Here is a 64,602-nt window from a genome sequence, read left to right on the forward strand (position 1 = left end):
CTCGGCTTGCTACACGTTAAACAGGGTTCTCACAGTGAAAAGACATGGGAAAACGTGCTTCGAACTCCTACACAAGAAGACTCCTGACTTGGAATATCTAGAACCTTTTGGTGCACCATGTACCATGATTGATCCTGACGGGAAATTTGGTGCCAGAGCTATCGAAGGTTACTTCCTTGGGTATGCTACTCCTAATCTGCGAGTATGGAACCTGACTACCAAAAGGATAGAAGAATGGGGTGAAGTAAGAGTTCAAAGATATTCTAATCCACCGAAGCCTTCTGGAGATCCATGGATGTTCGATTATGATGGTCTTTTCGACTCATTTAATCTGCCGACATTTGATGATGACAATGCAATTGTTCAAATGTTGTCTGAAAGCGAGAATGCGACTGACTCTCAGTTAGTTCGCCCAATTATTGTCGACTCTCAAGCAACTTCTTCTGTCAACAATCTCGTTTCAAATGAGGTGTTTAATGATGTTGTCGACTACAATTTGTCGTCGGAAGATTAGGAGTATGTTGATGCAAATGATGGTGAAGCACGGGGTCCGATTCAAGGTACTTCAGAAGCAACGGATCCAGTGTCTGCGCCAATTGTTCAAGAAGAAAATGCATCATCTTCTACAACTCAACAGCTTCAGAATGATATCGGGAATTTAAATATCAATAACTTGAGGTCTAATGTTGAAATTCCTCTAGTTCCTGAAACCCGAATTCATAACATTCATCCTCAGCAGAATATTATAGGTGATGTTCTCAGTGGTGTAAGGACAAGGAATCAAATCAGAAATAACGAAAATGCTGGCTTGTATGCTGAGATACGAGAATCAGGACAACAAAATGATTGGTCTTTCGCCTTTATGTTAGCCAAGAAGAACCTAGGTCTTGGAAGGAGGCATTGAAAGATGATTCTTGGGTGGAAGCAATGCAAGAAGAACTTCAGCAGTTTGAGAAGTTGGGCGTATGGAAATTGGTTGATAGGCCCGACAACTACAAAAAGATCGGAACTCGCTGGGTGTTTAAGTGCAAAAAGGACGACCGTGGGATTGTTGTCCGAAACAAAGCAAGGTTAGTTGTTCAAGGCTTCAGTCAGGTTGAAGGTATTGACTACAATGAAGTGTATGCACCGGTTGCTCGTCTGGAGGCTATTAGAATCTTTCTAGCCTACGCATCTTTCAAGAAATTCAAGGTGTACCAGATGGATGTTAAAAGTGCTTTTCTACACGGAGTAGTCGAAGAGGAAGTATATGTCGAGCAACCACCGGGGTTTGAAGATCCATTACATCCTGACAGGGTTCTACTACTTAACAATGCGTTATATGGTCTTCATCAAGCACCTCGGGCCTGGTATGAAACACTGTCTACCTACCTGCTGGGCAATGGGTTTAGACGGGGTTTGATCGACTGTACCCTCTTCATCAAAGAAAAAGGTGAAGATCTTCTGTTGGTACAGGTGTATGTCAACGACATTATCTTTGGTTCTACCGATGATAAGTTATGTAAGGAATTTGAGAAGGTGATGCAAGATCGATTCGAGATGAGTGCGATGGGTGAAATGACGTTCTTCTTGGGTTTGCAAGTTAATCAGTCCGAATCTGGAATTTTTATTCATCAAACCAAGTACGTCGGGGACATCTTGAGCCGGTTCCAGATGTCCGATTCGAAGCCAATTTCTACTCCTCTTCCGCAGAATCACGGGATTACTCCGGATGAAAAAGGGGAAGTTGTGGATTCTTCACTTTATCATGCTATGATTGGATCTTTAATGTATCTCACTGCATCAAGACCTGACATTATGTATCCAACTTGCCTTCTCACAAGATACCAAGCGAATCCGAAGGTCTCTCACTATGCTGCTGTCAAAAGGATTTTTCGTTATCTGAAGGGTTGCCCTGACACCGGGTTATGGTACCCTAAGGATGATAACTTCGGTCTCAAGGCTTACAGTGACTCTGATTTCGGCGGCTGCAAGAAAGATGGAAAATCAACTACAGCAGGATGTCAGTTCTTAGGCAATCGCCTAGTCACTTGGCAGTGCAAGAAGCAGACATGTGTGGCTACGTCTACATGTGAAGCGGAATACATTGCTAAGTCTAGTTGCTGCTCCCAGGTTCTATGGATCCAACAACAGATGCGGGACTACGGTTTTGAATTCCTAACTACTCCTATTTATGTTGATAATGAGGCTGCTTTACAGATCACTAGAAATCTTGTACAGCACTCAAAAACGAAGCACATCGATATTAAATATCACTTCATACGTGATTGTTTTGAAAAGAGACTTATCGATGTGGTTCACATTCATACCGATCACCAACGTGCCGACCTTTTTACCAAAGCATTTGATAAATCAAGATTCGATTATTTACTTTTGGTAAACGGCATTAAGGTGAAGCAAGAGTACCCAACATCAGGAAATCGTTTTTGTAAATATTTTTCTAAAACCAAAAATCCAAAAATATTTTTTTTTACTTTATTTTATTTTTGAATTTTAGGGGGAGAAAGTTTCAAGAAAAATACAAAAACATTGAAAAATCACAAAAATACAAAAATATGTCTTTACTTTATTTACTTTCTGCATTTAAGGGGGAGAAAATTCAGAAAAACACAAAAACAATAAAAAAACAAAAATGAGTTTCTTGGTAATATAAGAGAAAATGATATTACATCAGAGGTCGGTCGAAACATGTTTCTAGAAATCAAAAGAAAAAGAAAATGATAAGTAGCTTTACTAATGATGTACCGGTAGACTCACGATCATTTCCAAAATATGCAGGAGATATAAACATAATGAACTGAAAACCGCGTGGGAACCGCTCATTGGCATATGGTCTTGGTACCGAAATTTCGTTTGATAGATTGCCGAGGTTCTGAGTATCATGGTTGTTTCTATAAAAGACAAAGTCTAAGTTCTTCCATGATACCATACATACGTGTACATAATTCATACTGCATTCGACCTCAATAAGTGATAAACAATCACATGTCCATACAAAATAAGTGATAAAATATCACATTTATCCGGGAGTCAAGTTCGTCTCTCTGCTGTACGGAAGTACTGACCTGTTCACGGACTTGCTCCTGTGCCCTCATGCATCGAAAATCAAGTTCCTCATCAATAAGTGATTCTATCACATAGGGCTTGTTTTCAAACTCAAATAAGTGACTTGTTCACATTTTATATACGTTAAAAACGGATGATAAATGGTATACTCCCCAGTATGATGAATCTCGTGCATACCTTGATACGGGAATGTGTCGTGAGTGGATGAACACCGGTCGGTAAGTATAAATCATACCTTAAATGTATCTCATTGTACTATGATTACACTTGATTGTTGAGTTTAAGTGGATAACAATATCAGTAATTGTGGTAGAATACTTATTCGTTTCTGTAAAAGAATTTTAAAAGGAAATATGTTTTGACAAAAGATCGCAAGCTGATATGATTCTCTTCGCCAGAAACTCGCAAAAATATTGTTGTGTTTGTACATATTTATTTACTGCTTTATTTTAAACAGTTTTTGTCGTTTGGTGCATATCAGCACGACATTAGCGGTGATGTCGTTTGATAACATTCAAAGGATATTAAAATTGTTGCTTTTTATTTTATCAAATCTCAAAATCCAAAAAGATTTTCAGTTTAATATTATTTTTGATTAACTGATGTTGGTGCTCAATCCGATACCTGACAAGCCGAGATACTTCATAAAACTAACCTTTGCAGAACTTCATAACGGACAACGTTTCAAAATGGTCATTTCTGAAAACCTCTAAATTTTTTAAGGGTTTGAATTGGAAAGTCCCAAAAATCCAAAGTGTTGGTGGAAATCTGATCCTTCGAGGAAGCAATGGCCCTCGAAAGATCAGATGGTCAATGAAAGTCAACGAAAGTCAATCATCTCAGTCGAAAGATGATTTGGTCAACGAAGGATTTGACCAAATTGATCTTTCGAGCTAATCAGCCCTTGTTGAAAGATGGATAAGGTTGAAAGATATCTTTCGAAGGATAACAACAAATATCTGGTATCCTTCGATCCAGATCTTTCAAATATCGGGTATCCTTCGATCCAGATAGGGATCCTTCGACCAAAAGTTGATCTTTCGAATCACCTTTACATCTTTCGAAAGGTCATGGATCTTTCGAGACGGTTCGACTTTCGAGGTCAGACTATAGAAAGGTATCATCTTCTTCATTTGCACTTAACAGTTTCAAATCTCATCACTAAAAACCTCTCATTACCCCAAAACTCTGCCAAAATCAAAACTTGTTAAGATCAGGATTTTTACATAACATTCTCGGTAGGATAACTCTAATACATTTTATAAACAACATTTTGTGATTAGGATAATCCTCCTTGATCTTGTGTTTTCTAATCTTCTTTGTTCTTGAACTTTTGAAAAGGGTGAATAACATGTGATGGATGTAATGTGAAAAGGTTATAAACATGTTAATGATAAGTTTTTTTTAAAAATGAATATCATGTTCATAACAGTTTTGTATTGAATCTTGATGTCAAAATTGTGTGTTTGGGTTAAACAGAACTAGGTTTGGGTGTTTGGTTTAAATCAGTGGACTATGGTTGTGATTAGTGTCCGGTTTGATTATAAAATGTGATGTTTAAATGGTTTTTAGTGTTGTTATTCTCCGGTCTAAAACTCACTTAAAACCCACTTAAAAACTTTCACCGGAAATCACGTAAAATGACCGCCGGAAAATATTCCGATGAACAGTTGCCGGAAAACAAGACGAAGGATGTTGATCCTCAATCTCGAAAGATGTTGAGTTGTTCGAAGGATTCATCCTTCGATTGATCAGACCTTTCGAATGATCAAGACATCTTTCAAATTCTTGATTCTTCGAAAGATGATCCTTCGATAAGGAATGTTATCCTTCGAGGAAAGCAACATCCTTCGAACAGTTTGTCATCCTTCGTGCAATGCTTCAATCTTTCGATGGCCAAATAGCATCCTTCGAGGGTTCAACACTTAGAAATTTTTCAAGAAATTGAAATTTTTCTAAGTATGAAATCCTTGTTGACTGTTTGACTTTTTCTCATTACGGGTCAATGTTTGATGTACAGAAATGGCACCAAAAGTGAGGAAAGAACGGGCAAAGCCAACGAAGAAAGAAAAATCTGAGGTTGAATCTATGTCTGAACCTCGACATAACATGGCTGCTTATCTACAACCAGAAGGCAAGATCAGTCCGGAATTCACGGGAATTATGGAATATCTTCATCGCGCTCGTATCAATTATGCAATTACTACACAGCACACTGCTTATCAGTCTCATATTAAGGCATTCTGGAATTCGGTTGTGGTTGAAATAGTGGATAATCAAGAAGTGGTCAGAGGATCAGTTGATGAGAAGCCCGTGGTAATTACAGAGAACACTATCAGAGCACGTTTACAACTTGGAGATCAACCAGAAGATCCTACTTCTATTGATTTACAATGTTAGCGGGGCTTACTGATGAGGCTACAGTACAGCGACAACGTTCTTGCAAATCAGATCAACAAGAAGTTTATGCCGCTTCGATACAAGCTCTTGTTGCATATTCTCATTCACTGCCTGAGCAACAAGCATTCTGGATATGATCTGTCACCGATTGATTTAACGGGATTGTTTACGGCGTTGATTCTGAACAAGCCGTTCAACATATCTCGTTATATTTTCGACAATCTGAAGGAAAATGCTCGAAGGCCCCTCCCGTCAGCTACTCAACGAACATCTACCAAGTTTTGGCTATATCCTAGATTCTTGCAGATGATGATTGATGATCAGATTCCTGGTCTTACTAAAGGTGAAGCAGATGTTCTTCCTGTCAATCCAATGAATGAGCGTACACTGTTGATATTCAAGTCCATGTCTGCCTATAAGGAATCGGATCCAATTAGGAAGCTTATCGGTCATCTCGATGTTCCTAACTACGAGGCACCGCAGAACAACAAATGGCGTCGAGACGCGAGTGATTCTGATAATGAAGAGCCAAGGTTAATCGCTTTGGCTGACACGCAGCTCGGGGCTAAGCACGGAATCAAAGCGTCAAGGAGATCTGCTGGCAGTTCTAGTGCTGCAGCACATGTTGAAGTTGATGTCAATGTTGCTGCAGAAGAAGTTCAGGGAATGTTTGTCGATCCTGATGCTCGTATTGGTACAGGTGGTGATGGTGGTACTGTAGTTGGTGAGACAGGCGGTAGTACAGGTGAAGTTGGTGTTTCTGCTAGTCAGTCAGGTAATGTTGCGACTGACAAAGGCAAGGGAAAGGTAGATGAGCCGAGGAAACTAATTGATGAAAGCAGTTCGTCTTCTGAAGAGGAAGGAGGTTCTGGTGACGATGGTTCATCTTCTGAGGATGATAATCCTCCTCCTCCAGGGATGCAAAAGGTGTATGATAGTCGCGGGAATCTCCGTTTTGAACGAATATAGAAGACGGTTAGAACTGGAGAATCTGACAAGGATGAGGATTATATCCCTACTGCTCCGGGTTTTCTTAGAAAGAGGAAAGCAAAAAGGCAGGGTAGTCGTGCATCAAAGAAAACTGCTGGTGATTCCTCTATTCCAGTTTCTATTCAGCTTTCAACGGCTCCAGAGCAACAGCTACCTCCTGTTGGTGATCAACTGACTGCATCTGAGACGCTGGATCTGATGTCTTCTCCTCAGAGGTCTTCTGGGACGCGCACCGTGACTGTTGATCAACAGCCACCTGCAACTCCCGCCTCAGGTACACATGTCAGAACTCCTCTCGTTATTTATGGTCCTACAGGTGCTTCTGGTCAGGCTGGTCAGTCTGGCTCCTCAGGACCTGAGCCTTCGAGACCGACTCTGGCAGAGACTTTGTCTGTTTTATCTGAAGCTGAAAAGATTCAATTTCTGATTGAACAAGTCAGTGAATTGGGCTCCATAGTCGGTCGGCATACAAGAACGATTGAAGAGTATCGTGTGCAGCGATCATAGGATGTGGTGGCACACAACACGCTGTGTTCAATTGTTAATGCTCAGAACCTCAAGATTAAGGAACAGGCCCTAGAAATTGAAAGGTTGAAGGAAGCGAACAGAGCTCGTGACAGGGAGGTCGAAATAATGAAAGGGCATAGTACTGTGTTAGAGAATGAGGCGAAAGCGTTAAGGCAGAAGCATAAAGAGCTGTCAGATCGGTATAATAGTCGTGATGATAGATTAGTAGAATCCTTCAGGCCTGTTTACGCAAACTTCAAGACGATTAATTACAAAGTAGGTAAGCTGTGGAATGAAAGGTGCAATGCATTAGGCATCGTTCCCTCGAAGCGTGGGGATGACCAGGATGATGATGCAGCAAATCCGGATCAACCAGCTGCCTCAGGTTCCGGTGCAACTGCATCCGGTGCTGCAGGTGGGTCTGGTACATCTCAAGATGCTCCTTCTGATCCTCCAACAGCTACTACTGGCCCATCTGAGCAGACAGAAACGCTAGAGACTTCTACAGGGCTTGAGCATGTTAGTCTGGAACCAGAAGCGTTTGCAGATCTCCCTGAATCCTCAGCAGCTCATCAGTATCACCCAGTCACTGGTGAACTGTTAGAAGAGGGAGAACATGTTACCGAAATGTCTGATGAACAGGTACTGGCTCTGACAGAATTGGATGAAGTTGATGTGAGCATGATTGATGCTACTCCGTTGGTTCAGGACCAAACCGATTTCTCTACAATTGATGAAATCTTCATCGGTTCGGATCCTGAACGTCCTGTCTATTTTGGGAAAGATAATGCAGAGGTTAATGCTCTTGATGATGAGAATGTGGCAGAAAAGACAGCAGAATTTGCCAATCTTTCTTCAGATTCTCCGACAGCTCAAGAAAACCGTGAGAAAACAGTGAACGAATGGCGAGCGGATTTCCTAGCTAGGAATCCTCCTCCGCTCGCTCCGTTGGATCAGGTTAATTACATGAGTCTGGAAAAGAATGAGGCTCGAGGTCGCATTATTAGTTGGATGTTCATTAGTGAGCTTCACTGCATGGTCGTGAAACGAGAAAGTGGTCTTCAGTATTTCAGAACTCTTCTCAGCATTCTTTCACTTCCTTACTATGACGTTGCAGTATTGGCTCAACTTGATGTTATAAATCGAGTCGAAGACAAGATGGTGGATCTGTTTGCAAAGAAGATCAGGTTGGAAAGAAGAATGGGTTGGAAGGATCCGTTATACAAGCCGCAGTTTCCTAGATACGAGCAGATCAGATTTACACTTGATCCAGAAACAAACACTGCTCGCTATCGTTTGGTTTATGATCCTCCAAAAGTGATGAAGAAGATACCTTTGCTGAAAATGAAGACTGACTTTCTAGGAAACTTTCGTTGTTGGGTCTATGATGCGGATACTGGTGAAGCCGTGATCTTATTCCGAGATAATCAAGAGAACTTTCGAATAATATATCCGATGTGGATTACTAACATGTCCAGGTCGGATATTATCGTTCTTAAGGATCACGAGATCAACTACCTGGTTAGAGATCGTGAACAGGAAATGAAGTTTCAAAAGATGGCCTTGTACTGCTTCAATCTCCTGGTTAATGCGGGAAGTGCATGGTTATCACATCATTTGACAGTTGAAAGGACGTCTGAGACTTAAAGACTCGAAGATCGAGACAAAGCTACAGCCAAGGGGGAGTTTGTTGGTGCACTTGTGTCTGTACTTTGTCTGTATTTTGTAATGTTATAAAACGATGTCTTTTGTTAGTCGTGTTTACGTCGTGTGTTGGTTTGTTTATGTGTTTGATTGTAAGTTTGACCAAGTCAACCATCCTCCTGGTTTGACTTGGCCAAACAGTCAACACTTAGTGTGTAGGTTTACTTGTGTTCGAAGGATGTCATCGAAGGATGGTTTGTATCCTTTGATGACCTCGAAAGACAACCTTCGATGGATACAGATGGACCTCGAAGGATATATCATCCTTCGAGGTATGTATGGATCCTTCGATAGGTTTCTGGTCGATAGATGATCTTTCGACTAGACTACCTTATCCTTCGAGCATGTTATCTGTTATGGGTATATATATACCATGTATGGTTTCACTTCAAAAAGACACTCGAGAGATATCAGTGAGCATTGTGAGTGAACCAAGGTCTTGTAGAGAGCATTTCAGTTTGGTCAAGGGTTGTAACCGTGTCCACTGAAATACAAGAGAAAACTTTGATATATTGCGTGTCTACTCTTTCTCTTTGTAACTTGTGCTTTCATATAAACTACGGTTTGCACTCTAGCTTGGATTCCGCACTTGCTAGTGTGTTAAACATAACAAGGATAAGGTTTAACCTCAACCTCCGAGGGACCTACACTATAAACTTGCAAGCATGCAGACAAGTGTGTCAGACGACGCTGGTGAGTTCAAAGTTTTGTTAACGTGTTTAGTTACCAGTTGTGTGTTTAAACAGTTCATCGTTTTGTGTTGATGTTGTCATTAACTCGATTATTGTATGTGGTTACTAGATGTGTTTGCCCAAACCCCAATGCCTCTATCAAAGCATTGGTCAAGTGGTCAAGGTAGTTAGTTCACGCCCGTCCATTCCGGCCCAGTGTGAGGGAGCCAAACCTAATAGCGCTATCAACTAAATACCCCGTTGCCTTACCGGCAACAATCAGTAGATGTAAGGGCTCTTATATGATAGAAACTGAGTAATAACAAACATCCCATTAATCATGACGTTCTTCCCTGAAAACGTTACCCGATATCCCTTCTCGGGATGCATGCTTGGAAAAGAGCAGTGAACTCACCTTAGATTTGCTCAGTATGTTATGTTACATTACCCATTCCTAGTTGGTCAACCAAACCCTACCGAGGTTACCAAAGACAGTCGGTTTCGTATACACATGAATCACGTATTCCAATTTCACATTGTACAAGTAGTATACACACATCATCATATGAGTTATAACAGTCGTCCACGAAATCCAACAGTAACATATGTCTCACTTTCACATAATTATCACATTGCACCCCATACGACTCATCCAGTAATACACATCAAATGTTTAGTACGTTCAAGGGTTCATATCCCAAGTTCACATTCTATGATATACAACTAACATGCAAGTTCATATACACGCATCACATAACAGTTAAAACATTAGACAAAACCATGTGCGGCCCAGGCATTCGGGCCCACACGTCTTGTGCGACCCAAATGGCCTTGTGCGATCCGAGAGCTACCCAAGGCCCAATTAACTACTAGCCCAAAGAATTGTGCGGCTAGGCTCTATGTTGTGCGACCCACAATGACTTGTGCGACTCGTGTGTGTTGTGGGTCGTGCGATCCAACAATGCAGGCCCAATATGAATCGGCCCAACAGTTCGCCCAAGTCTAGTGTTGTGCGACTAGAGTGGGCTTGTGCAACTGATTTAACCTTGTGCGATTGGGTCAGCTTGTGTGATTCTAACCAAGGTCAGCCCATGAATTGTGCAAGTGGATCTGGGTTGTGCGATTCAATCGTGTGTGTGTGTGTGTGTGATCTGTTACTCAATCCCATTATTCACGGCCAATCAGTTTCACAAACTAATCAAACAATTTCACATTTATGATTCCCAAGATTAAAGCAGTTACTCACAACTCATATGAACCCTAATCATTCCCCTATGATTTGTACCCTTCAGATCTAACATTAACAACCATTTTTTATCAGATCTAATGCCATAAACACTCTTGAATCATGCAATCACACACTATCAGTTCCATATCATTCCCCAATGTTCATGAAACTGTTATCATAGCAATCGAACCATTAACATCATGTGAACCCTAGATCATAACCAACATCTACAATTCGATTATTACAAAGATTCAATCATAAACTTTCATGGCTATTACATCAAATAACAATCATCACAAGATAACACAATCAATCACAACAACAACAATGGACTCGTTTACAGGGATGATAACTAACCGAGAAGTGATGAGTGTGTAAGACGGCTAGAACGAGGGAAAGAGGGTGTCGATCTATGAATGCTTCGAGGATGAGGAGGTTGCCGTCGAAAGAGACTGAAGTCGCCATCCAATGTGGAGAGGAACTAGGGTTTTGCTACTTTGTGTGTGCTTGAGATAACTGAAATCCCCACACATATCGTGTGCGTATGTATCCGAGATACATGGGCCGATCCCAGTTCTGACTTGTGGATAGTGGGCCGAGGATATTCAATGGGAAGAGGAAGGTGTTTGGCCCGAGTGAGAAGTGTGTGACTCGACTAGAATGTGCGACCGAGCCATACATATAACATCCACATACTACACCAACTTGCAACTATTCACTTGTAACCAAACATTCTAATTGTACATATAGTAAACACACGAGTTACACTAAACACAAAGTGTAACAAGGAATCAATACGCAAAGAAGACTCTTGAATTTACGAGTTGTCACGAGATATCCCCATCTTCCATATCCACAATATTTGCTTTGAACGACCAGGCAGGTAAAAATTCTTTTGAAAAAGAGGACATTCACGTAGAGTTCATAGAAAGAGGGTATGATGGTCAATTGACAGGAGTTCCAATTTTTAAACCAAAATTTCCTACTGAAGTGAAATATTTTTTCCATACCCTACTTATATGTCTCTCAGCCAAGGCAACCTCATTCAATGAGATTCCACAAAAAGTTCAATACTTGGGATATGCAATTTTGACAAAAACATATTATAATCTATCCCAGACATTGTTCTTGGACTTGGTGGCAAATGTGAATGTTGTTAAAAAGGGATCAAATAATGCTTTTCTTATGTATCCCAGACTTTTAAGCTATTACCTTTAGAAACAAGTGTCTCAAAAAGATTTTCAACAAAGTGAAGCTTTCCAAATAAAAAGTCTTACAAATGAAACTTTTTCAAGACTGCAAGGCAAAGAGTCAAAAGTTTCTAAAACACAAGCAAATGGGGATGAGCCTGTTTTAGATGAGTCCACATCTGTTGCTCAAACCCTTTGTTGATGAGCTCACTGCTCCTTGTGATCACGACACCACAACTGGTGTTATGAAACCCACACCAGAAAAATCCAAAAAAAAACACCCCCCCCCCCCCGTAACATCCAAAAAGCCCACAAAAAAAGAAACAAAATAAAAAGGCACCTCTGGAAGATGAGATCCCAGAGGATAACCTTGTGACAACACAAAAGTCACTAGCAACCACTGTTGCTACTTCCTCAACAGTTGGAAAGATCTCCACCCATCCAAACTCCTCTTGAATCCTCGCAAAAGGATCAAGTTGTAAGCACAGGGACACCATATCAGGAGGCAGACATATCAATTGAAAGTCTATTTCTAAGGCCCTCTCCCAGGGTTGTCTCTCTTTCAACTCCACAACCATCCACTCCAATTCCACCCACATTTTTACCTTTGTTTAATACAACTGATACAACTCAAATACAAATCAGTCCCTCTCAATCACCAATTCAAGAGAGCACACTTCCACAAGTGATTGGGTCTAAGAAAAATCAATTTGCTACCACAAACAATTGAGGAGGCTACACCCCTTGAGTTACATGTAACTCTTGGTGGTAGTTAAAGTGAAGCACCCACTACAATTGGTGAAACAACAGTTTTTTAGTTGGACAGTGGTTTCATCTATAAGACTTCCTTGAAGGCAACAACTGTTGATGGTACAATTGTAACCTCTGTTCTAGTTAGAAGTCTCCAGTACCAAGACAAATGGGCATTTGGTTCTGATAATTTGGAGAATTCTCGTGTTATGGAACCAAATCAAACTACCTCTGCTAGGGATTCAGATGATCCTATTAAGCTAGGTGATGAATTAAGATACAAGGAATTGACCGATAGAATGAAATCTATGGAATCTTCAACGGTAGAAATGAAAAAAAAAAACATAATGAAACAGATGTTAGAGCATTCTAAAAGTCAACCTTCAACTCAACAAATTGCAGATGAGCTGTGGAAATCAGTGCAACCAATTATCCAAGCTCAAAGGAATTTGGCTGATATTAATCACAACTCTCACATGGAGTTGATAAGGAACATGGTTGAGGCCAGGTATAAAGTGACACAAGCTGACATCAAGGCCATCAGGGAATATCTCTTAAAGACTACTAGATCTGCCCCTCCAACTGTACTTCAAGAAGAAGTGGAAGATGATGACAAAAAGGGGGAGAATGATCAGCTGAGAAAGTTGCAGCTTTTATCACAAACAAAACCATCAAAGGTGCAACAACAAAAGTCAGAGTATGTTCCTTCAACCAAAACCTCTGCTAAGGCATCAGATGCTAGAAGTGAAAAAGGGATTGATGAGACCCTGAACAAGATAGCAGAAGAGATTGCGTTAGAAAAGCAGAGAAGGCATATACAATTGAAGCCAAAGGTTCTAGGTTAATTGAATAAGAACAGGCCGAGTAGAGGAAAAAGGAAGACATTGGCACTTAAAAAAGAAGAAAGTCAACAAGAAATGTTAGACAGCCAATCACCACCCCTCTCAAAACCACTACTGTGCCTACAAGAAGTGTATCCTCTGCTACAACCAAAACAAAACCCTCACCACAAAAGCCACCTCAAAAGAAACCATCACCACCATATCAACCAATAGATGTTGGTATAACAAATGTATCAGCAGATGTTCCACAAACCACTGCTGGTACAACAAATGTATCAGCAGATGTTTCACAAACCACTGCCATGATAACCTTTCCCACACCACCAACACAACCACTGCCAACACCACCAAGAATTCCAACACGCCCACTTTCACCTAAAGTCAAATTCACACACAAAAGAAAAACTTTTGTTGTGCAAGAAGATGATGAGGAGATTCAACCACCATTCTCCTTATCATCTGCCCCCATTCAAGCCACACCACTCTTATCATTTCCATTTAGATCCACTTCACTTCCACCGATTCAACCACAACCATCAATCATCCCTCTGGCTGCTCAGTATCCTCTAGAGATTCGTGTGATCTAAGGAGAAATTGAATCTTTCTATTCAACAGAGGATACATCACAACTATCCTTACCATCTCTCTATGTTATCGCAAGCCCAGAAACTTAGATGAATATCTGAAGTTGAAAGCAAGACATGCTGACTATATTGGAAAAGAGAAGTGCAAAAGGATGGATGACAAGACTGCTTAGGGAATCTTGTCACTAGAACTTAGCAAGGTAAGCAAGATAGAAAATTATGCTAAGGATCTGAGCAAGTCCATGTCTGAGAAGCCAATAAATGTTGAGCTTGATAAGGAACTGAAACAGGATTACCTTGATCTCATCATGCAACAAAAACCATACAAAGCAAACAGAGCACAGTTCAAAGATTGGTCAGCAGATGCTCTCAGAGAAGAAATAGAAAGAATTCGAAAGATGCTCAATGATCCTTCACATAAGCCAACTCCACCAGACTGGAAGAAATACAAACAAGTGGATCAAAACAAGGCATTGAAGCTGAAGAGAATGAGAGAATAACTAGTTGCTGCAGAGTATGGAAATGCAAGGTCTGTTGCAAGATGGCCAGAGTCCAGAATTGTTGAAACATACAAGAAACTGGATGCAGGTGACCTCTAATATCTGTTAAACCTTGAACTAGAAAGGGATTTTGAAGATATGGTTTCCTTGATATTTGAATTACAATTCGAAGGCCAAATCAGGGAAATGCTGATGAGAAATAAAGATAAAAAATAAAGAATTTTGGCAGCGTCTGTTCTAGGAGGAGGTTGTTGGATCTAGTGGACCCATAAAAGAACAGATGATTGGAAAGCCAAAATAGTCTACAACCTCTTATCACAAATAACCGTGCTTTGAAGATCTGCTCCTCCCAATGAAAAATACTTAACATCTGCTTCTCCTAATGTATGCTAAAGCCAAAGGTCTGCTAAAGAAAACCGTTGCTGATGAAGACAAAGTCTGTTGAAGCAAAGGTCTGATCACCCTCTGTTGATGAAGACAAAGTCTGATGAAGCTAAGGTCTGCTGGAAATCAAAAGATGATGAAGTCCAACAGATGATTGATCAACTGAGTTTACTTTATTATCAATATAACAGTGCTTAGGCTCTTGCAGATGTTAGGAGTTTGTTAGGCTGTTAGATGTCGCTGTCTAGGTGACGTAAGCTTAGATGCTTCAGATGTTTCGTTTGTACTATAAATAGAACAATGTTTGTACTGTTCTATTCATCACTTTCCTCTTGACATTTTTGTACGAACAAACAAGGAGTGATCAAGTTGAGGGGGAATTGTAACTCTTCATGCATACGTAAACTTGTAATTGCAAATTTATAAAAGCATGTTGATGAAAGCAATATCTTCAATGTGGTGATTGAAAAGTTAATTATCCCGCTGCATATTTTCATCTCTCTTTTATCTTCATTCGTTATTTCCATCTTAACTATCACAACAATCAAACTTGGATCCTAACAACACCCATTAGTCTAATATTTATAAAACTCACATTTTGTTGTTGTATATTCATTTTGTGAACTAATATTTGTAGAAGTATTTATTTTCCATCAATTGTGTTAAAATGGTTTTTTTATATGTAATGTCACAATTAATCTTTTATTTTTTTATTTTCGAGTTCAAGTTGGCACTAGATACACAAATCTTTTTTCTTTTTTAATTTTTGAGTTTAAGTTAGCAATAAATACACAATCTTGAGAAGATTCTTTTTTGTAAAAAAAAAAAAAAAAAAAAAAAAAAAAGAAAAGAAAAAACCTTGTGTCATAGAAATTCTCAAATTTCTCTCAACTGGTGGTCCTCAAAGTACTTGCCACATCAGCACTAACCAATTGAGTGGCAGGAGTTCTGTTAAATAGTTTGATGTGACCGTAAACGTGGCCACAAAGCACCATTAAGTTTAATCTTCCCTTAGACTGTGTGGGCGTGGTTTCGTGGCGCTTAGGCCTTTTGTCACACCCTCAAATCCACATGTGGAGTACTACCGCGAGGCGTGCGACTGACCAGGATCCAGCCAGCAATTATACTGAGCATTCGATGTATAATAGTAATATTGTTCACCAACCACAAGAGTTAGTACACATCATAATTAAAGTTCAAAAGTTTTAAGTTTAAATAGTAGTTTTAAGTAAGTAGCGGAAGCATGGGTAACACAGTTCAAACAAAGTTCATAGTTTTAAGTTTATTATAGAACCTAACACACGGGTTAAGACGACCACTACACATCCCCAAGCTGCAAGCTCCTGAGTCACTAGGTACCTGCAAAGCATGCAGTAGGGTATCAACATAATGTTGGCGAGTTCACGAGTTTATCCAGTTTTTAATTCCAAAAACTTGTTTCACCAGTTAATTTACTCATTTATACCATGCCAAGGGGAGCTACCCCTTAAGTAAGCTACTAAACTGGTTTTTACAATACCGAATACTATGCGACCGTACGTTTCCGTAGAGTGCCCCGTTTGTCAATGTTCTATCATCATTGACGGTTTACCAGAGTCTATTAGTTCACTCCCGATCCCATACACGGGCTCGGTGTGAGGCTGGTGAGACCTAAATAGCGCTATCAACTAATAACTCGTTCGCCCGGCAACTAATCGGTATTAAGTAGTAGGGACTTGAGTGATAGAGTTTCGTTTAGTTTTGTTTGTTGCATCCAGTATAAATAGTAATTAACTAAGGGTCCCGTATAAGGGGAGAAAAGTAGGTTTGTATCCCTCACAGGGGATAGCGTTGTTACACGTATCCCACACAAGGAGATAGAAATACCGTATCCCGCACAAGGAGATAGTAAGAAATCCCAAACCAAGAAAAGTGTTTCGTTCCGTTTCCCAACCACCGGGAACGCATGCTTTAAGTAAAAAGTAGTGAACTCACCTTGGGTTGTTCGGCAGATAGTTTACTTGGTCAAGTATGTTGGTCACCACGTTCTAATATGGTTACCAGTATGGGTCAGGCTCGGGTACGAATAAGTCACGTATATTCTACACATAACTAAAACATAGCATACAGGACATACGATTATCCTTTAAGTTATTGGCCATGTTCTAACAGTTATCCATAACAGGACATAGCAACAGTAACACATATTAAACAGTAACATGCATGATTAGTCCACACACTTTGGCCCAATAACGGAAACAAGCAGCCCAGTCGAGACCAGGTGGTCTCGACTCGAGAACATGCGGTCTTGAGTCGCAACCAGGAGATCTCGAGTTGTGAATGGCTGGTCTCGAGTGGTATATAAATGAGTCGCAACCATGGAGGTCTCGAGTCCAGTCTTGAGTCGAGATCAGGAGATTTCGAGTCGAGATCTTGCTGGTCTCGAGTCATTAATGTCTGCTGCTTGGTCTCGAGTTGCAACTTTGATGGTCTCGAGTCGCAACCGAAGGTCTCGACTCGTTTGTCTGGTGATTCTAGAACACCTGTCAAGACTTGTACTAACCAATAGAATTTCGATTTCATGAAATTGTGTACTAACCAACCAGAATGCACAAACATGTTTTCTTGTCTAATTCCCAAATCAAACGGATCAAAACATAGCAAATTTAAAACATTCATATCATATTCAAATAGTTCATCACTAGGGTTTTTCATCATCTTATCAAAACAACTCTAACATACATCACTGTTTCATTTAAATCAGTATGATCATGCCAAAAATCATTTTATCCTAGAACCATTTGGACACCATTCTTGTAAACAATTTCCGCCTATAACTCATAGTACAACATCATCATCTACATTGTTTCATTAAAATACAATATCACATTCTCATTAACACTTCCAAAACATGAATCATTATTGCATATAATCTTTTATTATGCAATTTACTCACCAAGTTAGCATCTTTATCATACAAAATCATGCAAGGAGACATTTAAACTAAGCATGTGTATCATTCATCAAACAAGCATCACAATATCAAATAGTGTGAAACACTAACCGGATGGTGTTCGAGTGTGAGAGTGTTGTGAATTCAGCCGAAAGGGGACCTCCTAGCTTAGAATATGAGCAAGAACAAGAGCTTGATTTGTTACTATTGATCCGAGACAAGAGGGGAGAGTGATATTGCTAGGGTTTTGTTGAGAGGGTGAAGGAGAGTGTGTGAGAATGAGTGTGAGGGAATGATGATGGCAAGGTTGGCTATCAACATGAGTTATATACTAGCCCCAAGTCGGTGCACCCTAATGGGTTCTTGAATGGGCTAAAGGGGTTGCGGCCCAACTGATGTGGGTTACTCGAGACCGAGTGGTCTCGAGTCCGACCTTGTGGTCTCAGCTCACTATTATACCTATATATATATAATATTCACATACTTAATACAAGGATCACATAACACGTCAAGATAATTCACAAAATTCCATTTAATATTATATGTACACACACTGCTAATACAAGAAGGTTGCTCGGGAAAGCCCGAAGTGTCACACCTTTCCACGCCGGACACACCACCCCTTGAACGGCGTGGAAGGCAGCGTTGTTGGGGGGGGGGGGGGGGGCACTTTTTCCATGGTCTTGGTGTCAACGTTGTATTGAGCAATTGGTGTTGGTCATAGCCATTGAACCCCAACGGCACATTTAAAAAAAATCAATTAAAAAAATATTAACTCACCTATATATATATAAAAAAAAAAAAACCTCAACCTTTTCTACCATTCTTCACCTCATTCTCCTCTACCCAACTCTAAACTTAATAAAATCTCTCTACTTTATAAATAATAATGCATCCACACAGCCGCAACTTCGATCCGAACAACCCCTATGATGTGGGCAAAGTACCGAACACTACTTTGTCTCAACCGAAGCAACCCCGAAATCACGATCTGGACATATTAGCGTACGGACATCTTCTTGCGAACCTACCTTTTATGTTTCGAAATGTACAAGAAAATAAAAGAAATAAAGACAAAGCATCGTACTTAGTTTCAGTTAATTTTTATTTAAGTTCCAGTTTTTTTAGGTTTCTTTTTTTTAAATAATATATTTTTTTAATATTGTTAATTATTATATTAGTATTAATGCTACTTTAAAAAAAATAATAGATTTTACATATTTTCTAAATATTAAATATTAATAAAAAAGTGTCACGTATCGAATAACGCCACTCTTCCATGCCCCATCCCACTCCCTTTTTCGTACCACGCCACTTTTCTGATGTGTGCTGTCGTGGCAACCACATGTCGAATAACACCACCATTTCATGCCCCTCCACACCGTGTGTTCTTAATTGACTACTCAAATGTAAGAGAGATCATATGAAATTGACATAAATTAACTGTAAGTCTGTAATTTTAAAGTTTACAAAACAAAGGCATATGAACAAAAACCAACTAGCATGTCAAGAAATCAAATAAAACATGGCTAAAAATATGAAGAAACAATTCTTTAAATTTTTCTTTCACACAATTTGTTCATGTATGAGGTGTTATACCGTAGCGAGTAGATTTAATCCGTGAATAATGAAGCGGCAACGCTCTTCAATGATTCACATACTTTCTGAAGATCAGATTCTGTGTGAGCAGCTGAGACGTATATCCTAATCCCGACAGGAAGATTGCATTTATCAACAAACGACCTTTTTGAAGTTGTTACAAAAACCGAGTGTTCCTTCAATACCTGCAATTGCAGCACATTCACAATGGGCGTATGAGCTGTACCATACAACAAAACAATGCATAACTGCATACGACTGTTAAGACTTTTAAATCAAAGGCTTAACACTTACCCGATCAGCAAGATCTTCAAGTACTTGAAGATCACTCTTCAATGACCCAGTGGAGTTTTTAAGTCGGAGGAATACAAGCGGTGACATTATATCATTTGCAAGTTCCAGGCCTTTTATTCCCAACAATCCTGCATTTATAAAAGCATAATAAATGGCTTCATATTATTAAGGTTTCATGAAACATCCATGAAAATAATGTGGACAGTATTAGTCAAAGAATGTAATAAAACACCATCATAGAAAGACAAACTAAAGGGTCTTAAGGCCACCTACCCATCTCAAGACGCGTTAGCAGGTATTGACGGGTTCAAATGGTTATTATTATTATTATTATTAATAACAATAACAATAACAATAACCTATGTAGCACGGGGACTCCATTTATGTGGCCAACTTGTCGGGGACGGAAACACCATGGGTACTCGTTGGGGACGTTTCCTAAACGTTTCCAATGTCGGGGACGTATCTGGTAGAAGTATCCAGCCCGTTTCCATTTATTTTTAGGGTTTTTACCCTTTCAAATTCCACAACCGGCCATTAAATAAATAGACCTATCATATTCGGCTTCTCTAATCTCTAATCTCTCAAGTCTCATCATCTCTAGTTCTCTATCGATTGCCGATCTCTCACTAGATGAACCGGAATTTGAAAATGATTTGATTATTGATATTAATTACCTTTGGAAGATGTAGTATTTTTGGAATTTGTTTAATGTATTTTTATTTTTTTATTGTCGTACCCGTATCTTGGAATTTTGAGTTTTGCCATTCCTCGTTCCCGTATCGTCCCCGTAACCCGATCCCGTACCCGTTCCAGTGCTACTTAGACAATAACAATAGAAATAGAAGTAAAAATAAAAATAATAATAATAATAATAATAATAATAATAATAATAATAATAATAATAATAACAATAACAATAACAATAACAATAACAATAATAATAATAATAACAATAACAATAACAATAATAATAATAATAATAATAATAACAATAACAATAACAATAATAATAATAATAATAATAATAACAATAACAATAACAATAATAATAATAACAATAATAATAATAAGGGGTATTGGATTTTAATAATCCCAAGTTTCATTAATTGGCCGGTAATAATTCCAACTTCAAAAATTGCCTACAACAGTCCCAACTTGTAAGATTTTGGCCACCAATGATCCTTGTCTAACTGGGTTATAACCCAGTTAGTTTTTTTGAAGTTTTGAGCGACGGAGAAGGTCACTAGAGGTTGGAGATGACAAGTGGTGGTCTCCTTTGGTGGTTTCAGGGGTAAAGAAGGTCGTCGGAATAAGTTGCAGGTCACCGGAGTTGCGTAGATGGTGGAAATTTTAAACTTTTGAGAAGCGGAGAAGATTACAGGAGGTCGGAGATGATTGGTGGTGGTCTCGTTTGGTGGTTTCAGAGGTAAAACGGGTCGCCGGAATAAGTTGCAGATCACCAGCCCAACAAGGTTATAACCCAGTTAGACAAGGATCATTGGTGGCCAAAATCTTACAAGTTGGGACTGTTGTAGGCAATTTTTGAAGTTGGGATTATTATCGTCCAATTAGTGAAACTTGGGATTATTAAAATCCAATACCCCTAATAATAATAACAATAATATTAATAATATTATTAATAATAATAATAATAATAACAATAAGGCAAATTGGATTTTAATAATCCCATCTTCAAATGTCGCCACTGAAGTCCCACCTTTTAAACTTTTTTTCATCACTGGACCTCTGTTAAGTTTTTTTTTCTGAGTTTCAAACTAAACACCCAAATTGAAGCACCGTTTCGAGGTAATTTTTACATCAATCGGCCCGTATCCTCATTCTGATCAAAAGCCCTAAAACATCGGTTTGAAATTCAGAAAAAACTTAACGAAGTTAAGTTTTGTAAACGGATGTCCAGAGAGGAAAAAAAATTAAGGTGGGACTGCAGTGGCGATATTTGAAGGTGGGATTATTATTGGCCAACCACCTAAAGGTAGGATTTTTAAAATTCAATTTCCCTAATAATAATAATAATAATAATAAATAATAATAAAGAGTCATCTTTTAGGCCAAAATCTATCACCTGTACTTAATAATTTGGAATTATCTCGTAACTTCGTTATGAGTTGAGGGTTTTCCTCTATAACATCGATAGCAGCAACTGCAGCACTTGCCAAATATGGGGGAAGAGATGCAGAAAACACATAGCCTGAGCTGCTGAGGCGCTACAGAAACATAACACGTTAACATAAGACACAAAACAATGCTAAAATATGTTTGTAATTATCTTGTAACTTGTGGGTCCTTTCTTGAACTAAACCATCACGTATCAATATTGAAATAACAATTTTTCCTATTGGTGTTAAATGTCAGACATGTTATAGATGCAGGAGTGCTTACTTGGTGATCAACAACTCTGTGACTCCCGGTGCAAAACCCACCTTCTGAGGCCAATGCATGTCCCATAGCAGCAGTTATTATATCTATCTTATCAACCTACAACAGTAAGACCAACATCACCCTTCTACTCACTAAAAATCAAATATACATGTAAGAGGTATACATAGTTATTAAAGGCGCAAAGCCCACTCTAGGCGCATAGGCTCTAGGGCCTAGGCGATAGTCGCAAAAAAAGCGTGAGCCCGAGAAAAAGAATAGCGCACTTAAATAAAAAAATAAAAAAGTTCATTAAGGGAATAAAGTACACAAAACCAAAACAATAATGTTCATACTAGCACTTAAAAAGTCTCAGATAACAAAATACTTAAAACCAAAATGTTCATAGCACTGAATAATTTTGATAATTCGAACTGAATATTTTGATAATTCGAACTGAAAAATGTGATAATAAACTGATATCATTTGTTTAAACTTAAAGCCCTATAAATACTGCAGAAAAAGTGGAAATTACCAATTAAAAAAATAAAAAGCATAAATCATTAATTACGCATGGGAAGAATTAAGCTGCGCTATTATTACCTGGGAACTATAAGCGCAGTAAATGCGAATCGCCCAGAAAAAGCGCCTAGGCGCCAAAAGCGCTCGCTTTTGATAACTTTGGAGGTATATGTATATGTGTGCAGATACACACACATGCATATATATATATATATATATAGGACAAAGATATGTTAGAAACCACCCTTTATTGCGAGAACCGCGAGAACCAGTGTGAACACAAACAGTAATACCTAAAAAATCTAAAAAACACCCAAAAAAAATTTTTTTTATTTTTTTACTGTTTTTTGTGTAAAATTCGCTATATTTAGTTTACAATAAAAAAATTCAAAAAAAAAAAATTCCGAGTCACAGTTATTCATGCACATGTGCATTTGTATCATTTCTTTGACAAATTCCGTAATTCATTACAATTATTAGACAATTGCACTTTCATTTGCACTACCACGTGTAATACACTACTTTTTACGTTAACAATATTAGAAATGCACATGTGCATCTATATGTATCAACATGAAATAAGGTGTTTTGGTACACTAATTTCTCTTTCATCAATCATTTCATCCATAATACACAAACATGCACATGTGCATTTTTGTCATTTCTTTGACAAATTCCGTAATTCATTACAACTATTAGACAATTGCACTTTCATTTACACTATCATGTGTAATACAATACTTTTTACATTACCAATATTAGAAATGCACATGTGCATCTATATGTATCAACATATAAGGTGTTTTGGTACACTAATTTCTCTTCATCAATCATTTCATCCATAATACACAAACATGCACATGTGCATTTTGTCATTTCTTTGACAAATTCCGTAATTCATTACAACTATTAGACAATTGCACTTTCATTTACACTATCATGTGTAATACAATACTTTTTTACATTACCAATATTAGAAATGCACATGTGCATCTATATGTATCAACATGAAATAAGGTGTTTTGATACACTACTTTGAATACACTTTCCCTTTCATCTATCATACCATCCATAATACACTACCATTACCTCCTACCATCCATAATACAATACCATTACCTTTACCATCCATAATACAATACCATTACCAATATTTTCACTTTATTACATGTATGTAAAAGACCATTTATACCATCCAATCAACATATTAAATCATAAATTGACAACTATAACCAAACCATCAACCACTAGATATAACTAATCAAAAAACATGTATATGGGCCTACTTCTCCCATTCAAAATCACAAACTTTTTGTACCAAAACATGTTATATCATGGTTATACCTAATGATGCACATGTGCATTTTTAATATTGGTATGTAAAAAGTAGTGTATTACGAATGGTATTAAAACCATATAAAGAAGCAACAAGTTTAGGCTTACCTTGGTTGTAACTTGTGCTTGGGGTGTTTTTCAAAAAAAAACTAGAACTTTCCTTTTTAACCCTAAAGTTTTAATCTTTAACAATTTAAGTTTAAAGTTTAATCTTTGTTTCCTTTTTACCCCTAAAGTTTTAATCTTTGACAATTTAAGTTTAAAGTTTTAAACTTTAGGCTTACCTTGGTTGTAACTTGTGCTTGGGGTGTTTTTCAAAAAAAAAAAAACTAGAACTTTCCTTTTTAACCCTAAAGTTTTAATCTTTAACAAATTAAGTTTAAAGTTTAATTTTTGTTTCCTTTTTACCCCTAAAGTTTTAATCTTTGACAATTTAAGTTTAAGGTTTTAAACTTTATAAATAAGCAAGTTGAATATGCATACATGTGTTGTAACATGTGCTTAGTGAGTTTTTCAAAAAAAAAAAATAGAACTTTCCTTTTTAACCCTAAAGTATTAATCTTTAACAATTTAAGTTTAAAGTTTAATCTTTGTTTCCTTTTTAACCTTAAAGTTTTAATCTTTGACAATTTAAGTTTTAAAGTTTTTAATCTTTGGTAATTTAACTCTTTTGATTAAATTTGGTTTTTTTACTTCTAATTCAAAAGTTTCTATCTTAATACAGTTTAACCCGTTTGATTAATTTGATTTTTCACTTCTAATTCAAAAGTTTCCATCTTTTGCAATTTAACACTTTGATTTTTTTACTTATGTGTGGTAATCTGGCTTTGGTGGGTTTTTCAAACAAAAAATGGTTATGCATATTGTTGTTTAAACCTTGGCTTTTGGGGGTTTTTTAAAAAAAATTAATTTTTTTACTTTTCAACCGGAAAGTATTTCATGAAATTACTTTTAACCCAAAACTATTTTTTTTTACTTTTAACACAAAACTTTTATCTTTTGCAATCTACTCTACAACCTTTTTTTTACTTTCAGCTTTGGTCCTTTATAGTTTTTGTTTTTCGCAAATTTTTCGCTTTATGCTTCGTTCTAAATTTTGTGACTTAACACACCGGAACGTGCATCTTTGGTTTAACGTTTTTACGTTTCGTTCATGTAAATGGTAATGGTATGAAAACCGAACTTGTATTGATTGAATGTGTAATTACAAATGAAGAGGATCCCTCTATTTATAGGGGAAGGAGGGATCAACAAGTAAATAACTATTTACATAAGGGTATACCTAGAATTGCATGTAGGGACCTCTAGTTAACAACTAGGCCCTTTAACTATTTACAACTAACACTCCTCCTCAAGTTGGAGCATAGATGTTAATCATGCCCAACTTGTTACATATGAAATCTATTTGTGCCTTTCGGAGTGGTTTTGTGAAGATATCTGCTAGTTGGAATTCCGTCTTAACATGGATTGGCTGAATTGATGGAGGATCCTTTTGAGTTCCGACTATCCGATCTCTGATTAGGTGACAATCAACCTCAATGTGTTTAGTTCTCTCATGGAATACTTGATTTTTGGCTATATGTATAGCTGATTGATTATCACAGTATAATCGCATCAAGTCTTCAGAGATAACCCCAAGTTCTTTGAGAAGACGACGAACCCATATCATCTCTGATGTAACATCTGCCATAGCTCTGTACTCTGATTCGGCACTTGATCTAGATACGGTGTGTTGTTTCTTACTCTTCCAGGAAACAAGATTTCCTCCAACGAAAACACAGTACCCAGTGGTGGATCGACGGGAAATAGGACAGCCTGCCCAATCTGCGTCTGAGAATCCAGATATACGTCCATCTCCATCTTCTGTGAAAGCACCTACACGACAATGACCCTGATCGGAATATAAGATCCCTAGGCCTGGTGTGCTCTTGAGATATCTTAAGACACGGAGAGCAGCATCCCAGTGTCCTGTGTATGGAGTGGCCATGAATTGACTTAGGACACTAACGACAAAGGAGATATCTGGTCGGGTGACAGTTAAGTAGTTAAATTTACTCATTCTATACACATATTGCCAAGGGGAGCACCCCTTAAGTAAGCTTCTAAACTGGTTTTTAAATACCGAATACTATGCGACCGTACGTTTCCGTAGAGTGCCCGTTTGTCAATGTTCTATCATCATTGACGGTTTACCAGAGTCTATTAGTTCACTCCCCGATCCCATACACGGGCTCGGTGTGAGGCTGGTGAGACCTAAATAGCCGCTATCAACTAATAACTCGTTCGCCAGGCCCCGGCAAACTAATCGGTATTAAGTAGTAGGGACTTGAGTGATAGAGTTTCGTTTAGTTTTGTTTGTTGCATCCAGTATAAATAGTAATTAACTAAGGGTCCCGTATAAGGGGAGAAAGTAGGTTTGTATCCCTCACAGGGGATAGCGTTGTTACACGTATCCCACACAAGGAGATAGAAATACCGTATCCCGCACAAGGAGATAGTAAGAAATCCCAAACCAAGAAAAGTGTTTCGTTCCGTTTCCCAACCACCGGGAACGCATGCTTTAAGTAAAAAGTAGTGAACTCACCTTGGGTTGTTCGGCAGATAGTTTACTTGGTCAAGTATGTTGGTCACCACGTTCTAATATGGTTACCAGTATGGGTCAGGCTCGGGTACGAATAAGTCACGTATATTCTACACATAACTAAAACATAGCATACAGGACATACGATTATCCTTTAAGTTATTGGCCATGTTCTAACAGTTATCCATAACAGGACATAGTAACAGTAACACAGATTAAACAGTAACATGCATGATTAGTCCACACACTTTGGCCCAATAACGGAAACAAGCAGCCCAGTCGAGACCAGGTGGTCTCGACTCGAGAACATGCGGTCTTGAGTCGCAACCAGGAGATCTCGAGTTGTGAATGGCTGGTCTCGAGTGGTATATAAATGAGTCGCAACCATGGAGGTCTCGAGTCCAGTCTTGAGTCGAGATCATGAGATTTCGAGTCGAGATCTTGCTGGTCTCGAGTCATTAATGTCTGCTGCTTGGTCTCGAGTTGCAACTTTGATGGTCTCGAGTCGCAACCGAAGGTCTCGACTCGTTTGTCTGGTGATTCTAGAACACCTGTCAAGACTTGTACTAACCAATAGAATTTCGATTTCATGAAATTGTGTACTAACCAACCAGAATGCACAAACATGTTTTCTTGTCTAATTCCCAAATCAAACGAATCAAAACATAGCAAATTTAAAACATTCATATCATATTCAAATAGTTCATCACTAGGGTTTTTCATCATCTTATCAAAACAACTCTAACATACATCACTGTTTCATTTAAATCAGTATGATCATGCCAAAAATCATTTTATCCTAGAACCATTTGGACACCATTCTTGTAAACAATTTCCGCCTATAACTCATAGTACAACATCATCATCTACATTGTTTCATTAAAATACAATATCACATTCTCATTAACACTTCCAAAACATGAATCATTATTGCATATAATCTTTTATTATGCAATTTACTCACCAAGTTAGCATCTTTATCATACAAAATCATGCAAGGAGACATTTAAACTAAGCATGTGTATCATTCATCAAACAAGCATCACAATATCAAATAGTGTGAAACACTAACCGGATGGTGTTCGAGTGTGAGAGTGTTGTGAATTCAGCCGAAAGGGGACCTCCTAGCTTAGAATATGAGCAAGAACAAGAGCTTGATTTGTTACTATTGATCCGAGACAAGAGGGGAGAGTGATATTGCTAGGGTTTTGTTGAGAGGGTGAAGGAGAGTGTGTGAGAATGAGTGTGAGGGAATGATGATGGCAAGGTTGGCTATCAACATGAGTTATATACTAGCCCCAAGTCGGTGCACCCTAATGGGTTTTTGAATGGGCTAAAGGGGTTGCGGCCCAACTGATGTGGGTTACTCGAGACCGAGTGGTCTCGAGTCCGACCTTGTGGTCTCAGCTCACTATTATACCTATATATATATAATATTCACATACTTAATACAAGGATCACATAACACGTCAAGATAATTCACAAAATTCCATTTAATATTATATGTACACACACTGCTAATACAAGAAGGTTGCTCGGGAAAGCCCGAAGTGTCACACCTTTCCACGCCGGACACACCACCCCTTGAACGGCGTGGAAGGCAGCGTTGTTGGGGGGGGGCACTTTTTCCATGGTCTTGGTGTCAACGTTGTATTGAGCAATTGGTGTTGGTCATAGCCATTGAACCCCAACGGCACATTTAAAAAAAATCAATTAAAAAAATATTAACTCACCTATATATATATAAAAAAAAAACCTCAACCTTTTCTACCATTCTTCACCTCATTCTCCTCTACCCAACTCTAAACTTAATAAAATCTCTCTACTTTATAAATAATAATGCATCCACACAGCCGCAACTTCGATCCGAACAACCCCTATGATGTGGGCAAAGTACCGAACACTACTTTGTCTCAACCGAAGCAACCCCGAAATCACGATCTGGACATATTAGCGTACGGTCATCTTCTTGCGAACCTACCTTTTATGTTTCGAAATGTACAAGAAAATAAAAGAAATAAAGACAAAGCATCGTACTTAGTTTCAGTTAATTTTTATTTAAGTTCCAGTTTTTTTAGGTTTCTTTTTTTAAATAATATATTTTTTTAATATTGTTAATTATTATATTAGTATTAATGCTACTTTAAAAAAAATAATAGATTTTACATATTTTCTAAATATTAAATATTAATAAAAAAGTGTCACGTGTCGAATAACGCCACTCTTCCATGCCCCATCCCACTCCCTTTTTCGTACCACGCCACTTTTCTGATGCGTGCTGTCGTGGCAACCACATGTCGAATAACACCATCATTTCATGCCCCTCCACACCGTGTGTTCTTAATTGACTACTCAAATGTAAGAGAGATCATATGAAATTGACATAAATTAACTGTAAGTCTGTAATTTTAAAGTTTACTGACGACGGGGGTAGCCCAAAGACAAATAAAACCATTAATATGCAAAGAGCTTAAAAGGTTGAAAGGTTCATCGGATGAAAAGCTGCATAATGAGTGAATCGAGGAACAGTAACTAGTCATGTCCACCAACTCATCTCACCAACTCACGCTCACCAACTCACAAAGTCAGAGCAGGTCTGTACAGGCACACCCTATTAACCAGGGGTCCAAAGCCTTGAACCCCAAAAGGGGAAACCCTCCATAAGCAAACAGGTCTCACTAGTATAGTCCATACCATTTCGAGAAGTGTCTTCCACTATAAGAAGACAGCTCAATAACACTTCAAGGACATTCCGAAAAGCAGAGAGATTCCTTAATCTCTTGTCATTTGAAGAGTTCTTGTCACTTCCAAATAACTCTTCATCAGATTCATCTCATTCATTCTATTTGCTTTCTTTTCTCGATCCGAGTCAATCTTGGAGAAAGAACTTCAAAGCAAATAACTCAAATATACTAGTGAACCTCCTTCCACGTTTTGCAAACGTGGAGGGACCCCGCGACCTGCGTTAGGCAAAATCAAACCTTTCAGCCCTTTTGCCTAACCAGTCCGGCTACCATCCTTGGTCCCGTGTTTGTTGCATCAACAAGTTGGCGCCCACCGTGGGGCTACGCCGCTGTTTCTCCTCAAAAGAGACCTGGTACGTGTAGCTCCTTCCATTCCAAACCACTATGTCAGAAAGTGGATCTCCGGGAGAGGTAAACCAGATCCCTAACACCTCTACCCCGGGAAGTGGTCAAGCTCACACAACAATAACAACGCCTTTTTCAACTCCGGGGAGTACACCCGAGTTCCTCACCTTTAACACACCAACCCCATCCAGATCTGGAGCTCCGTCTCCCAACGTTGGTGTGTCTGACACTCCGACACGCGTTGAACTTACCCCCGAGGGGGTCGCTCATAACTTCCTTGAGCTGAGATCACTTCTTAACCAACATGTGAACAGAGAAAGGGAAAAGGGTGTAAGGATTCGTCTAGATTACGACGAGCCTGAGCCAACGTTATCTCCTGGACCACCTCTACCACCCTTCGTTACAAGAAGTGAAGCCGGTCCTAGCAACCCTTCAAACCTGCACCCTTATCTGTCCACCGTGACGAACCCCACTGTTCATCCCATTCTCTCTTCCCAACCAACTGTTAGTGGTACCCCTCTGGGACACGAGTTAACACTCGACCAACTCCTACAATCCCCGGTGACCAGTTGTCCCACTTCTCTGAATACCACATGGGAGCAAGCCCTGTCCGTGCTCCCTTTAGCACGAAGTGCTGTTGCCAGCACCCCTCTTGGGGTAAATTGCTCGGTTGGTCCTGGAAGCCTTCAAGGTTTCAATTTCGTGCCCAATGTGATGTCTCAGATGATGGCCCACTTCCCTTGGCAGCACTTCATCAATCAAGTGCTGGCCACCCAGGGAAACCAAGGCAATGATAACAACGGAGGCACGAGACCTGAAGAGGACTTGGCTAAACCTTACAAGCCAAGCAACCTTTCATGCTTTTCAAGACAGATAGCTGATTATGACTTCCAGTCAAAAATCAAAATGCCTGCCCACATCAAAACGTATGATGGGACCGAAGACCCCGAAGATCATCTTCAAATCTTTACTGGTGCTGCTCGAATAGAAAAATGGTCGAATGCTGAATGTTGCCTAATGTTCATGCAAACCCTCATTGGGTCCGCTAGAATTTGGTTCAACGACCTACCTGCTCAAAGCATTCGAAGCTTTGATGATCTCAGCAGAGGCTTCCTGGCAAACTTCTCCCAACAAAGGAGATACGTTAAAGACGCGACTGTAATCTTCCAAATAAAACAACGAGATGATGAAAGCCTACGAGCATTCATTGAACGGTACAAGAAAGAAGGGCTAACCTACGTGGGGGCTGATGAGAAAATGAGGGTTGCCGGTTTTATGAACGCCATAACCTCCAAGTATCTCACACGAGATTTCAACAAATCTCTACCCAAAACCTTGGAAGAAGCCCTTGAAAGAGCTGAGGCTCACATCCGAGGAGAAGAAGCTGTTGATATCAAGGAACAAAGGAAAAGGGGTTCCGGTTGGCGAAGCAGCAGCCCAGCCAGAAAGAGAGGAAACTTTAATTCTTACGACAGACGCTCAAAGGGTTCAGACCCTCGAAGGGTTGAAGGGCGAAACCCTCCAAGCAGGGATAAGAGTATGAGCTTCACTCCTCTCACCAAAACCCCTCAAGAAATCCTGGCAACGGAAGAGGTCAAGCAGAACTTCAGACCTCCCAGGCCTCTTCCCAAAAGTCGGAAAAACGAGAACTCCACTCAGTTCTGTGAATTCCATGAAGAAAAGGGACATCACACCAACGATTGCTTCCAGCTGAAAAAGAGAATTGAAGAAGCTGTCAAGTCAGGGGAACTTGCCCATTTGGTCAAGGGAGTTCGAGACAAGATGGCCGAAAACAAAGGGAAGGAAGTAAACATGGTATGTTCTGACGAAAAGGTCCCTTACAAGAAGCGACGGTTGGAGGATTGGGAACTTCAGTGTGTTTGCTTCCCCCCAACAAGGAAGGACCCGCTCCCTGGTCCCCTTGTGGTTGAAGCCATCGTGGGTACCTTACAAACATGCAAAGCATACATAGACACGGGAGCAGCCACTGAAATCATGTTCGAGAAGTTTTTCAATCAACTAAGCAATGAGGAGCGTTCAAGGCTTCAACCCTCCGGGACCTCCATAAAGGGTATCGCTGACATAACCCTGAAGCCTTTGGGGCAAATAACCCTTGATGTTTGTCTTAAAGAGGGATCAAAGGAAAGAACCCGATCACTAACATTCGTGGTTATCAACATCCCTTCCAACTACGACGTAATCATAGGGAGGCCCGGACAATGTGCATTTTACATGGCTGTGTCTGTTGGCCATGGCACTGTCAAGTTTCCAACCGAGAGAGGGATTGCAACCCTTCAACCCTCTCAGGAAGCTTACCTGATCGAAGGAGAAAGTTCTAATGACGAGAAAGACAAGCAGGGGTTAGTCATCAACCCTAAGTACCCCGAACAGCGGATAAGGGTCAATCCCAACCTCTCTCAAGATACTCTTTCATACCTTGAAAAGCTGCTAAAACATCACAGCGATGTGTTCGCCTGGTCTCCCGAAGACATGACCGGGATCCCTCGAAGCATTGCTGAACATGAGCTAAGAATACCACCGAATGTCAAGCCAGTGGTTCAAAAGAAAAGAAGTTTGGCACCTGAAAGAAGCCTGGCAGCTTGCCAAGAGGTTGAAAAGCTTGTATCAGCTGGCATCCTCCGAGAGGTTAAGTATCAATCATGGATTGCTAATCCTGTCATGGTCCGGAAACCCGACAACTCTTGGAGAATGTGTATAGATTTCAAGGATCTTAACAAAGCTTGTCCTAAAGATTGCTACCCGCTCCCAGAAATTGACCTTAAGGTTGATTCCCTCACGGGATACCCGTTCAAATGCTTCCTTGATGCATACAAAGGCTATCACCAGATCCTCATGAAAGAAGAGGATGAAGAAAAAACGGCTTTCCACACAGACAAGGGCATTTTCTGTTACCAAAAAATGCCTTTTGGTCTCAAGAACGCAGGAGCCACTTACCAACGACTCGTCGATAAAGCCTTCGAAAGCCAAATTGGAAGAAACATGGAAGCGTATGTCGATGACCTGGTAATCAAAAGCAAAACGGAGTACCAGATGCTTGATGACATCCAAGAAACCTTCAAGAATCTTAGAAAGATCAACATGAAGCTTAACCCGGAAAAATGTTCGTTCGGATTTGATGAAGGAAAATTCCTGGGTCATATTGTTGGAAAACAAAGCATCAAGGCCAACCCCAACAAAGTAAAAGCTGTTCTCGAAGCTAAACCACCAAGAACCAAGAAGGAGGTTGAAAGCTTGAATGGGAAGCTTGCAGCCTTGAAGCGTTTTACCTCAAAACTGGCCGAAAGGTCCCTACCGTTCTACAAAACGCTCAAGAATTGTTCAGATAAGAAAGATTTCAGATGGACCGAGGAGGCTGAGGAAGCTTTCAATCAAATGAAGCAGCACCTTGCTTCACTGCCAGATATTGCAGCACCTGAAACAGGGGAGCTCATATCGGTATACCTCTCAATTGCCGACGAAGCCATCAGTGCAGTCCTCACCATTGAAAGGGACAAGGCTCAGGTACCCGTCTATTTTTTCAGCAAAACTTTAAAACTAGCTGAAACCAAATATCCTCCCCTTGAAAAACTAGCCCTAGCCTTGGTCCAAACAGCCAGAAGGCTTAGAAGATACTTTCAAGCACATCCTATATAAGTGGTCACTGACCAACCTGTCAAGAACGTGCTTGAAAAGCCTGAAAACTCAGGCAGATTGGCAAAATGGGCAGTGGAACTAGGTGAACATAACATCACCTATGTCCCACGAAAAGCAATCAAAGCTCAAGTTTTGGCTGACTTCCTAGTAGAAGTCCCAAGCCAAAAGACTGAAGAAGTAAACACCACAACCACTGAACCTTCCAACCCTGAAGCCTGGAAACTGTTCACCGACGGGGCTTCAAGCGTTGAAGGGTCAGGAGCTGGTGTAATCCTAATCAACCCTGAGGGGCTAGAATTCACATATGCTCTTCGTTTCAACTTTCAGACCACTAATAACGAGGCTGAATACGAAGCACTGATCGCTGGCCTCCGGCTAGCCAAAGAAATGAAAGTCAAAAAGCTTGAAGTGTTCACTGATTCGCTACTAGTATCAAGCCAAGTCAATGACAGCTATGTCGCCAAGGAGCCCAACATGAGAAGGTACAAAGAAAAATCAAAGGAATTAATGAACACCTTCCAGGCATGCAACATCAAACAGATTCCAAGATCCCAAAACAAAAAGGCTGACGCCTTAAGCAAGTTAGCGTCCCTCACATTCGCCCACCTCACAAAAAAGGTGTTGGTTGAAGTGTTGAAGGCTCGTTCAATTGACGAATTGGAAGTACAAGATGTGGTCACCGAGGAAGATCCAAATTGGATGACTCCCATAAAGAAGTTCCTTCAAAACAACGAACTACCAAGTGATCAAATAGAAGCTGAAAGGGTAAAGATCAAAGCAAGACAATATGTGTTGCAAGGAGAAATCCTCTATAAAAAGGATACCTTGCACCATTGCTAAGGTGTGTGGGCCCTGAACAAAGCAAGTATTTGGTTAAAGAAGTGCATGAAGGAATATGTGGAGCTCATTTCGGAGCTAGGTCGGTGGTTGCAAAACTCATGAACTTGGGATACTTCTGGCCTTCAATGCATCGGGATACCGTCGAGCAATTGAAGAAATGCGATGCCTGCCAAATCCACTCCCCAATACCAAAAAGTCCAAAACATGACTTGGTCCCCATAACTTCAGCATGGCCATTCCATAAATGGGGAATGGACATAGTTGGACCATTCCCTCCAAGCAAAGGGGGAGTAAAATTCCTGTTGGTAGCAATTGATTACTTCAGCAAATGGCCAGAGGTCAAACCCCTTGCCAAAATCACAGGAAAGCAAATCATAGACTTTGTATGGGAGAACATCATATGCCGCTATGGGCTGCCAGGGGTAATTGTGACCGATAATGGGAAACAATTCGCTGAGAAACCCTTCAGCCTTTGGTGCAAAGAGTACAGGATCAACCAAATCTTCAGCTCAGTGGCTTACCCGCAATCAAACGGTCAGGTTGAAAGGACCAACAGAAGCATAGTGGAAGGCATCAAGACAAGATTGGGGAGATATGAAAGTAATTGGCTGGAAGAATTGCCTAGCGTTTTATGGGCAATCAGAACAACAGAAAAAGCAAGTCACAGAAAAACACCTTATAGCTTGGTATTCGGATCCGAAGCCGTAATCCCCGCTGAAATAGGAGTTGTAACCCAACGAATTGTCAACATGGATCCCGAGGTAAACACACAAGAGACCATGTTGAACTTACAACTCTTAGAAGAGGCCCGGGATCAAGCAGCAATACAAGAGGCCAAATACAAGCAAAAGATGGAAAAATATTACAACAAAAAGGTCAAGAACGAACGATTCAAGCCAGGAGACCTAGTTCTCAGAAACAATGAGGCCAGCAAAAAGGAAAACCAAGGAAAATTAGGCCCAAAATGGGAGGGGCCATACACCATCCTCGAAGCACACAAGGGTGGATCCTACAAGCTGGGAGATCTAGAAGGCAAAAGGCTCCCAAGGCACTGGAACGGAAAAACTTTAAGAAAATTCTATGTTTAGAAAGTTTGGTTTATGGCAAAACAAAAACCTTTTGTAAAAGCAAATGTTGCTTGAATGAATGAAGTTACTTTATCAAACTTGTCTTTCTATCCTAATATCAGGTTGAGAACCTAGCAAAAAACTCCATGGCAAGGGCCATGTAAGGGGATGAGCTCCCAGGCCATATCGCTCAATAGGTTCAAGGGTTGAATGGACCTATATAAGGGGTGAGTTCCTAAATCAATACAACTCCATGAGACTTATCAAAGAAAAACCATAGTGTCTCATAGACAGGTTTGAACAGCCTACACCAATCGTTCCTTAAGTCTAAAAAATGTACCCAATAATCAGACTTACGAAACCAAACAAATCACAACGAAATAAAAGAAAAGGATAGATACTACGTCTTGATGATAAACACTAAGGCAAAGTGACTGCAGCACTGAACCCTTTAAAGTGTAAAAAACATAAAGACAAAGTAAACAAAGACAAGGCAAGAAAATAAAAACAAACAAGCCTATCAACCAAACATACAAACCAAATCAGAAGCTACCCAAAGATCAACCAACAGGTACCGAGCTTGAAAGCTTAAAGGCTTCAACCCACCAGCAACTGTACAAAAAGCCTGAAGGGTTGAAACCCCACAAAACAAAACCAAGCAAATGGAACCAACAAAAACATCAACGACAAACATCATGTCATAAGTTAGAAAGGCCATAAAAGACCTTCATAAGACAGTTAAAGCAAGCCCTAGTGACTTGCAAATAAAACTAATGTTCAACAGCCATATAGGCTCAACCAACCAACCATGGGAACCTTAAGGGTCCCCAAAACCTAAACATTGTTTAAAACATTACAAAACATAAAATGTTTGCTAAGAAAGCTACGAATAAATGTCAGTTATCAGAGGGCTTGGAACCTTCACCCTTAGACTTTTTAGCTTTCTTTGTCTTCTTCACCTTCACAACTTCTTCACCACCAACTGCAGAGGTTTCCAAACCAGCATCTTTCGAGGTTTCAGGCAGACTCGAAAGGGTATCATCACTGTCCCCGGAGTAAGACCTCTTCTTTGACAAGGAACTCAAAACCTCAGCACAAACCTTCTCATTTAACCCCTCAGGCTTCAACCCCTGTAAAACAGACAAAGGCTTACCAAAACAAGAGAATACCTCATGAATAAAGGGGTAGGTTAGCCTCTCCATCTGCTCAACAGAAGCCTTGAAGACATCAGAAGCCTCAGGGCGAAACATGGGTGATTTCTCCAAAGGTTGCCCAGATTCATGAAGTTTATAGCCAGCAGTAAGGCCTTGATGCTTCCCCAGGTTCAGCAGCTTTGTGTAAACATCACCAAGGGCAGAGTTAAATTCCTTAGAGTGCAAAAGATAAGTCACAATCTGCTGAAACCCATGCTCGATCAACCACTGATTATCCGCAGTCACCTGACCAACGGAAGCCTTCAACCCCTCCTTTTCTTCACGAAAAGCCTTCTGCTGGACAGATAAGGCCTCTCGGTCAGCCTTCAATTTCAACAAATTTGCTTCAAAACTTTTCCTCAGGTCACCCATCTCAATGGCATGCATCTTCTTCAGATCCTCAATCTCCTTCTTCCAAGCTGCCTCCTTCTCTGCAAACCCAGCCACTTCCTTCTTCATCGATGCAAGGGAGGATTTCATTTTGTTTTTCTTTTTAGAAAAATCCTCATACTCCCGCATCCTTTGGCGAAAGCGTGTAATCCCTTGGGGAAGCATGGCTGCAAGGTTGCAAGTAGTTAAAACCATGCGAGATAACATAGTGTCATCATCCATCTCAGCAATAGCTTCACGAACGGAAGGAGGAGCAAGATGACTAAGAGCATCTTCACAAACAGCAGCATCCTTAAAAGTGTCATCATTCTTAACCAACCAAGTAGGCACATAAGTGCCCTCAGGGTTCAACCCTTCAACGTCTCTGCTCGACGATTCTTGAACAGGGGTAGCAACACCCTTCTTCCCTCGAACCTTCTTACCACGAACAACTAATTCCTTCTCCTTCTCAACCTCCACTTCAGCCTGATCCTCAGAAGCCTCGATATCATCACTCAAATCCACTGGCTCAGTGGAAGTGGATTGAGGAGCAGCTTTCAGTAAACGACGAGATAACCGGCGAGTTGAAGGCTTGGGAACATTGGACTTGGTAAAACCCTTCGCATTTGCAACACTGACATAACCTGAACCCTCAAACCTCTGCTCAGAGGTCCTCACAACAACATTTTCACCCGGAACAGTCGGAGCATCTTCAAAAACCACATCGGACGTATCGTCACTCTTGATGAAGTCCAAAGCAGACATAACTGCCAAAAAACAAATAAAGAAAATAAGTCACAAACAAAGTAAGATGAAAAAGTATAAGGGAAAAAATGCATACCAAGGCCATTTCTCATCAACACCGGATCCCGATCAACTTTTGCCCAAATATTACTAACCCCTAAAAGCACTAACAAATGTTCGGGAAAAGGGCGAACCCTCGAAGGGCACCCCCGAATGGCTGAAAGAAAGGCATCATTCAATTCAGACTCGGAAGGCTCCGGATCGTTGAGAACAGCATCCGGATGCCTCCACACCATTTTGAAAGGAATAATGGATTCAGAAACCCAGAAAAACGTATTCTTCCATGATCCAAGGGTTGTAACCATGGATGAAACAAGACAAGTATCAACCTTTGTGTTCTCAAAAGTAAACCAATCACCATTTTTGGCTAACCGGAAGAACCTCCGAAAGAGCAACAATGAAGGATCATAACCTAAAGCACGACACAGCACTTCAAAGTGCAAAACCCTAGCCATTCCTTTCGGATGTACTTGCCCAAAAGACACTCGATAATATTCAAGCAAATTTAGAACAAAAAACGAAAAAGGGTAACGAAGATTAGACCACTCAAAATGCCGACAATACAAAGCAATAAAACCAGGAATCGGTTTGTCAACGGAAGCATCGCAAGCAGGGGCGGTCGGATTAAACTGTTTATCGATACCATATTCAAGGCAAAACAGGTCTACCTCCTCTTGTGTCAACCGAGAAAATGACCTCGCTAAATCCTTAAGGGCACCCATGATCGGAAAAAGTAAAAGTGAAAACGGAGAAGAAAACTAACCTGAGGGAGGAAAAACTGTGAATGATTGAAGGGAAAATGATGAAGTTTTGTAATTGTAAAAATGAATATAAGAGTAAAGTAAGGGTATTAAAGATAAAAATAAAAATCTCTGCCAATCCGCCGCCTGACACATGTCCAATCAACTGTCAAATCGATTAAATTTCAAAATTCAAAAAAGTAACCGCCTCAAACCCTTCAAGCCTCCAAACAACGAACCCTTGAAGCCTTTAAAAGACATGCATAAAAGTCAGAAGTCTTTGAGCCTAATACCCCAAAAACCTCTGACTTGGGGGGCTGACGACGGGGGTAGCCCAAAGACAAATAAAACCATTAATATGCAAAGAGCTTAAAAGGTTGAAAGGTTCATCGGATGAAAAGCTGCATAATGAGTGAATCGAGGAACAGTAACTAGTCATGTCCACCAACTCATCTCACCAACTCACGCTCACCAACTCACAAAGTCAGAGCAGGTCTGTACAGGCACACCCTATTAACCAGGGGTCCAAAGCCTTGAACCCCAAAAGGGGAAACCCTCCATAAGCAAACAGGTCTCACTAGTATAGTCCATACCATTTCGAGAAGTGTCTTCCACTATAAGAAGACAGCTCAATAACACTTCAAGGACATTCCGAAAAGCAGAGAGATTCCTTAATCTCTTGTCATTTGAAGAGTTCTTGTCACTTCCAAATAACTCTTCATCAGATTCATCTCATTCATTCTATTTGCTTTCTTTTCTCGATCCGAGTCAATCTTGGAGAAAGAACTTCAAAGCAAATAACTCAAATATACTAGTGAACCTCCTTCCACGTTTTGCAAACGTGGAGGGACCCCGCGACCTGCGTTAGGCAAAATCAAACCTTTCAGCCCTTTTGCCTAACCAGTCCAGCTACCATCCTTGGTCCCGTGTTTGTTGCATCAACATTTACAAAACAAAGGCATATGAACAAAAACCAACTAGCATGTCAAGAAATCAAATAAAACATGGCTAAAAATATGAAGAAACAATTCTTTAAATTTTTCTTTCACACAATTTGTTCATGTATGAGGTGTTATACCGTAGCGAGTAGATTTAATCCGTGAATAATGAAGCGGCAACGCTCTTCAATGATTCACATACTTTCTGAAGATCAGATTCTGTGTGAGCAGCTGAGACGTATATCCTAATCCCGACAGGAAGATTGCATTTATCAACAAACGACCTTTTTGAAGTTGTTACAAAAACCGAGTGTTCCTTCAATACCTGCAATTGCAGCACATTCACAATGGGCGTATGAGTTGTACCATACAACAAAACAATGCATAACTGCATACGACTGTTAAGACTTTTAAATCAAAGGCTTAACACTTACCCGATCAGCAAGATCTTCAAGTACTTGAAGATCACTCTTCAATGACCCAGTGGAGTTTTTAAGTCGGAGGAATACAAGCGGTGACATTATATCATTTGCAAGTTCCAGGCCTTTTATTCCCAACAATCCTGCATTTATAAAAGCATAATAAATGGCTTCATATTATTAAGGTTTCATGAAACATCCATGAAAATAATGTGGACAGTATTAGTCAAAGAATGTAATAAAACACCATCATAGAAAGACAAACTAAAGGGTCTTAAGGCCACCTACCCATCTCAAGACGCGTTAGCAGGTATTGACGGGTTCAAATGGTTATTATTATTATTATTATTATTATTAATAACAATAACAATAACCTATGTAGCACGGGGACTCCATTTATGTGGCCAACTTGTCGGGGACGGAAACACCATGGGTACTCGTTGGGGACGTTTCCTAAACGTTTCCAATGTCGGGGACGTATCTGGTAGAAGTATCCAGCCCGTTTCCATTTATTTTTAGGGTTTTTACCCTTTCAAATTCCACAACCGGCCATTAAATAAATAGACCTATCATATTCGGCTTCTCTAATCTCTAATCTCTCAAGTCTCATCATCTCTAGTTCTCTATCGATTGCCGATCTCTCACTAGATGAACCGGAATTTGAAAATGATTTGATTATTGATATTAATTACCTTTGGAAGATGTAGTATTTTTGGAATTTGTTTAATGTATTTTTATTTTTTTATTGTCGTACCCGTATCTTGGAATTTTGAGTTTTGCCATTCCTCGTTCCCGTATCGTCCCCGTAACCCGATCCCGTACCCGTTCCAGTGCTACTTAGACAATAACAATAGAAATAGAAGTAAAAATAAAAATAATAATAATAATAATAAAAATAAAAATAATAATAATAATAATAATAATAATAATAATAACAATAACAATAATAATAATAATAATAACAATAACAATAACAATAATAATAATAACAATAATAATAATAAGGGGTATTGGATTTTAATAATCCCAAGTTTCATTAATTGACCGGTAATAATTCCAACTTCAAAAATTGCCTACAACAGTCCCAACTTGTAAGATTTTGGCCACCAATGATCCTTGTCTAACTGGGTTATAACCCAGTTAGTTTTTTTGAAGTTTTGAGCGACGGAGAAGGTCACTAGAGGTTGGAGATGACAAGCGGTGGTCTCCTTTGGTGGTTTCAGGGGTAAAGAAGGTCGTCGGAATAAGTTGCAGGTCACCGGAGTTGCGTAGATGGTGGAAATTTTAAACTTTTGAGAAGCGGAGAAGATTACAGGAGGTCGGAGATGATTGGTGGTGGTCTCGTTTGGTGGTTTCAGAGGTAAAACGGGTCGCCGGAATAAGTTGCAGATCACCAGCCCAACAAGGTTATAACCCAGTTAGACAAGGATCATTGGTGGCCAAAATCTTACAAGTTGGGACTGTTGTAGGCAATTTTTGAAGTTGGGATTATTATCGTCCAATTAGTGAAACTTGGGATTATTAAAATCCAATACCCCTAATAATAATAACAATAATATTAATAATATTATTAATAATAATAATAATAATAATAACAATAAGGCAAATTGGATTTTAATAATCCCATCTTCAAATGTCGCCACTGAAGTCCCACCTTTTAAACTTTTTTTCATCACTGGACCTCTGTTAAGTTTTTTTTTCTGAGTTTCAAACTAAACACCCAAATTGAAGCACCGTTTCGAGGTAATTTTTACATCAATCGGCCAGTATCCTCATTCTGATCAAAAGCCCTAAAACATCGGTTTGAAATTCAGAAAAAACTTAACGAAGTTAAGTTTTGTAAACGGATGTCCAGAGAGGAAAAAAAATTAAGGTGGGACTGCAGTGGCGATATTTGAAGGTGGGATTATTATTGGCCAACCACCTAAAGGTAGGATTTTTAAAATTCAATTTCCCTAATAATAATAATAATAATAATAATAATAATAAATAATAAAGAGTCATCTTGTAGGCCAAAATCTATCACCTGTACTTAATAATTTGGAATTATCTCGTAACTTGGTTATGAGTTGAGGGTTTTCCTCTATAACATCGATAGCAGCAATTGCAGCACTTGCCAAATATGGGGGAAGAGATGCAGAAAACACATAGCCTGAGCTGCTGAGGCGCTACAGAAACATAACACGTTAACATAAGACACAAAACAATGCTAAAATATGTTTGTAATTATCTTGTAACTTGTGGGTCCTTTCTTGAACTAAACCATCACGTATCAATATTGAAATAACAATTTTTCCTATTGGTGTTAAATGTCAGACATGTTATAGATGCAGGAGTGCTTACTTGGTGATCAACAACTCTGTGACTCCCGGTGCAAAACCCACCTTCTGAGGCCAATGCATGTCCCATAGCAGCAGTTATTATATCTATCTTATCAACCTACAACAGTAAGACCAACATCACCCTTCTACTCACTAAAAATCAAATATACATGTAAGAGGTATACATAGTTATTAAAGGCGCAAAGCGCACTCTAGGCGCATAGGCTCTAGGGCCTAGGCGATAGTCGCAAAAAAAGCGTGAGCCCGAGAAAAAGAATAGCGCACTTAAATAAAAAAAATAAAAAAGTTCATTAAGGGAATAAAGTACACAAAACCAAAACAATAATGTTCATACTAGCACTTAAAAAGTCTCAGATAACAAAATACTTAAAACCAAAATGTTCATAGCACTGAATAATTTTGATAATTCGAACTGAATATTTTGATAATTCGAACTGAAAAATGTGATAATAAACTGATATCATTTGTTTAAACTTAAAGCCCTATAAATACTGCAGAAAAAGTGGAAATTACCAATTAAAAAAATAAAAAGCATAAATCATTAATTACGCATGGGAAGAATTAAGCTGCGCTATTATTACCTGGGAACTATAAGCGCAGTAAATGCGAATCGCCCAGAAAAAGCGCCTAGGCGCCAAAAGCGCTCGCTTTTGATAACTCTGGAGGTATATGTATATGTGTGCAGACACACACACATGCATATATATATATATATATAGGACAAAGATCCGTTAGAAACCACCCTTTATTGCGAGAACCGCGAGAACCAGTGTGAACACAAACAGTAATACCTAAAAAATCTAAAAAACACCCAAAAATTTTTTTTTTTTATTTTTTTACTGTTTTTTGTGTAAAATTCGCTATATTTAGTTTACAATAAAAAAATTCAAAAAAAAAAAAAAAATCCGAGTCACAGTTATTCATGCACATGTGCATTTGTATCATTTCTTTGACAAATTCCGTAATTCATTACAATTATTAGACAATTGCACTTTCATTTGCACTACCACGTGTAATACACTACTTTTTACGTTAACAATATTAGAAATGCACATGTGCATCTATATGTATCAACATGAAATAAGGTGTTTTGGTACACTAATTTCTCTTTCATCAATCATTTCATCCATAATACACAAACATGCACATGTGCATTTTTGTCATTTCTTTGACAAATTCCGTAATTCATTACAACTATTAGACAATTGCACTTTCATTTACACTATCATGTGTAATACAATACTTTTTACATTACCAATATTAGAAATGCACATGTGCATCTATATGTATCAACATGAAATAAGGTGTTTTGAACACTACTTTGAATACACTTTCCCTTTCATCTATCATACCATCCATAATACACTACCATTACCTCCTACCATCCATAATACAATACCATTACCTCTTACCATCCATAATACAATACCATTACCAATATTTTCACTTTATTACATGTATGTAAAGACCATTTATACCATCCAATCAACATATTAAATCATAAATTGACAACTATAACCAAACCATCAACCACTAGATATAACTAATCAAAAAACATGTATATGGGCCTACTTCTCCATTCAAAATCACAAACTTTTTGTACCAAAACATGTTATATCATGGTTATACCTAATGATGCACATGTGCATTTTTAATATTGGTAATGTAAAAAGTAGTGTATTACGAATGGTATTAAAACCATATAAAGAAGCAACAAGTTTAGGCTTACCTTGGTTGTAACTTGTGCTTGGGGTGTTTTTCAAAAAAAAAACTAGAACTTTCCTTTTTAACCCTAAAGTTTTAATCTTTAACAATTTAAGTTTAAAGTTTAATCTTTGTTTCCTTTTTACCCCTAAAGTTTTAATCTTTGACAATTTAAGTTTAAAGTTTTAAACTTTAGGCTTACCTTGGTTGTAACTTGTGCTTGGGGTGTTTTTCAAAAAAAAAACTAGAACTTTCCTTTTTAACCCTAAAGTTTTAATCTTTAACAATTTAAGTTTAAAGTTTAATTTTTGTTTCCTTTTACCCCTAAAGTTTTAATCTTTGACAATTTAAGTTTAAGGTTTTAAACTTTATAAATAAGCAAGTTGAATATGCATACATGTGTTGTAACATGTGCTTAGTGAGTTTTTCAAAAAAAAAAAAATTAGAACTTTCCTTTTTAACCCTAAAGTATTAATCTTTAACAATTTAAGTTTAAAGTTTAATCTTTGTTTCCTTTTTAACCTTAAAGTTTTAATCTTTGACAATTTAAGTTTAAAGTTTTAATCTTTGGTAATTTAACTCTTTTGATTAATTTGGTTTTTTACTTCTAATTCAAAAGTTTCTATCTTATACAGTTTAACCCGTTTGATTAATTTGATTTTTCACTTCTAATTCAAAAGTTTCCATCTTTTGCAATTTAACCACTTTGATTTTTTTACTTATGTGTGGTAATCTTGGCTTTGGTGGGTTTTTTCAAACAAAAAATGGTTATGCATATTGTTGTTTAAACCTTGGCTTTTGGGGGTTTTTCAAAAAAATTAATTTTTTTACTTTTCACCCGAAAGTATTTCATGAATTACTTTTAACCCAAAACTATTTTTTTTTACTTTTAACACAAAACTTTTTATCTTTTGCAATCTATACTCACAACTTTTTTTTTACTTTCAGCTTTGGTCCTTTATAGTTTTTGTTTTTCGCAAATTTTTCGCTTTATGCTTCGTTCTAAATTTTGTGACTTAACACACCGGAACGTGCATCTTTGGTTTAACGTTTTTACGTTTCGTTCATGTAAATGGTAATGGTATGAAAACCGAACTTGTATTGATTGAATGTGTAATTACAAATGAAGAGGATCCCTCTATTTATAGGGGAAGGAGGGATCAACAAGTAAATAACTATTTACATAAGGGTATACCTAGAATTGCATGTAGGGACCTCTAGTTAACAACTAGGCCCTTTAACTATTTACAACTAACACTCCTCCTCAAGTTGGAGCATAGATGTTAATCATGCCCAACTTGTTACATATGAAATCTATTTGTGCCTTTCGGAGTGGTTTTGTGAAGATATCTGCTAGTTGGAATTCCGTCTTAACATGGATTGGCTGAATTGATGGAGGATCCTTTTGAGTTCCGACTATCCGATCTCTGATTAGGTGACAATCAACCTCAATGTGTTTAGTTCTCTCATGGAATACTTGATTTTTGGCTATATGTATAGCTGATTGATTATCAGAGTATAATCGCATCAAGTCTTCAGAGATAACCCCAAGTTCTTTGAGAAGACGACGAACCCATATCATCTCTGATGTAACATCTGCCATAGCTCTGTACTCTGATTCGGCACTTGATCTAGATACGGTGTGTTGTTTCTTACTCTTCCAGGAAACAAGATTTCCTCCAACGAAAACACAGTACCCAGTGGTGGATCGACGGGAAATAGGACAGCCTGCCCAATCTGCGTCTGAGAATCCAGATATACGTCCATCTCCATCTTCTGTGAAAGCACCTACACGACAATGACCCTGATCGGAATATAAGATCCCTAGGCCTGGTGTGCTCTTGAGATATCTTAAGACACGGAGAGCAGCATCCCAGTGTCCTGTGTATGGAGTGGCCATGAATTGACTTAGGACACTAACGACAAAGGAGATATCTGGTCGGGTGACAGTTAAGTAGTTAAGTTTTCCGACCAATCGTCTGTATCGCTCAGGATCTTTCATTGGACTTCCGTCCTCTGGAATGAGCTTCCTCGTAGGAAGCATAGGACTATCAACCGGTTTGCAACCCAATAAGCCACACTCAGTTAACATATCAAGGACATACTTCCGCTGAGAAAGGAGTATTCCTTGTGGGGAACGAGATACTTCTATGCCAAGTAAGTACCGAAGTCGACCTAAGTCGCTAATCTAAAACTGAGACTGAAGGAACTGTTTGAGCTTGGTAATCCCATCTTCATCATCCCCTGTAATTATGATATCGTCCACATAAACAACTAGAATGATCCTTTGGCCCTGATGATGTCTAAAGAATACAGAGTGATCATATGCACTACGAACCATCTCAAACTCTCCCAAAACACTAGAGAAACGACCAAACCATGCCCTTGGAGACTGTTTAAGGCCATATAGGGAACGACGTAGTCTGCATACCTTTGAGGCCTCCTCCTCAACAATGAACCCAGGTGGCTGCTCCATATAAACCTCCTCCTCAAGAATACCATTGAGAAAGGCGTTCTTGACATCTAGCTGGTGGAGCGGCCAATGATGAATGGCAGCAAGAGCAATACAAATACGCACAGAGGGCATCTTGGCAACCGGGGAGAAAGTCTCGTCATAATCAATACCATAAGCTTGAGAATAACCTTTAGCTACCAGACGAGCTTTCAGACGATGTAGCGAACCATCAGGGTTAAGTTTTACTGTGAAAACCCAACGACAACCAACAACACGCTTACCAGGAGGAAGTGGTTCAAGATCCCAAGTCTGATTGGCCCGTAAGGCCCCAATCTCGTCTTCCATGGCTTGACGCCATCCTGGGTGAGCCAGAGCTGTCATCACATTCTTGGGAATCGGGTAGGAATCCAGGGAAGTGGTAAAGGCATGAGACTCAGTAGAGAGATGAGCGTAGGCAACGTAATCCTGAATGGGATAACGAGTGGAGCGTCTGGGTTCCTTGCGGAAGGCAATAGGTATATCAGGATATGGGGCACCTGGAGGGTCATAAGCAGAAGTATCCGAAGGGATATCCGAGGTAGTATGGGTAGGAACTGGTAAGGGTGTATCTGGTTCAGTCATGGCAGGTTGAACGGATGTACCAGAGGTATGGGTAGGTTGGGGATCAACGGTTGCTGACGTGTGATCCTTTCCTCGCCGAGCATATGTAAAGAGTAATGGCGGGGGATCGTTTGGTAGGTTCTCAGCAGTAGGACCCTGGGTTGTGGTGTCTGAGACCTGAGGGACAGATGGAACAGGAGTTACAGGAAAGGTGGGGATGATGTGAGACTCAGGTATATCAGGATCGGGAAACAGATCAGAAACTGGAATGGAAGATTCTGGAAAGAAAAGACGCAATGGATCAAAAGTGACGTCAGCACTGGTAAAGTATCGGCGAAGGGAAGGACTATAACATCGATAACCTTTCTGGACACGCGAGTAACCAACAAAGACACAATGAATGGCTCGAGGGTCGATTTTAGGGACTCCGGGACGATGATCATGGACATAAGCTACACATCCAAAAATTTGTGGCTCAAGAGGAAACGGAGTTCCTCTAGGAAATAGAACCGAGAACGGGGTTTGACCACGAAGAACGGATGATGGCATACGATTAATCAGATAAGCCGCAGTAAGAACGGCATCACCCCAAAAGTGACGAGGAACATGAGAATGAATCATGAGTGTGCGAGTAACATCCAACAGATGGCGGTTCTTGCGTTCAGCAACACCATTCTGTTGGGATGTATATGCGCAAGAAGTCTCGTGAATAATACCTTGTGATTTGAGATATGTAGAGAAATCGGTGGACAAATATTCTTTAGCATTATCGGTGCGTAAGGTTTGAATGGATGTTTTGAACTGGGTCTTGACATATGCATGGAATTCACGAAAGATCGAGTTGATTTCACTACGGGATTTCAATAGGTAAACCCATGTGGCACGAGAATAATCATCAATGAAAATAACAAAGTATTGAAAGCCCAATGTAGTCTTAACTGGACATGGACCCCATACATCTGAATGGACAAGTTCAAATATGGAAATGGTTCGGCTTGACACTTTTGGGGGATAAGGACGTCGAGTATGTTTACCGAGCTGACATGACTCACAATGGAAGTTATCGGGAATAGAGATGCCAGGTCTCATTTGTCGTAGGACGGCTGCTGAGGGATGGCCTAACCGACAATGAGTTTCAAAGATACTAAACTCACAGATGTTTGCTTTGGGATGCGACAATGAAGACATTCGATAGAGACCTTCTGATTCGAGGCCGGTACCAATTACTCGGTTAGTACCTAGTTCATTAAAGGTACAATGAGTAGGATAAAAGGTAACGGAACAATTATTTCGTTTAGTAATCTGACTGACAGATAAAAGACTGGCCGGGAAGTTAGGAACAAGAAGAACAGAAGACAGGTTTAGGCTATCTGGGTTCTGAATGGATCCAATGCCGCGTACGGGGCATGAGGAACCATCTGCAAGTTGAACTGGTGAGCAAAAGGTATTATGAAGGCTAGTGAGAATTTCTTGATTCGCAGTCATGTGATGAGTAGCTCCAGAATCAATAATCCAGGATAAGTCAAAGCCAGAAAACGTACCTGATTGTACTGAGTTGGTTTGAGGACTCGATGACCAAAAAGCAAGGAACCGTTGAAGCAAATCATACTCCTCCTTGGTGCATGAAATGGTGTGATTTCGTTCGTCACCCATTTGAAAAGATGTTCAAGCGGAAAACTGAGATGAAATCCGAATACGCGAACCTAGGCAGAAAACGAAAGTTGCTCAGATCGGAAAACCGATTTCACGGAAATGATCAAAACTAAATTCCGACGAAGCTGAAAAATACAGTATCGGATGAACAGTAACGGATGAACAGTACTGCGATGAACAGTAACTCCGGGACAGGTTTGGGACTGGTGGTTTTGAGGAGGTGAGATCTGAAACTTGGCTGATCAGATCTGGAACAGGTTTGGGACTGGTGAACAGTAACCTCGAAAAATCTGAACTGGAATACGAACACGCTAAACGAGACAGAAACGAAAAAGTTCTCGGATCGAAAAATTAACCTGACAGGATGGACGGGGAGGTAATTCCGATCAGACTGGCAAAAAACGGCGGCCGGAGAGATGGCGACGCGCCGTCACGCGCGGCGCGTGGATGAGGGCGGCGGAAGGGGCGGCGGCGCGTGGGGGCGCGTGGGGGCGCGTGGAGCGGCGGACGGCGGCGATTTTTTGGGGGTTTTGTAGATCGGGCAATTGCGAACACGATGGTGGTGGTGGTGTATGTTAACTCGCCGGAAAAAGGAACGGATCTGAAAAAGTAGGTGACGGGTTGTGGTGGTTTTGGGTGTTTGAACAGATCTGGAACGGGTTTTTAGGAGTAGGAAGGTAATACCCAACTGGTGGTGACCGGAAATTTGGCCGGAAATGGTCACCCGAAAGACACTCGTGAGCTAAGAAACCTTTAGCTCTGATACCATGTAAATGGTAATGGTATGAAAACCGAACTTGTATTGATTGAATGTGTAATTACAAATGAAGAGGATCCCTCTATTTATAGGGGAAGGAGGGATCAACAAGTAAATAACTATTTACATAAGGGTATACCTAGAATTGCATGTAGGGACCTCTAGTTAACAACTAGGCCCTTTAACTATTTACAACTAACAGTTCAAAATTTTACGAGTTAACACGACGCAACGTGCGTGTGTGGGTGAATGTTTTTACATCGTCTATTTTTTCCCGTTTGACAGGTTCAACATAACGTGCGCGTCTTAAATCGACTTAGTTATAACTAAAGGATCCTCGCCGCATTGCGGCGGGTCGTAAATCTAGTTGTAAATTAAAGTGCAATTGTCTACTCCTGATAACGTATTACCGAATTTGTCGAAGTAATGATACATATGCACATGTGCATAGATAACTGTTACTCGAAAAAAAAAACGTTTTTTTTTTCTGGGGGGAACAAAATATAGCGATTTTTTAGGAAAAATATTAAAAATAAAAAATTTTTGAGTGCTTTTTTGATTTTTTTTTTAGATTTTATTTTGTGTTCACATTGGTTCTCGCGTTCTCGCAATAAGGGTGGTTCTCACATGAACCTTACCCTATATATATATATGTATATACATATATAAGGTTCATTGGGGAACACTTAAAAAGTGGGGAACAGCGGGGAACCGGCTCAAACGAACTCCGATTGGACTCATTCCAGCGGTGTTGGAACCGTCTCGTCGAACCCTAACTAAGATCTCTTAACCCTAAACTCTAAATCCTAACTCCTAAACTCTAAACCCTAAAGCTAAAAAATAAGGCTAAAATCTAAGCTAAATCGTAAAATCTAAACTATAAACCCTAAAAACTAAACCCTAAAGGCTAAACCTAAAGCTAAATCCTATAGCTAAACCCTAAAGCTAAACCCTAAACCCTAAAGCTAAACTCTAAACCCTAAAGCTAAACCTTAAAGCTAAACCCTAAGGCTAAACCCTAAAGCTAAACCCTAAAAGCCAAACCTAATATATTTAGGGTTTAAGGGTTATGATTTAGGGTTTAGGGTTAAAAGATCCTAGTTAGGGTTCGACAAGACGGTTCCAACGCCGCTGGAATGAGTCCGATCGGAGTTCGTTTGAGTCGGTTCCCCACTGTTCCCCACTTTTTTAGTGTTCCCCAATGAACCTCACACTACATATGTATATATATATAGGGTAAGGTTCATGCGAGAACCACCTTTATTGCGAGAACCGCGAGAACCAATGTGAACACAAGCTAAAATAGCTAAAAAAACCTAAAAAAAAACCTAAAAAAAAACCTAACCCCCACCCCCCCACCCCCCAAAAACCTAAACCCCCCACCCCCCCCCCCCAAAAAAAAAAACCTAACCCCCCCCCCCCAAAAAAAACCTAACCCCCCCAAGCTAAATGCTAAAAACTAAAACCCTCAAAAAACCTAAAAAAAACCTAACCCCCACCCCCCCACCCCCCAAAAACCTAAACCCCCCACCCCCCCCCCCCAAAAAAAAACCTAACCCCCCCCCCCCAAGCTAAATGCTAAAAACTAAAACCCTCAAAAAACCTAAAAAAAACCTAACCCCCCCACCCCCCCCCCCCAAAAACCTAAACCCCCCTCCCCCACCACCCAAAAACCTAAACCCCCCCGCCCCCCCACCCCCCCCCCCAAGCTAAAATGCTAAAAACTAAACCCCCAAAAAACCTAAAAAATCTAAAAAAATCAAAAAAAAATCTAAAAATTTTTTTTTATTTTTTTACTATTTTTTATGTTCAAATCGCTACTTTTTGTAGCCAAAAAAAAAATTTTTTTTTTTTAAAAAAAAAAAAATTTTTTAAAAAAAAAATTTTTTTTTTTTTTTGGATACTAAAAGTAGCGATTTTTATATAAAAAATAGTAAAAATATAAAAAAAAATTTTTGGGTGTTTTTTAGATTTTTTTAGCTATTACTGTTTGTGTTCACACTGGTTCTCGCGGTTCTCGCAATAAAGGGTGGTTCCTAACGGATCTTTGTCCTATATATATATATGTATATATATATATATATGTATATATATATATATATGTATATATATATAAGTAGGGGATGGATATAATGAGAACCACTCCGAGTTGGAAGAACTTTGAGAACTCCTTTAAAAGAAAGTTTATTTTTTTAATTTTTTCGCAAAAAAAAAAAAATTAAAATTATGCAAGTTTTTCAAAAAAAAAACGTATACAAAAATTTACTATAGCGTAACAACAATTTACATGAGTGTAACTCGCAAGAAAGGGTGACGTCATATGTTTTTGTAACTTTTTACGGCAGTGTAAGCAATCCAAAACCCTACATAAATGAACGCTAGGCTTTTATTTTGAAAAAGTTACATGATTTACAAAAAATGCGAAATTTTTTTTAAAAAAAAAAAAAAACTTTTTTTCAAGGAGTTCTCAAGTTCTTGCAACTCGGGGTGGTTCTCATCTGATCCTCATCCTATATGTGTATATATATATATATTATATACATAAAGAGAGAGAGAGGGAGTGTACCGGAACATCGTAGTGTTCAGTTAGACCTCTACCAGATTTGCCAAGCACACCGAAAGAGTTGCTTTCATCTAACAAAACACGAAACTTGTACTTCTCCTTCAGTTGGATAATCTCATCAAGTGGAGCAATTTGACCAGAATTCTGAACATTTTGATACCATATATTAAACATCATAATGAGTCAAGCACACTAAGCCTGTACGGGTAGCCTGTTTCTTCTGATTGTAACCTTCTAGAAAATGCGTGTTTATATGTAATGTTCACTTTTAGTTTGATATGAGCCAAGTGCTCAACTTAATCAGAAGTGAGTTCAAGAAAAAAGAATTATAAGCATAATTGACTAGAAATACCTGGTATACCGCTTCAACAACAATGTAGCGTCTCAGTTTCTTAGCTCGCTTGTTGTCTTGAGTTACTTTGACAAGCGTACTTTGTAAAGATTGCATGTCGTTGTGCTTAAAGTATACAATTGTGCTTCTTGACAAGTATAAGCCATTCTGTATCCCCCAGTGCACACCTTCATCTCTAAAATAACAAAGTTGGACTTGTAAAAGTGACCTTATTACACGTACAGCTTCGCAATCAAGTCCATCTTATATATTTGATTTTAAAATAGCAAAACAACAAGACTTACACAACAATGATATCTCCTTTCTTACAAAATGCTGGAATTGCGCTAAACATAGTTGAGAGTCCGTAAGAATAGAGTATGGAATCAGGAGTTCCCAAAAACTCCGCTATTCTCGTTTCACAGTCAAGGTGAACATCTAAATAAAATAATAAAAAGATACAGTTAAAAGAGCTATAGTAGCTTTCTAAAACATTAAAGTACTTGAAACCATAGTTGTTAATAGCGAATAGCGGACAAGCTACCTATACACTACGTAGCAATAGCGATGAAATAGCGGGCGCTAATTTATGTTTAGCAATGCACTAGAAGAAAATCTTAGAAATAATTTACTTGTATATTTTATCGTTTTTATATGTATATTATAAAAAATCAAAAATCCCGCAATTTTATAGGTAAATGTTATTGCTATCTATATTTAAAAAAAAAACCTATAATCCCGCTATTTTCACGCTATGGAGGTGCCAAAATCAGATTGCGACCTATTGCCACGTCGCCACGCTAAACGCTATAGCGGGCGCTATGCTCACTATTAACAACAGTGCTTGAAAATAAGTTCAATAAGATTATTTGCATCACCAATAGGTTTATACCAATGGTTCCGTAAAATTGACGGGGACCACAAGAACCAACACCATATTTCTCTAGAGAGGAAGTACATGAATCCTGCCATTTTGAATTTATATAATTAAAACTATATGTAAGCAGTTGAAGTAAATTATTAGGGTAGGTTACTCACAAGTAACTTCTCGTGACCCATTAAGCCTAGGTAATTTGCTGAAGCAAAGTTAACCACTTCTTTGCCGTTGATTATTGTATGAGTTCCTGCAGCACTGTAAGTAATGCAGTAGTTAAAGTATATTGTGCAGATGTTTCATGAATGTTACGCTTGGAATATCACATAGTTACATGACCACCTTAAGGTCATTTAATATTTTCATTTTTGTGTGAATGCTTGTGTACTTGCGTTTTTAAGAAAATGAACAACGGAGGTAAATTGTGTGAACAATCAGCATCAAAGTCAAGCCTATCATGTTCTTATTAATATAGAATAATATAAATTTCCAACACTTTAAAAATTTGTGGTATTATCAACAATCCTAATAAAGTTAATGATCAAAGTATCATAACCATAATAAATTATAAATATGAACATAGATTGACACAAAAAGCAAAAGGGTATCTTTTGTTTTAGTATTGTGGCTCTACAATTAAAAGGTGGTTGTGTAGATAGACATATATGAATAGCAGTACATATATACAGTCTTGGAAAAATCGGGATTAATCGGCGACTAGTTGCTAGTCAGTCGACCACTGATTAATTTTTAGGTAATCGGTGAATTTAATCGCTAGCCGGCCCTAGTCGGCCGGAAATCGACGATTCTGACAGATTCCGGCCAAAACCTATAAATCCGGCGATTAATCTTGTATACTTAAAAAAATGGGTCGAGGAGGGGTTAAAACATGTCTACTTAAAAAGTTACATATAAAAATGTGCGCATATATATAAAAAACTGAACTTTAACTAATAAAATCCCGATTAATCGCTAGTTGGTACCCCAGCGGTTGACTAGCGCCTAGCAATTCTTACAACCATTCATATATATGTGTGTGTACAATAGGGGTTGTGTATAGTTATATATGTATGCAGGGGCAAAGTATAGAAGGGGCGGGAGGGGGCGTCCGAGCCCCCGACCTTTTCGTTCAGTAGTGTTATATATGTAGTTTTCGTATAGAAATTTTTGGGTATATACGTTTTCGACCCCCCTGTCACTCGGGTCAAGCTTCGCCACTGTATGTATGTACATAAAGGTGGGCGTGTGTACACATTATGTGTATGTATATGTCTATATGTGTGTTTAGAGAGAGAGAGACCTTAACAGTACTGGAACTTCCTTTTTCATCTCTTCGGTTACAGTTGGTATAAGAGACTCGGGCACCCATTCATCACATAGTTCATCAATCTCCTACAAACATCATACAACAAATTAAAAATTCAAAATAAGACATCAAGTTAGAAAAAAAAAAGTCAAACCTTCGTCGTTAAAGGGCGTTTAGGTGGCTTGTAACTCTTCTGCGATAGTAAGAATATGATAACTACTAACAGTAGACCTTCTACAAACAGATGGCCTATAAGTCAACATTGAAAAAAAAGTCAACCTCCGTATCATAAGTATATTAGTACCGATTAACAAAGACCTCTGTTAAAGAACATACCTCCAATGGGCACCCCGAAAACAACAGCCCGAGCAAACGGTACATCATATGCAAATGTGATCAATTCAGATGCATTCTTCATCAAACCCGTGAAAGCACTCGGAACATAGTTTGCTAAATCCATCTTGCTATTACTTTACACGACTAATATCGCACGCACACAAGGCGTCTCCTTTTTAGTGCATTACACCTCAAAAATCTCAATCCCTCCCAGTACCAGTCGACAAGTTTATATATTTGCAAAGGATGGCGTCAAGCTATGAGCAAAAGGATACCGCATATACAAGCAATAAGGTTACTATGTAGATTAGACCTGGCAAACGGGTCGGGTCGGGTCATGGGTCAAAACGGGTTCGGGTCAAAACGGGTCAATTATACAAAAGGGTTGCTTTGGTTCGGGTCGAAACGGGTTCGGGTCAGAACGGGTCCGGGTCAGAACGGGTTTCGGGTCGGGTCGGGTCCGGGTCAGAACGGGTTTCGGGTCGGGTCGGGTCAGTTTTTTTTTTTTTTTTTTTTTTTTTGGACACTCGGGTCGGGTCCGGATCAAACAAGTTGAATTATAATAATTTTATTACTTATAGCAAATAAATATCACTCCATATGTCTTGGTTACTTGTATGGTAACATCAATGCATTATTCAGTAGACAAAGATATTGACCCGATCATTTACTTTGCATAATGCATTATGCAGTAGACAAAGATAACTAAATAACTTCAGTGCATATTCATATGCATTATGCAGCCTATTAATTGGATGCAAAGATATTGGGGCAGTAAACAAGTTTAAAAGTTGAAAAAAAAAAAAAAACACTAACCTGCTGCAGAACAATGAGTATCTTCAAATCATTCACAAAGATTGAATCTTTTCACAAACAAAATAATAATCAAATAAGTCTTAAAATCTTATCAACCGAGATAAACATAAGCGTTTATAAACCATCTCTATAGCATCTTAAAGCATATTATTCTCAGTATCATCCAAAATCAAAACAAATCTCACAATACAATTCGAAGCAAAACACACATAAACCTAAATCGCCTCATTTCACATCCGCTATTCCAATCAACAACTCTATTCAAATCATACTGTTTTTAAAAACATTCAAAATCAAACAAATCTTACAGTATATAATCAACCGAGATTAACATAAACGTTTTTAAACTATCTACCCTGCTCATCCCAACTTCATACAATAAAATTGCCCATAAAAATTTGGTGTTCCTAGAAAACATCAAACAACAGTAAAAAAGATCAAATCTGACCCAGCATATGCATTTACCAGTATACTGAACTACTTTTCTAAATAAATATACCAAATCTAGCATCATATATTCTTCTTCAGGAGGTTGTACTTGTGTTCAACTTGTAAATTTAAATTAAACAATAACACAAAATCTACATCAAGAGAAGGTTTTGAATCACCCAAAGACTTCTAGACAACAAATTGCAAATCAAACCAAAACATTGCTGAAAACTGGTTACAAAGAGATTATAAACTCAAAGATTACCTGCAACTTTCGCCAGAAGGTGAAATTTCTTCTTAATCGAACTGTTTTGAAGTGATTGGCGATGAAAATCAAAGATCTGATGGGTGTGACGGCGAAAGAACCTAAATCAGCTGGTGTGGGTCTGTGGTATAACAACCAACCAACACATGATTTGGATCTAAAAACAGCGGTAGTAAATACCTATAACGTAAAGTATCTACCGTTCTGTAAACACCGTTCGATTCCGATACTCTAGTGGCCAGTTAATCACAGACAGTAACAGATTTTATCTATATGGAGGTTGTGAATCAAATTACAGAAAATAAAAAATAAGAACAGATCTGAACCCGTATTGAGACGTGGAAGAAATGATCTTACCGGAGTTCGCTGGTTCTGTATGTGTAGAGCAGGAATTAGGGCCAAACAGCAACCAGGAAAGCTGGAGAAGATATGAGATTATTACGGTGGGCTTTCTTAGGTCTTAGGATAAGTTTTGGGCTTTTCTTATGGGCTAGTTATTCTATTCTAACTAACCTTGGTTGGACTCTTTAATTGAGTGACCCAAAACTTCTTAAATATAAAGAAAAATAATTCTTAAGTTTAATAAATCATTATATTTATAAATCTTAGAAACATTTAACAATGAACCTTATAACATAATTTAAATTGGAAGAAAAAAAGAGAAAGTTTTGTGTGCCAACACCATCATCATTCGTGTCCCAAGAAACACCATAGCCAAGATGACTAATGAAACGTCTATTATATCTCCAATCCGGTCAGGGACGGAGCTAGTGTATTAGAAGGGGTAGCACGGGCTAGCCCTCAATCCTGTCTACTACCGTTTTCGTAGTGTAAAAATAATAATAAAAAATCCAGTTTTATATTAAAGGATACCTCTGATCCCAGGGCCGTCTCTGAAAATCTTCAAAAATTTGTGGGCCCTGTGCGAAGATACAATACGGGCCCCTAAAATATAAACTTTAGAAAATACATAAATATATTTAAAAATACACAGAGTTGAAAGAAAAAAAACAAAATAAGACTCTTTTCATAAAAAAATGAAACACACAACTAATGTCATTTGCATTTAATGTAACACAAAATTAGACAATTAATGCATAGGTAGGGCTGTAAACGAACCGAACGAACACGAACAAGGCCTTGTTCGTGTTCGTTCGTTAAGGAATAAATGTGTTCACGAACGGTTCATGAACACTTACCGAACGAAATTTTATGTTCGTGTTCGTTCATTAAGGAAATGAGCGTGTTCGCGAACGGTTCACGAACACAAACGAACACAAATAAATTTGGCGAACGCGACGAGGGATAAAGATAGATGGCCCAGAGAGTAGCACTCGAACTTGAATCCCTTATTGTGGAACGGAGATCGATTGTATTCACCGATGTAAATAATGAGAAATGAAATGGAAATGATGCATAAACAAGGTAAAAGTGAGTTTCCTTGTTTCATTGTTAGGGTAATAAAATAAATAAATGTTTCATAATATAAAAAGTACAAATAAAATATAAGAAATTACAAAGATCTTCAATTAAAACACAAACATACGAACATAAACGAACGTAAATTAACGAATGTTCACGGACACGTTCACGAACACCTTACCGAACGTTCACGAACACAATCGAACGAACGAGACCTCTGTTCATGTTCGTTCATTTAACTAATCGAACGAAATTTCTTGTTCATGTTCGTTCGTTTATTAAATGAACGAACATAAACGAACTTCCCGCCGAACGGTTCACAAACTGTTCGCTGAACGTTCAGTTCGTTTACAGCCCTATGCATAGGTAACAAACATTAAGAAAAAAAATCAACTAAAATTGAAGGAATCAAGAGTAGAACCCAAGGTCTTCTAGCTAATAAAGTGACATGGGAACCACCAGACCATGTGTCTTATCATATAATTTTCCAATTCAATACTTTATATTCTAAGATTTATAGTATAACTTTATTAAAAAAAAAAAAAATTTCGGGCCTCCGGAGGGTTTGGGCCCTGAGCCGTCGCTCACCCCGCACACCCTCCGGGCCGGCCCTGTCTGATCCCAAAAAAAAATTAGGATGCCCCTGAATTCTTAGGCTAGCTCCGCCACTAATCCAGACACCCTCCAGTCCTCAACATGGTCTGTTGGCCTTTTATTACCCGTTCGTAGCCTCATTACAATTACTTAGAGGTAATAGAGAGTTAACACTAAGATTAATGTACTTTTTTCGATAACATTTTTTTTTTGCTCTTGTAACCTTTACTCTCTTTTTTTCAACAATACATTACTTTGATTGCTTTTAAGCATTATGTGTGTGTATAGTTCCATTAAACCGACTCAATCACTACTCACTAGAAACCGGCTGAACTAAACCATGAAATGGTATGGTTCCCAGCCCATACACCAGTCCAATCCGGTTTTAACAACACTGATATAATGATATTATATGATATTAACAGTAAAGGTCATTTAAGCTAACGAGTAGGTATTATATTTATGTTGACAAGATATATGGTATTAATTTCGTACCTAAGATAATTTTGGATTGTTATTTATCAGATACATACCTAGACGAGTACATGCGCATACATGTAAGTAGAATATGGATGGTTTTTTATTTCGGAATTTCTAATTATACTCTAATAGAGCTTCACCATCATACATTCATACATTGAGTTAGTCACTACTACTTTTTGGTCATCCAATCCCAACGAAGCGTCATCCCAAAAATGTGCATCAATGTATCATCACGTCTCTTTCCCCTTTTCGCCATGGTTGTTATCTAGATCTTTTCAGGATTGTCTTTGTTGTTAACTTTGATTGTAATTTTATCAACGTGTCAAGGGAGTATAGAAGTGATAACAGTTCCCTGTTTCATTTCTCTCTTTTAATCTGTATGCAAAGAGCATTTAGACAAAAGATAAATGAATGGTTTAAGTTCTTGCACGAGCTTCATGTTCTATTATTTTCTGAACTCGAGTTATAAAAATTGTTATCTCATTGACCCATGCATCCAACTTCACATTACACCTGCCATGTCTTGATGATTCCTGTGGGCTAACATAATAACCAAAATTGGTGTTTTATGTGAACTGATCAATACATACTGAATGGGACCAACCATCATCTTAGTAGTTAGTGGTACGGTCTTCGTTCTGATGGTGTTTTTCTTTTTTCAAGTCATCGTTTGGGTCGAATCTCATTATATCTTGCCCAGTTCTCTATATACGTTTATGGTTAAATATATAAGCAACCTCTATGTATAACCTAAAAAACCATACGTACCATTGGTGTCAGCCTAATGGCCACCTGCACGCATTCTAATCTGGAGGTGGCGGGTTCGAGTCTTGCTCGTTCCCAATGCCCCTACGGTAGCGGATTTACCCCAGACTCAGGCTTGCTGGGTGGCGGTCTGCGAGGTGGGATCACCTCGGCGGTTGGGAGGACCGTGGAATATCCCCCCCCCCCCACATGATGCTCGCACCTCAAGCAATTTTGACTAGCGCCTCATTCGCGCCTATACCTCAAGCAATCAGAAGCGATCTACCAGTTGCCTAAGTTCCCCTCGCACGGTACGTTTAAAGCAAGGTATTTTCTATCATACAATAACCATTATGCATGTTATAATACTAAAAAAACAAACGTAACAATCATGAAAATAAATGACTCCGGTTATTATATATATAACTTCGATGTAAATTAGATCTTATATAATAAGATATAAGAAATCCACTTGAGTTGGAATATACGAGTGTTAAGGTTATCCAACCGTTATAATACATGTTTTTAGGAGAAAGGAACCACCAAGCATAAGTTTATAAAATAGCACATTTGCCACTTTCAACTCTCGTTCGTAGCTCCTCAGTCTCCCTTTGGGCTCTCTCTAAATTCTCTCTGAGCTTCCGGATTTCATCATTGGATTTTGCTTGAGCAGCATAAGCCATTTCTTCAGCCTTCAACCGGGCCACCTGTTCTTCAGCCAATTGTTGTTCAAGTCTTGTAGTCGTTTCCTTCAACCTCGACTCAACCTGTAAAACATTAATTGAGCTTCATTACAAATACAAACCATGCTAACGATATAGGTTATGTTTTTATCTCGTATGGGTACAATAAAATAACTTTTCCGTGTCAACATCAACAACCACCTAAGATGCTTTAATAGAAGTTTTAGATTAGTATTTTTGATAATACATTTTTTGAAATCATGCATAACACATTAATTATTAATAAAAAGAAGTTCAAAATAATAAACAAAAGATTGTGGGTCAACCCAAACCGATTTGGCCCATTTTTCTTATGATTATGAGAACCCGTCAACAAAAAACTCACAGGCCCCACCAACACCCTGCTAACCAATGGGAGGAGGTAAAACACAGTTTGTATTGGGCAGGTGGCCTTCGAGGGGCGTAAAGGCGAAAGCGAGTGGAAATTGGATTCAAACCAGCCAGAGGGAATCACTTACAACTATGCTACCCGTTGAAGATTGATTTGACCTGTTTTGACAGACACTAAAAATGACCATGATTTTTAAGTAAAAAAAAAACAGAAAAAGTTGTTTAAGAAAGATTTGTTAACTCTTGCTAAGCACACAAACCTTGAGACATCATAGTCAACAGCTAGTTTTTCTCTCTTAAAAAAAATAGCTTTAGAAATTTGTAGTTTAGTATATCTTTTTGTGTAATTAAACTATATGCCTACTTCTCTTTGAAATTCAAACAAATTTCATGCTACCAAGATAAGAATTTGCATATCAAAGGATATATATGGTATTATCATTAATAAAACAGGAAATTAAACAGCTAAGCTAATATCATTTGAAAAAAAAGAATACCATTTCAGTAATTCGCTTAAGCTGCTCTTCATATGATTTATACATTTGTTCTGTTAGCTCAGATATTTCTTGTTTAGTATATCCCTCCAACATTTGAACTTCTTCTGTTTGTTCGTGAAGCTTCATAGTCCCTCTCTGTTAGTACATGTATAGTTTATGTAACATTGACGATTGGTCAAAAACAAACATTTCAATAATAAGAATGTATAACGGTGATGAAAAAAATGTGTTTCACCCTTAATTCATTAAAGATCTCATCGGTGTATGGTTTCCCGTTGTTCTTGGTCAACACCAAGTTGACAAGAGAGAGTAGTTCTTGTACTTGTTGCATTTTTTTCCTTTGATCTTTTGTCCTGTTATCAAAAAGAACACACCTATCTCCACACAGGCTAAGGGTTTCCTGAACCAATAATCAATTATTAGTTTTAACTTTTGAATATTGGTCAATTTCTAAAAAAGATCTCATCAGTATAGTAAACTCAATATCAAACAAGAAAAATGTCAAAAACCATGTTTTGGCATATATTTAACCTTCAACGATTCAGGATAGTCTTCTAAGAACTCTTCCAAAGTTTGTTCATTCTCCTCAAGTTCATCCCCACCGGTAAAAACCACAATCATATAATCATTAATTTTGCTCCCAAATAGAGTCCTTAAACTACTTATCGCAGCTTCTTCTTCTTTTGAAAACCGATTCCTAACCGAGAGGACAACAAGAACAGCATGGATACCATCTCTCGCCATATTTATACATTTAACAATCTCCTTTCCAATAAATTCAGTATCAACAGAGGAATCAAACAGTCCTGCCATTATACTACCCGTTAGCAATCCAAAATCAAACAAAAGATAAAAAAAAAATATTACAACTTTTAAGAAATAACTAAAATACCAGGAGTATCTATGACATTAAGCATCTGCCCATCTTTCAACACAGTTGTTCTCAGCTCGGAAGTACTTGTTACACCAGCAGAGCTTGCCTTTGATGCAAATTCTTTCCTTCCAAGGATGCTATTCCCTGTTGCACTTTTCCCATTACCTGTTCTTCCAACCAAAACAAGCGTTCGAAGTGCATTCGAAGGAGATGTGAAATCCCAATCATCATCAATCGAACTTCCTCCCATGATATGGCACTCGATCTCTACATCAAAATATAGAAATCGATTATAAATCTTTTTTTATTTTTCTTTTGAACCGTGAACTCCCACTAAAATCTACCTAAGTGGGACTCGAACCTGCACCACTTTAGTCGGATAAACACCTGGTGCGCCAGTAGGCAGCCATAGGCTCAATAATAATCCATCCAACCATTATAAATCAACACACAGGAACAGTTGACACATACATATGATCTCAAAACATGATACGAAATTAAGTTGATAACAGAATTCTGATGTAAAATTCAACCGAACAAGCTGCTTTCTAACACATTTCATCACGAATATATGAAAACAATTCAAATCAGTAGCGGGTGATGTAAACCTAATTTGGAGACTAAACAAAAGGTAAAGAATTGAATTCTTGATATACAAAAGGAGATTTCGAGAAGAAAAAAAAGTACCTGAGAGTAATTTAGGGTTTATGTGTAATAATTATAATGAAAACGATCGAATTGAGAGGAGATGATGGTCACAGTCCACGATTGTTGCAATTTAAATGTCCTAAATTTTATCTGCTTTAATACGACAAGAATCGCGTGGTCAGACAAACACAAACATACCTATATGCACGCAATTTATTATAAACCTAAGAAAGTGGGGCTGGGTTGGGGTGACCGTTGTCAAGCAACGCTGGCTAGACCACATCGGCCTAGCGTTGGCTATGACGTTACCCCGTTGGCGTGGGGCGCTACTTTGATTGGCTGGGTCAATGTAGCCGTTGGTGGTGGCGGTTATGGTATGGTAAATCAATTTTTTTTTTAAATTACATTTTTCACCTATAAATACTCAACACAAATTACATATTTTTTTTCACAACAATAACGCAATACGATTACAAATTAATGGCAGGTAGACGAGCAACAAGCTGAGCCGTTACCCCAATACTCAACACAAATTACATATTTTCTCATTTTTCTTCAACCAATACTCAACACAAATTACATATTTTTTTTTGGTAAAGGGTTACCCCGGTTAAATTTAATTTCACACAACCACAAGAACAAGTGAGGGCCTAACATGAACCCCCAATTCTCAAATATGACATGCCACTTTTGAGTTCAGCAAGCAACAAAGCAAAACAATAAAACAAGTCACACAGGACTAAACAATGCCAAACAACACGACAAACCCTTAGCCATAATCATCATCGTCTATCAACAACCCACGAGGTAAGCTCCATAAATGTAACACTCTCATTGCTTCGACTGATTTTTTGAACTTCATGGAGTGCAGCTTCATCCGGACAGTGTTTAGAATCACCTCAACAAGCTGGCTCTGACTCCTCTTCTTACTAGAGAACAACCGCTGATTTCGCTCTTGCCATACAAAATAGACCGCCGCACCAACCACTAGACGTCCAACAATATGAATAACCTTCTTCGAATCCGCATGTTGAAGTAAGTGAGTATAAATCGCGTCCCAAGTTGAGTCAATATTTCCCATATCCACTAGATCTCGCACACCATGCCATATGCAACAAGCATATGAACACTCAAAGAAAAGATGCTCATGAGAATCTGGCCCAGACGTACATAATGAACAGCACATTAGATTAAAATTCATATTCCCCGAAGAACACCATTTCCTCATAACATCATGTGTCTTTAATTTCTTTTTTATAAGCAGCCACAAGACAAACGAATGCCGAGGAATAGCTTGAGAAAACCACACAATATTAGCCCAAGGAACCACACTCTGACTAATCTGAATCTCCTCCCATACCATCGAAGTCCCATAGTCTACAATTGAACCCAGACTCGATCTCCACACAACCCTATCCTGCACACTAGGATTCAAGTTAATGGCCCTCATGTTTTGTAAGCTCGGCAATCGCTGAACCCAAGCATTCAGCCACCTCCATCCTCCAAATTCCCACAACTCAGCAACCTTAGTTTGCATACCAAACCCAGCATTAGCTATCATCCTAGGGATCAGAAAGGAACTCAACGGACAAGCATCATCCCAGATATCAAACCATGCAAAAGTTTTATGACCGTCCCCAATTTCCATCCATATATGTTTTCGAATAATTGGGCGAAGTTGCAACATTTTCCTGCAGCTCCATGCGACATTATTTCTGACCGGAACATCCCAGAAACTCCTATCACGTAAATGGTACAAATGTATCCATTTAACCCACAAGGATTCTCTACTTGTTAGGATACTCCAAACATGCGAGACCATGAGGGCATTATTCATATCCAAAACCCTACGAATACCCAAACCTCCTTCCTGTTTCGGAAAACACAAATTACTCCACTTAACTTTAGCTTTACCTTTAATACTATTGCCCTGAACCCATAGAAAACGTCTCATCTTTTCCTCTAACTCCATAATAACACGCTTTGGTAAGATGAAAACCGAAGCCCAATAAACATGCATAGAAGATAAAACTGACCGGATTAGCTGGAGCCGCCCTGCAAAGGACAAACTCTTCATTTTCCAATTTGTTATCTTTGCCTCAATAATTGTAGATTATAAATGTTAAAGACACAACAATATCTTAAATAAAAAAATAACTCATCCTTTCTCATATAGTGACTAAATCTATCTGGAAAATCATCAGATATATTTGTATCAGTATTAAAACCGGAAGCAATATGTTAGGCATTCAAATCATCGTATGT

At 38.8% G+C, this 64,602-nt stretch overlaps 2 protein-coding genes across 9 annotated transcripts; both read right to left on the minus strand.

Annotated features, from left to right (window-relative positions):
* Positions 1–19,170: 19,170 nt before the first annotated feature.
* LOC118492524 (long chain base biosynthesis protein 1b-like) lies at positions 19,171–22,185 on the minus strand. Its single transcript, XM_035990658.1, has 4 exons — positions 22,045–22,185; positions 21,728–21,869; positions 19,642–19,769; positions 19,171–19,532 (listed from the first exon to the last, which is right to left on the minus strand). Exons 1-4 carry the CDS (start codon positions 22,108–22,110, stop codon positions 19,362–19,364), a joined length of 507 nt encoding a protein of 168 aa, XP_035846551.1. The 5' UTR covers positions 22,111–22,185; the 3' UTR covers positions 19,171–19,361.
* Positions 22,186–39,177: 16,992 nt separating this feature from the next.
* On the minus strand, positions 39,178–56,444 carry LOC110940011 (long chain base biosynthesis protein 1). Of its 8 annotated transcripts, none has more exons than XM_022181578.2 (16): positions 56,360–56,416; positions 56,183–56,271; positions 56,003–56,078; positions 55,309–55,355; positions 54,493–54,749; positions 54,311–54,405; positions 54,151–54,242; positions 53,015–53,108; positions 52,869–52,941; positions 52,282–52,414; positions 51,998–52,172; positions 51,649–51,789; positions 41,915–42,010; positions 41,598–41,739; positions 39,587–39,714; positions 39,178–39,477 (listed from the first exon to the last, which is right to left on the minus strand). In XM_022181578.2, exons 5-16 carry the CDS (start codon positions 54,614–54,616, stop codon positions 39,307–39,309), a joined length of 1,464 nt encoding a protein of 487 aa, XP_022037270.1. In that variant the 5' UTR covers positions 54,617–54,749; positions 55,309–55,355; positions 56,003–56,078; positions 56,183–56,271; positions 56,360–56,416; the 3' UTR covers positions 39,178–39,306. The 8 variants fall into 8 exon arrangements, with proteins under 8 accessions (XP_022037270.1, XP_022037266.1, XP_022037268.1 ...); XM_022181574.2 differs by having other exon boundaries at positions 56,003–56,123; positions 56,203–56,271; positions 56,360–56,408; XM_022181576.1 differs by lacking the exon at positions 56,183–56,271 and having other exon boundaries at positions 56,003–56,123; positions 56,360–56,444.
* Between the last annotated feature and the right edge of the window lie 8,158 nt (positions 56,445–64,602).

Source organism: Helianthus annuus, chromosome 5, assembly GCF_002127325.2.
Source record: "Helianthus annuus cultivar XRQ/B chromosome 5, HanXRQr2.0-SUNRISE, whole genome shotgun sequence".
In the NCBI taxonomy this organism is placed as follows: Eukaryota; Viridiplantae; Streptophyta; class Magnoliopsida; order Asterales; family Asteraceae; genus Helianthus; species Helianthus annuus.

What these genes read in the sequence shown, in the direction of transcription:
- LOC118492524 (XM_035990658.1), bottom strand. Translation starts at nt 22,110, where the DNA reads ATGGGACATGCATTGGCCTCAGAAGGTGGGTTTTGCACCGGGAGTCAC. An exon ending in TTCCAAATTATTAAGTACAG is followed by an intron (nt 19,770 to 21,727) that starts GTGATAGATTTT and finishes TTATAAATGCAG; the next exon opens with GATTGTTGGGAATAAAAGGC. An exon ending in TTGAAGATCTTGCTGATCGG is followed by an intron (nt 19,533 to 19,641) that starts GTAAGTGTTAAG and finishes CTGCAATTGCAG; the next exon opens with GTATTGAAGGAACACTCGGT.
- LOC110940011 (XM_022181576.1), bottom strand. Translation starts at nt 54,616, where the DNA reads ATGGATTTAGCAAACTATGTTCCGAGTGCTTTCACGGGTTTGATGAAG. An exon ending in AAAGGAGATATCATTGTTGT is followed by an intron (nt 52,173 to 52,281) that starts GTAAGTCTTGTT and finishes TTGTTATTTTAG; the next exon opens with AGATGAAGGTGTGCACTGGG. An exon ending in TTCCAAATTATTAAGTACAG is followed by an intron (nt 39,715 to 41,597) that starts GTGATAGATTTT and finishes TTATAAATGCAG; the next exon opens with GATTGTTGGGAATAAAAGGC.